Source organism: Ambystoma mexicanum, chromosome 8 (genome assembly GCF_040938575.1).
Source record: "Ambystoma mexicanum isolate Mex_15411 chromosome 8, UKY_AmexF1_1, whole genome shotgun sequence".
In the NCBI taxonomy this organism is placed as follows: domain Eukaryota; kingdom Metazoa; phylum Chordata; class Amphibia; order Caudata; family Ambystomatidae; genus Ambystoma; species Ambystoma mexicanum.
The window spans coordinates 716875972-716948060 of record NC_090929.1 but is presented as its reverse complement, the minus strand read 5'-3'; positions in this window follow the sequence as shown (position 1 = coordinate 716948060).

Here is a 72089-nt window from a genome sequence, read left to right as displayed (position 1 = left end):
GAAAAGACTGCAGGTCACCTCGCATGGCCCGTTGACGCAACGCCGCACCAGTCAGGACAGGCTCAACCCGGACCTGGATTGCCACGTCCGCAGGCAGAGGAAGGCCAGTTGTCGTTTGCTCATCCCCTGCCTGAAAACGGGTCTGGACGTAGGCATCCCTGCTGGTGCAAGATGATGCAGGGACAGGATCAGGGACAGGATTGCACACAGACACCTCCGCGGCGGCCTGTGCTGCCTCCTGTCCCTGGTCCTGCACTGCACCACTAGCACCAGTGGGATCCCCACCTCCAGACCCCGTCTCTGTTGCTTGCACGGCCTCCTCCTCCACCAAACCCCCCACCAACCTTGATGACTCCGTGCCATCTTCCCCCGTTGGGCCCTGTGAGGTCCCAGCTGCCCCTTCTGCTGCCGAGGAGTCCAACTCCAACCTCCACCTCTTGGACCTCCCCCCGGCAGCTGCGGCCTGGGACGCGGCACCGGACTCCTCACTCCCCGACGAGATGACAACATGGGAGGGGAGCCGGGTCTTGCGTCTCCGGGTGGCAGTGGGATCACCGCCGCTGTGCTCCACAGCACCTTCTCCGCCATCTTCACCAGTTGACGCTGCAGACAGAAATAAAACACAGGCATCAGGGCACTGTACAATGGACACATACACACATGACAGTTGTACATGAGTGGCATTGGCAAACCTCAGACATGCCATCACAATCCCCAACACACATGTCATTTCAACTCGCACACATGAGCCATACCACAGCCATATCGCAACTGCCAGCACCATCCATACCCATACAACAGCATGAGCAGGCACTGCTGAGCCAGACATCACATGCAACACAGGAAGTGCACCACACATGAACACACCACCACACTTGCATGCATGTGTACACCTCTGCCAAGTGTCGCAGTGTTCAGATGGGCATCCATGTCACATCTGCCAATCAGGCTTCCACATCCGGCTGTCACATGCATCCATGTTGCATCACTGTTGCACCCTTGTTAAATACACACAAATGCACATGTACACAGTGCTGATACATGCAGCTGAAAACAACATACATGCGTGACATCACGGACATGTCTACTTACATACACATTCATCCAAACATGTGTGCCCACACAACTGCATTTGGCATGCAAGCTTACACACACAAGCACCATCCATGTCTCACACATTCCAGCCCTCGCATGTGTTAGCCCCACGGCCCTGTACTCCCCCACCCATACTCGACCCCATACAAACAGATGTGCAACCTGCACACTACTGAAACATCACCACACGCACAGCTCACAATCAGGATGCATGTACACTAACCGCTCGACTCCAGACGGGTCTGCCTCTCAAGGACCTGGACGTGGAGCGCTGGGGATATGCGTTCCAGGACCCTCATCTGATCTTCCGACAAGTGGCCCCGGCGCCCCTTGGCATCCGCTTCCTTCAAGAGGTGCCGGGCCTTTTCAGGGTCCTGGACCTGATTTCCTCTCAGCGCTTCTTGACATGTTGGAAGTCGCAGACTGCCACCCCCTCCGCGTTGATGGCAGTCGCGATGTCAGTCCAGATCCAAGTCCGTCCTTCCTTGTCGGCGCGGGAACTTCCGAAGAGGGCATCATACTGCCTCAGGACTTGCTCCACCAGGACACCAACTTCGGTGGCACTGAAGCTGGTGCCCCTCTGCCTCTCTGGCCGGGGTTTATCAGTGGTCTCAGATGGTGTTTGCCCCGACATGACAACCCCAGAGGCAGGAGTGGGTGGGCAACTGGGTCCTGGGGCTGTGCTGTGGAGCGATGGAATCCCAGTCGGGAGTCTTCGGTTCCAGCAGGGGTGGTCACAGCAACAGCACCCCTGGCTGATGTGCAGGCAGCAGATGGCAGGGCACGTGGGCAGCAGGCAGTCAGGCAGCAGCAGATGGCAGGTGGGAGCATGCTCGGGCTCTGGGGGGAGTAGTTCGGCCTTCTGGGCAGGAGCGTGGTCTTCCGTGTGCTTACGCGTGGCCAGCTTGATACGGAGTGATTTGGCACGTGAAAATTCGGCACGTCAGCGTGTAATTCGAGGAAAGGCCCTTAGCGCGTAAGCGCGTCTGCACGCATACGCAATTTCATTGGACAGAAGGCCCCTGAAGCGCAAGCGCCCCTATGACGTGACACGCACAGGCGTGCATGGGCATTTCAGTGCACGTGAAAAACTGCACGTCCGCGTGTAATACGAGGAAAGGGCTCATGCGCGTAAGTGACGTGATGCGCACATGCGTTTCCCTCAGCACGGGTTAAAGGTGAGCGGGCCCAGCAGTTCGCAGTACGTGCCTTTCGTGGAGACCGACGTGTGTTGCTGCTTCCTGTTGTTTCGCGCGCCATCACAACTTCACAGCTATCAAGGACGTATCTCTTCTTTTGGCGGGGGTATTGGCTACGCGTGTTTTTCTGCATTGTGCTAGTCAGACGGTGAGTCGCACACGCTCTTTTTCCCACTGCGGGTGTCCATGTGTGTCGCACCCATTTTCGATGTCACAGTAGCCTGCGTGTCCCACACGTACGCGTTATTCGTGTTACTGAGTGCCACCGCGTACTGCGGGAGGTTGAATCCACGCACATAGGCTGCAGGGTTGCGTGCACGGTTTTGGGGTGCCTGAGCGATGCGTGACCCGTCACCACATCACCGGGGTCACATACAGCCTTGCACGTGCAGGGGGGCTGTTAACATCTTGCTTCCCACCCCCTTCACCCCAATGGCCCAGGTAAATTGTGGTCTACACCTCCCATTGGCACCACTCCATCTGTGCCAGCACTACTACATCTGTGCCATGGTTGGGAGGGCACCAAAGGTGAGGGGCGCCTCAGCTGGGCGTCCTCCTCGTGGCGGGCGTGGTCGGGGACGTGGCCTTGGTGACCAGGGAGTAGGGGGACTCCAGGGTGTCCAGGGCGGCCACAGAGGGGGAAGAGGCAGGGGTGCGCCACTTGAGCACAATGTTGTGCCATGTGTCGGTGCAGTCATGCCACCACCCCCTGTGGTTCCGGAGGATGCAGCTTCTGCATCTGGCACTGGCGCCCGTGTGACCCGGCAGTCCGTTCCATCGACTGCCACGGGCCCAAGGGTAGTGGTAGCTGCAGGTGCCCCGAGCAATGCCAGTGGTTAAGATTCAGTCTAAACCTTCCAGCCATCACCTCTTTGTTTTTGCTTTGTCACCCCGAGTGGGACGGGTATGCCCAGACGTGGGTCCCGTGCCTGCTGGGCCTAGAGACCCAAGCTACTCCTCACTGATGAGCCCCAACAAGGGTGAAACATGTTTGGGGATGCTTGTGGTCTCGTGCAGAAGGGATGTGACCTAGCAGTTCGGGCTGGACTTCCCCGTTTGGGGTGGGGCCAAGCCTGATTTGCATATGGTCTTTCCCCTTCTGTAATGGCTTGGCAGGCGAAGAACGATGGTCTGGAGGGTTGCCCCGAGCAATGCCAGTGGTTAAGATTCAGTCTAAACCTTCCAGCCATCACCTCTTTGTTTTTGCTTTGTCACCCCGAGTGGGACGGGTATGCCCAGACGTGGGTCCCGTGCCTGCTGGGCCTAGAGACCCAAGCTACTCCTCACTGATGAGCCCCAACAAGGGTGAAACATGTTTGGGGATGCTTGTGGTCTCGTGCAGAAGGGATGTGACCTAGCAGTTCGGGCTGGACTTCCCCGTTTGGGGTGGGGCCAAGCCTGATTTGCATATGGTCTTTCCCCTTCTGTAATGGCTTGGCAGGCGAAGAACGATGGTCTGGAGGGTTGCCCCGAGCAATGCCAGTGGTTAAGATTCAGTCTAAACCTTCCAGCCATCACCTCTTTGTTTTTGCTTTGTCACCCCGAGTGGGACGGGTATGCCCAGACGTGGGTCCCGTGCCTGCTGGGCCTAGAGACCCAAGCTACTCCTCACTGATGAGCCCCAACAAGGGTGAAACATGTTTGGGGATGCTTGTGGTCTCGTGCAGAAGGGATGTGACCTAGCAGTTCGGGCTGGACTTCCCCGTTTGGGGTGGGGCCAAGCCTGATTTGCATATGGTCTTTCCCCTTCTGTAATGGCTTGGCAGGCGAAGAACGATGGTCTGGAGGGTTGCCCCGAGCAATGCCAGTGGTTAAGATTCAGTCTAAACCTTCCAGCCATCACCTCTTTGTTTTTGCTTTGTCACCCCGAGTGGGACGGGTATGCCCAGACGTGGGTCCCGTGCCTGCTGGGCCTAGAGACCCAAGCTACTCCTCACTGATGAGCCCCAACAAGGGTGAAACATGTTTGGGGATGCTTGTGGTCTCGTGCAGAAGGGATGTGACCTAGCAGTTCGGGCTGGACTTCCCCGTTTGGGGTGGGGCCAAGCCTGATTTGCATATGGTCTTTCCCCTTCTGTAATGGCTTGGCAGGCGAAGAACGATGGTCTGGAGGGTTGCCCCGAGCAATGCCAGTGGTTAAGATTCAGTCTAAACCTTCCAGCCATCACCTCTTTGTTTTTGCTTTGTCACCCCGAGTGGGACGGGTATGCCCAGACGTGGGTCCCGTGCCTGCTGGGCCTAGAGACCCAAGCTACTCCTCACTGATGAGCCCCAACAAGGGTGAAACATGTTTGGGGATGCTTGTGGTCTCGTGCAGAAGGGATGTGACCTAGCAGTTCGGGCTGGACTTCCCCGTTTGGGGTGGGGCCAAGCCTGATTTGCATATGGTCTTTCCCCTTCTGTAATGGCTTGGCAGGCGAAGAACGATGGTCTGGAGGGTTGCCCCGAGCAATGCCAGTGGTTAAGATTCAGTCTAAACCTTCCAGCCATCACCTCTTTGTTTTTGCAGCTGTGGACACCGCCACCCAGGCTCGGGGTCTGCCAGCGCAGGCTGCGTTGGCACTTGAAGAGCCCTTGGCAGATCTCCAACAGGCCAGGGGGGAAACCATAGGGGCAGGCCGGGCTGCTCAGACCAAGACACGTGTCCCTGGGGCAGTCATGTCATCTGCTGCCCCGAACAGCCGAGTGTTGGCAAGTGCAGGGGCAGATGCACCCAACAGCACCCCGGTTGTGAGTCTGCCAACCAGGACAATTGCGGTCAATGACCCTGCCACAGCTGATGTTGCTGCGCAGGGTCCATTAGTGGGCACCCAGCTGCCACTGACACAAGTCAGGCCTTTGGTCATCCCTCCACCTGCCACTCCCTTGGCTCAATCCACCGAACCCACTGGCCATACTGGTCAGGGCGGCATTAGCCAGCCAGGGTCTGCGCCACAGTCCAAGAGGAGGAAGGTTGCACCTGCAGCACAGGCTGGGACCCCACACACAGCCACGACCTCCTGCACGTCGAGGAAGAAGCCGTTCTGTAAGCAGGAACTGGACTTCCTCGTGGACTACGTGCGGGGCCACAGCCGTGACATGCTAGTGGGTGCCAATAGTCAGACTATGGCTGCCCAACGTGACACCCACTGGAAGTATGTTGCGGAACATGTCAGTTCATTCGGCCATGAGGTGCGCACGGCGCAAGAGTGCAAAAAGCATTGGAATGACATCAAACGCAGCACTAAGGCTAAGCGTGCCTCTAATTACAACTTGACTCTGGTGACTGGCGGTGGGCCTGCACCAGAGGAGGAAGAGCTCACTCCGCATGAGGCACTCGTTGCAGAGTTCATACCACCTGAATTGGTCGAAGGAGTGGGAGAGATGCTGGACTTTGATGCCCAGTCCAGTGAGTGTTGATGCGTGTTTGTTGAGGACGTGTGTGTTTCACTTGTGGGATGTGTTGTGCATGATTGCCGCTACATGTGACGTGTACATGGTTCTGATGTGTAAGTAATGCAATGCTTCCGTCATGCATGTCTCCTCTGCCTGCATGCGGGGTCTCCATGTAAGCATGCTCCCTTGCCCCTCCTCCGCCACTCTGCACCCCAGTTCCACCTTTGCACTGGTGTTCTTCAATCTTGCCAATGTGTACTTTCTTGTTCATGCGTCCTGTGTAGATGCTAACTTCCAGCGTAGAATCTGCCAAACATATGCCGTGTGGTACAGCCTTAGTACTTGATGCAGGGTATCTCACTTGTACTGTGCATAGGTCAGATCTCCCGCAGGGACATGAGTGCCCATTCATGCTCCATGTGCATTGCACGCAAGCCCCTATGTGTCCTTGACTGGATGATCACTGTAATACAAGTCCTTGGTTACATACATTGCCTGCCATCTCATCAGCCTTCCCATGTCAACTGTGGCTCAGTCCTGCGTTGCACACATGTTTAGCGTCTGACAATCTGTGTGGCTCACAGGCCTCAGCCTGTTCAATGGCCAATGACTCTGTCCAACTGTTGTTGTGTCTTCTTCACATATGGGCGGAATCCAGAGTTTTCATCATGTGTCCTGCTTACTGTCCCTGCATCATTTGCAGTGTTGTCACTTGAATCACATTCAGCTGTTGATGCCAGTCAACACTGCCTGTCAATACACAGGTGTATGGTCAGCCTTTTGATACCATGCTAGGCATCCCTGCTTTGGTACTGGGGTGGAGGGGTGCTTGGCTTCTAGATATGGTACACATTGAATGCACAATGCACGTGATGTCTGAATTTGACATTGCACTGCCTTCACATTTCCTGGCACACACCATGGAGTCCTTGTACATGTAGGTAGTGAGTGGCGTACACATTTTCTGCACTGCATAGACCCACTTCCATGTAAACTGCCACCTTTCAACAGGTCTGATCACAGAAGCAATTCATAGTTGACCCAGCATGCATGGCAGGTTATATGTTGTGTGTCACATGTCTGCCTGATGCGTTTGCGTCGGTGTGTGTGTGTTGTGTGCTTCTGACATGTGTAGTGACCTTTTTTCTCTATATTTTTCAGGTGATGACGCAATGGAGGCGGAGGATGGTGTTGTCATGCCAGACACAGGGTTGGTACCGCTACATCAACCCGGCACTAGTGGGGGTCGTGGGGTGGTAGGCCACGAAAACCCCCAAGTGCTACAGTCCATCTTGTCTCTGTCTGCCTATGAGTCCAGCCTTGAAGACGACTCTGACGTCCATGTTGAGTTGGATGAGCATCAAGTCCATGTGTCAGGGGTGAGTGATTCTGATGTGGACACTCCTCTGTCTGCGACACCTGCAGTGAGGGATCAGACAGTCTTGGTTCCTCTGCCCGTGGCGGATCGGGACGCAGGGTCACCCTCCACACCAGTCACTGATGTGCCTGGGACATCACATCGACGGGGGCATGTAGTCGTGCAGCCGCGGGTGGTGCCAACACAGCGAGGACCCCCGGTTCTTGGGTCCCGCAGGGGTCAAGCCCGGCAACACGGTCGCCATGCGCAACCGCAGTATACTGAGTGGGAGCAAGACATGACTGCCAATTCAGAACGGCAGGGGGCTGCAATGGAGAACATCGCTGAGAGCATGGAGCGTGTAGCCCGATCTGTGCTCCCCCCTGCTAGGCAGGTGCTTCTCCAGCAGCAGGCGGCACGGTCCACAGCCCGCTCACTCAGGCTGGGCATGGCGGCCTCAGACAGGGCACGGCAGGCTGAAATGTCGTCTCTGCATCAAGCAATTGCTGCTCACGCAGAGGCGCACATGGATGCCCTGAGAGAGGAGTATGCTTCCCTCAGATCCACTCTGGGTGTCCTTATGATGTCCCAGAGGCAGCAGGCAGAGGAGAGGTTTGCACAGCTTGAGCGTACCATCTCAGCTGAGCTACAGGCTTGCCGGGAGGTGCAGCGGTTGTCCAGCCAGGCCTTGCAGGAGGAACTCCATGTTACACGTGCTACCTTGCAAGAGGAAGCACGTGTATCATGTGAGGTTCTGCATGCAGACCTACGTCACATCGCCACACAGAACCAGGCTCACCCGTCCGGCAGACTTGCTGCCGACGAGGGGCAAGCTGCGGCTAGGCGTGGCCAGGCTACTGTGCCACGTCCTCCTTTCCAGGATGAGCCAGACTCGGATGACCATCTATCTCCCACATAGGTCGGGCTGTGCAGGCGTTGAGCCCATGGAGGTTTTTTTTTGGCTCAGCATCATCGCATGTGGATGTTGAGCAGCACCCTGTACCTCCCCCTCCTGGGTGCCTCCCCTCCCCTCCGGGTCATATGTGACCATTTTTGATTTTTCTTTTAGTTTAGTTAGTTAAGTTTCTGTTTGATAGTTAGTTTAATTAGCTAATGTAGGTTTTCCATAGTTAGTGTAATTAGTTAATAGTTACTGTAGTTTAAAATTGCCCGTCTATTGTGCTTTCATGTGATGGTGCGGTTCTTTGTGGCTTTTGAAGGCATCCACTGTCTGTTCCAGCTGGGCCCTTCAGGCTTGTCTTGTGTATGTGTTTGCTGCTTGGGTTCCTTGACTCACATATGCCACTCCTGCCTCCCTTATCCATGGGCTCGCAAGGATGGTTCGGTGTTACAAAATTTTACACAAGGGCCTTGGACTGTCATATCTGTGGCATGTCTGGTGCTGTGTGACTTGTGTTTACACCCCTAGTGGGGATGATTTTGGTGTTATTGTCCACTGTTCAGCTTTTGCTAGATGGGGTGTTTCATGATTAATGTGTACATTCATTGCTATGCATTGTGTAGTATGTTTCTTATCTTTACTGTACACGTGCTTGTTGCAATTCATGCTGTAGATAGTGTTACACACTTTGGATGTGAAAGACGGACTAATGGTGTGATTTATGCTGTGACTCTCTGACATGGTCAAGTAATGAGATGCCTGAAGAGACAGACTTTGAAGCATTAATCATGTGTTTCATGCCCTTTCTGCAAGGGGATGAGCCTCCAGAGCACCTTAGCCAGCAGACATGGCCCATTGGACGACGGAATTCTGGACACGTTTGTTGGTGCCCACATGCACATGTGTGCACAAGCAGAGGCACAGGGATTGCAGACCTACATCCTAGAACTGCTGACGTGTTCCAAGGAACTCCAGGCAAGGTGAGCCGCACAGGGGGGCTACTACACAGCAAAGCTTGCAGCAGGCGAGTTGCACATGCAGGCTTAGTCACAGCACTGAGGGTGAGCTTGGACGAATATTTGTGTTGAAGCACACAATGCAGCTCAGATGTGTTGGTGGACTGATGGCTGTTGATTGTAGGGTTGTCTGGGACACCTGCAGGGGCAGTGGCACATGCCCTCCGGTACACCAAGGTCCATTGAGGCACTTGTATCAACCATGTAGCCCTCCGAGACATGGAAAGGGGCAGCTCACAGGGACATACAGCAAGGAACATACTCGGGTGCAGTGCATTTCATTTCCATGTACTTTATGATAAATGCACTGCCAACTTTGTTTCGGTCATGGTGGTACGCAACTTGCTCTGAAGTCATGGCTTGCTATATGGGTCTGTCTGCTTACCCAGGGAACATTGCATGTTGTGTGAATTGTGACACATTGGTGTTCTATTTGCCACGCACCCACCGGCGGCTGACTTACTGCATTGACTGTGTATCACCCGTCACAGGGGTACTGTTATATATGGGTACGAAGCATCTACACCAGATTGTCTGTTTGTAGAGTAGTTTGTTGCTATGGGGCATGTTTGGTGGTGTGTTTTTGTGTAATTGGCACGTACAGGTTGTTGACCGCCGGCTCTCTTTGCAGCATTGCAGTGCTCCTGTAACTGGACCTGAGAGTGCGCAGGCAGGAGCCAGCACTCAAAACCAGAGCTAAGTGTCTTGTTGTTTTTCTTTCAAACTGCTCTGCATAGGCTTGCTGGGGGGTGCACTAATGCATGGATGTATGTGTGATTCAATTTGGTATGTTTTTCCCCCTAATCACCCAGAATCCTATGCAATTTTGAACCCTGTACCCTCTACCCGGTGTTCCTGCTTCCCGTACCTATCCAAGCAACATTATGATATGATATGATATGATATGGCATTTATAACGCGCCTATACACAGGTGTTTCAAGGCGCGACGAGGCAGGGAGGGGAGGAACAAGGGGAGACAGACAACGATCCTACTAGGCCAGGTGTCATTCAGATCGCGCAAGTGCAGGGGTGGGGGAGGGGGAAAAGTGCAAGGGGAAGGGGAGGGGGGGAAGTGCAGTACAAGGTAAGTGGCGTAAAGTAATACATAAATAGGGCCAGCTGGTGGCAAGTGCAAGGTAAGTGCAGAACAAGTGCTGGAAAGGGGGGGGGGCTGTAGGGATACAGAGACAGTCCCGCAGTGCAGAGGGGATTCCAGGGCATCAGTGCAAGTGGAGAGTGGCTGGGCCCAGGACCGAGGCCGTTAAGAATGGTCCAGTTGCAGAATCAGTGCAGTTTCAGTGAAGAATATTAGCTGTTCAGCAGGGGAGAGGGAGAGAGAAAGCAGAAGCAAAGAGGAAGGTTTTGAGGTGCTTCCAGAACCAGAGATGGTTCTCCTCAAGTTTCAGGGAGGCAAGAAGGCTGTTCCAGAGGGAGGCCCCTGCCGTGGAGAGAGATCTACCCCCATCTCGTTGCTTCGAGAAGCGGCTGACCCTGAGGGAGTTGGAGGCGGATGAGCGAAGGGCTCGGGAAGGAAGATATTTGGGAAGAGAGAGTTGAAGGTATTTAGGACCAAGGCCCCAGAAGGCCTTGTGGACAATGTGATCCCTAACCCTCTTTCCCCGCTGGGGTTGCGGATGCCTGTGTAAGCCCCGAACTTGCAGGCGCCAAAACCCTAGAGGGGGTGGTTGGTTCGTACCACTCCTAAGCCTGGACTACAGAAGGCCATGATAATGATGTCCAAGTTTGTTTGGATTATGTATGTGTTCATGCAGGTAGTACATTTTTGTGCATTCCCTACTTCCATGTGTCATTCCTCCTCCCCTCTCCTGCCACTCATTCCAGTTATCCAGTGTGCCAACACCTGTCCCGACTGCATATCCCTGAACCTCCTTCCCCACCAGGGTCTCAGGGGCCTGTGTGAGTTTGACCTTGCAGGCACCCGGGACACGGTGGGGGTTGTTGTTTCATGACACTCCCGCGCCTGTACACGGAACCTGTGACAATACACATCCGTTCATGATGCATCATCCTATGTTATGTACCACACATGGTTCACATCCTGTTGTGACATTGTTTTACTGTGCTACCTTGGTTGTTGCATCATTGTGGTAGTACTTGGCCTTTGTGAGGTACTGCTACGTCAAGTCATCTACTGGAGGGTGGTCGGGTTCGTTTTTATGCCTTGGATTTTGTGATTTTGGAAATGAGTGTGGATTCTGAGGGTGCAGGCATCTTTTTACACACAAGGTGGGAGATGGTGACGAAGGGTAAAGGTGATCCTGTGGCCAGGTGGAATTGAGGGTTGAAGGCTCCATGACCCAGGTGCAGTTGTTCAGTGGGTCATGGTCATTTGTGAGGGAGGGGGGGGTTGTTGTTGATAGTTGCCTTGCCCTGCAGTGTGATGGGAACTCTGACATTGTAATGGTGGTATCCTATGTACATGTTGTGTTCTGCTGATCAATGCCTGTTCATGTGTTGTGTTTAGCTTTCAGGTGCGAGGGGATAGTTGTGGTTTGACATGCTGGGGTGTACACATGGTGAATGTTCACATGTGATGTGTAGAGAACACTGATGGTCATTTGAGTGCACATGCATATGTTGAGTGCATGTCCTTGCAGACCCACACACTTGCACTCTGATGCACTACATGTACTCCCACCCTTGCATATCCACGTGTACACTGTTTGCCTTCTGGTGGCCACTGTGTCCCTGCAGCACATGTTCTGTGACCAATTATGGATCCTGTACATGCCTAATTTGCTTTTTGATGTGGTCTGTCGCTTAGATGTGATGCTCAGGGTGTGCATCACACACAATGGCTGTTCACTGTGTTGTGCGCTGAGCAGTGTGTTGCAGGAGTAGGACACAGCACACAGAAGCTGCAGTGTTGATTTTGCAATGCACAATGTGCATGTAGACAGGCATTCATTGTTATGTTACGTGTACAACTCTTGTAATGCATTTGGAAATGACTTATTTTGAGTGGGAGGTTGTTGGTCTGTCATTTCATCTGATTCCTGGTCAGGCATCATTGTCTGATGCCACTGTCCATTTTGGATATGGCAATGGTGTACCTTATTGTTGCTGTGTTGGTGTATGGGTATTGCTTGCCATGTCATGTTGGGGTTTGGGAGGGTTTGAGTTACATAACAGTGATGGCCATGGCCTGTTGTGCAGGTGTGTGATGCACACCTTGCATGTCAGGGTCATCCGCCTCTCAGAGCAACTAGGTGGGGGTAGATCTCTCTCTGCGGCAGGGCCCTCCCTCTGGAACAGCCTTCCTGCCTCACTTGAACTTGAGGGGAACCATCTCCGGTTCGGGAAGCACCTCAAGACCTTCTTCTTTGCTTCTGCTTTCTCTCTGCCTCTCCCTTGCGGAATTCTTCACTGGAACTGCACTGGATCTGCAACTGGGCCACTCTCACCGACCTCGGTCCCTGGCCCAGCCACTCTCCACTTGCACTGGCTCCCTGGCAACCCCTGCACTGCTGTACTGTCTCTCTATCCCTACAGCCCCCCTTCCCAGCACTTGTCTGCACTTACCTTTGCAGTTGCCACCAGCTGACCTGTGTATTTGTTTTTTGGTCTACTTCCCCTGTACTGCACTCCCCCTCCCTCCCCTTCCCCTTGCACTTTTCCCTGCACCCCACCCCTGCACTTGCACAACCTGAATGACATCTGGCCTAGTTGTACCGTTGTCTGTCTTCCCTTGTTCCCCCCTCCCTGCCTCATCGCACCTTGAAATACTTGTGTATAGGCCATATCATGTCATATGTCATATGTGTGCCTTTTGGTCACACAGGATAGCTTGTGTTTAAGTAGCTAGGGATGCAGACGATGTGGCACTTCCATGGCAACATTCTCAGGGTGGTAGGATTGTGACAGTTGACTGTCTCTTTGTCATCATCGATTGTCACCTGGTATGTGCCAGGCCTGTGTGCACTCCGCAGGGGTGGGAGTTTAGGTGAAAAATGTGGCCACAAGCTGGGTCCAGGCTTCCTCGCCACGTGCCCTGTCCCCTCCCATGGGCAGCGCCTGTGCCTGTGGTTGGGGATGTGGGGGCACCACCATGTCCACCGGTACGCCCTGCCGTGTTGCAACATTGTGCAGGACACATGCTGCCACAATGATCCTGCACACTACTGGTGGTGCATAGAGTAGTTGCCCGCCAGAGCGGTCAAGGGAGCGGAAACGTGACTTGAGCACTCCGAATGTGCGCTTCACTATGGCCCTGGCTGCAATATGGGCGGCGTTGTATCTTACCTGGGGTGGTGTGGTGGGGTTCCGGATTGGCGTCATCATGTGGTTGCTCAGAGGGTAGGCACTGTCCCCTGGGGAGGTGATAATAGTTGAGATTGTTAGGGTTTGGGTATTTGTCTGTGTGTGACTTAGATGCATGTGCTGCAAGGGCTTTTGTACTCACCTAGGAGCCATGTGTCGCCATGCTTCCCAGCTTCCAGGGCCCGGCTCAGGGCGGACATTCTGTATATGAAACTGTCATGGGTGGAGCCAGGGTAGTTTGCATAGACAGAGGTGATGATTCCCTTTGCATCGCATACCACCTGTACATTGATGGAATGCCAGTGCTTGCGGTTTGGGTAGATGTGCTCAGTGGCCCTAGGTGGACGTGGGGAAGTGTGCCACCCTGAAAAAATCCAGGACAACGGCCTGCCTTTCTGCGGGTGTTCTGGGCATGTATATGTGGCTGCAGACTGAGGGGCGCGCTGTCGTGATTGCCAGTACCTGGTGTAGGCAACGTGACTGCGTGGCCTGTAAGACCCCCCCCCACTATGGCAGTAGTCCGCTGAAATGACCCAGTGGCCAAAAAATGCAGGACATTGAGCACCTTCTCCAAGGGGCTCAAATCTTGGGAGCAAAGGGTGGGGGATGTAAGGTCATCTTCCCACTCCCTGACCAGATCTAGGATGATGTGGGGTGGAAACCTATACCTGCCATAGACCTGGTCATCAGGCATCCCAAAAAGGCTTGTCCGTGGTGCGAAAATACGTGCCCTGGCTATTCTCCTCCTCCTGCGGTGTCCCAGGACCAGTGCTGTGACAAATGGGGCATTCATCGTAGCTGTATATACGTGTTTGTTGTTTGCGCGCACTTTTGTACTGTGCGTGGGGACGCATCCGCCTGCCTTCGTGTGTCGGACGCGTTGACGCCTGTGTGCGTCTTTTGCCGTGCGCGGATTTCCCGTATTCGTATCCATGAATAAAGGGTTGTTCGCGTGCGTGTGGGCATTCCGTGTAGTTCCCTGCAGTACTTCCCCAGTTACGCCTTCTTTTTCACACGTTGTTCCCCATTCCGCGTGTTACGCCCACTGTTCCGCCCACTTTGGTTGTGTGCGCCGCGCTATGTGCACTTTTGCTGTGCGCGTAGGGCACGCCGTGTATGCCTGCATGCGCCATGGCCGGATTGGGCGCAGGGACAGTGGGAAACACGCGCAGCGTCTTCCTTGAATCGCACGCGTGCACGTGCGCTGCGTTTCTCACGCTTGCGCTCCTTGCGCCTGCTTGCGCATGGATTTTCGGCGCACGTTTGTTCCATGAATCGGCCCCTTAATATTTGCTGAAGACTCTCTAAACGATGAAGTTAAATGCTTGTAGCCTACCTGCTACCTACATTGGAGTACTTAAAAAGCTAATGATACACTTTTGAAAACAAGTGCCATATTCCTGCAAAAGGGATCAAAACACTTTGAAACTTAGATTTCACTCAAACACGTAGTGAAGCTCTATCAGCCGCCTTTGTCTCCTTTTTATATTGCTACATTTAACAAACCTATACTTAAGTATATGAACAAGTAACATACCCTTATGTAAAGGTTCTATCTAGTGTTTGAATAAGCCAGATTCCACGTGTATATATATGGCAATGCATCACTAGCCGCCTTTCTACTTTTCACATTGGAACACATAGTAGAGTTGTATTGAAAATAGGTGGACAAGGGGTATACCCTTGGGTTAAAGCTTCATTTAAGTGTGTGAATAACAAAATTTCATCCGAGCGTGTAGTGAGGTACTATACTAAATGGTCTCAATATGGTATCCAAGAAAAATCAAACCAAGGAAACACCTATTTCTACGTCTAGTAGGAGGCCAAAAAGCGAATCGCCAAAGAAAATATGCCAGATGCTACCATGCAAGCCATACTCATGGGGGTAAAGGCGCTGAACCCCTTCATGAAAGCAACAAACGTCAAACTACAGCAAATGGATGACAAATGGTCTAATTTTGAGGCAAGAATATCCAAAGTTGAACAAAGTATTAGTAATGCTGAGGATATAACAGGGAGAGTTCAAATACTCGGAAACACTGTCAAGTCTCTACAACAGCATGCCGAGAACCTAGAAAATCACAATAGAAGAAATAATTTTGCAAATTGTTGAACTATTAGACGGAGTTGAAGGTGATGACCCACTCTCGTTCATCAACACCCTTCTGATAAAGCTTCTGGAGCTTCCATCATCAATAAAGCTGAACATCCAAAGGGCACATCGTATCAGACCATATATAGCGGCGCAATCCTCTAGTAATGCTAACAACAACTCTTCGAGAACAATGATACTTGCTCTATTAGATTACACTCACGTACCTATGATCCTAAAGAAAGCCAAATGAAGCATCTAACATGGAATAGCAGAAATATTTTCATCACCCAAGATGTATCTAATGCCACAGCTATCAGAAGGAAAGAACTCCTTGCTCTTAGACCCGCTCTGAAGCAGCTCAATGCAAGATATGGCATCAGACACCCAGCTATTCTCAAAGTAACTCTCAATGGCCACACATCTTCCTTTCAAGATCCTATTGCCTTAAGACATTTTATTCAGAGTCAGAGTAAAGATGACATGGATATGTCAAAAGCTCCTACCTGAAACACTGTATCAAGTTTTTCCTATTCACCAATTACTTTTGTCATTTTCCTCTTTGGAGCAGGGTGCGAGACTGACTGCCTCCTTTTGAGGCTCTTCCTACCCCAGTTTATATACTTCAATACTCAGCATGGATAGGAGTGGCCGCTTCCTGTTAGGCACTACTATTACTAAAGAACTTTTTTATCTCTACCTTGTTTTCCATGCAGGTTTTGTTTTGTCTTTCCTTCTCCTTTTTGTTTCCTTCCTTATGTGTCTATAATGAATGCATGTATGCAAATGAATATTGTCTTCTGTATTACATATAATCCTTTTGTGTCCTCATCAGTTATGCTGGGTTATATTTATAGTAAATCTTTGCTAATGTGCTTGGTTCCCTCTTTCAATTGGTATCATGATCTTTGCAGCATTATAACCAGGTATTTGTATGTATACTCCATAATTTAGTATTTCATCTCCTATACTCTTGCCACTTAATATAGTCTCTTGGAATATTAAAGGACAACATAATCCAATCAAAAGACAAAAGGTATTGTCTCATCTCAACAGATTGAAACCCTCTATTGCCTTTATCCAAGAGTTACACTTCTCTAATGAAGAAGTAACAAAACCTAAAAGACATTGGATGGGTCAGGTCTTTTCCAGCGCTTCAAATGGGAAAGAAAATTGAGTCAATACACTAATTAATAAAGCTCACAAATGTAAAGTACTATCTAACGAATCCGATGATCTGGGAAGATGGGTTCTGCTAAAATTATTAATCGATTCCAAAGAATTCTCTGTACTCAGCATCCATGGCCCAACATCTCCAGACCCTAACTTTTGGCAGCAACTCAGGAACCACATACTTCAGTGTAATCCCCATAATCTGATTGTCTGTGGAGATTGTAGCCAAATTATAGATCCTTTTCTAGACAGGAAATCTAGCGTGTGATACATTAATACTGCCTCTCACAAGGAATTCATAAATTTTATATCGGATTTAGGGCTTAGCGATACTTGGTGTTTAACTCACCCTACTGATTCTGACTTCCCTTTTTATTCTACACCCCACAACTCTTTCTCACGATTTGATTATATTTTCATACCCAATTCTATGGTTAGTCTTCTTCTCACAGCTCAAATAGAATCCATTACAATTTCTGATCATGCCCCACTATATATCCAACTTGCATCCCCAACAAATTGTAGAAACTCAAATAGATGGAGATTCAATGCTAACTTATTGAGTGATGATTAATTTTCACCTTTTATAGCCCAGCATCATAATAACTACTTTGCTGAGAATAAAACTATAGGCACATCTATTACGAACAATTGGGACTGTTAGAAAACTGTTCTCAGAGTCCATATAGTATCATTTATTGCCAACAAAAAGAAAAAACTTAAACAGGAATTGGAATCCATTCTTAAGCAGCTGAAACCCTTAGAAATCCAATTTGCTAGCACTAATTCCCCCTCTATTCTTATAAATATTCTCAATTTAAGATTTCAATATAATAAAATCATCACACAATACTCCGGTGCAAACATGCTCAAATATAAGGCAAAAATGTATCAGCTTTCTAATAAGGCTAATAAATCTCTAGCATCTTACCTCAAATTCAAGAAAGAAAAGTGTAGGATTGTTGTCCTTAAAGACCATTTAGGCAATAGAAAGTTCTTGGACAAAGATGTTATCCAAATGTTCTCTAAGTTCTACTCTAAACCTTATGTCTTTGAAGCCCCTCTCAATAATGCTTTTGTTGATGACTTTCTACACAATATACCCAGGAACTCCTATCCTTCGATATATCTTCAATCAGTCAATGCTCCAATTACCCCATCTGAAATACTGTTAGCTGTTAAAGATCCTAAAAAAGGCAAAGCTCCAGGTCTTGATGGCTTCTCCACTGACTTATTTGCCTATTTTTCCAACCTATTAGTCCCTAAACTTCGTGAACTCTACTCTCACTTCATATCAGAAGAGAAAGCTCAAGGTTCATTTCTGGAGGCTATGCTTATTGTTTTCCCCAAGCCCAATAAAGACCCTGAATGCCCTCAAAATTATCGTCCCATTTCCCTTATTAACACTGACTGCAAGATTTACGCGAAGATCCTGGCCAACAGACTTCTTTCTTTTTTACCCAAACTCCTCAAACAAGATCAAGCTGGCTATACCAAGGGTAGAGTATCCTCCTCTAATATTACACTCTTTTTAGACATCATAGACCTAATTCGCAACTCTAAAGAACCCCATGCTGCTGTAGCTCTTGATGTGGAAAAAGCATTCGATAGAGTAGAGTGGGATTTTCTATTTAAAACTCTTAAATGGCATGGCTTTGGTACTCCCTTTTTATCTATGATTAATGTCCTTTATTATATGCCTAAAGCTGCAATCTTTGTTAATGAACAACTATCCACCTTTTTCCCTCTGTCAAGAGGAACATGCCAAGGTTGCCCCCTTTCTCAAATTCTTTTCATTTTAGCCCTTTCTAGAAACCATTAGACAAAATGAAACTATTTTAGGAATTCAATATAAACATCTTCATACCAAAATTGCAGCTTATGCAGATGATAATCTCCTCCTTCTTAAAAATACAGAAAAAAGTGCCCACCATTTACTTGACATCATCTCTTATTTTTCTAAAGCATCTGCCTATAAACTTAATATAGGTAAGTCAGAAATTCTTCCCCTTAACATATACTGCGCACCACATCATACTCTCTCCCTAGGAATGAAATGGTGCTCCAAAGGCTTCAAATATCTTGGGGTTCATATCTCAGCCTCTATTAGAAACATTCGCAAACGGAACTCGGAAATTGTACTGGCCAGAATCAAGGAACTAGCAACTTCATGGTCACCCCTTTTTCTCTCTTAGTGGGGCCGTCTAGAAGCTATCAAGATGATGATATCCCCCATTATCCTGTATCTCCTATACATGCTTCCTATTTCCTTTCCCCTTTCCTTTTTCAAATCCATAGACTGATGTTTGACTAGATTTTTATGGGGAAAGAAAAAGCATAGAATTTCACTGAGTAAATCAAAAAAGTCCTGTTCTTTATGGGGTGCCAACTTCCCAGACTTTAGGAAGTATCACATGGCCTTTGTCATAAAAAAAACATAGATGTGGTTTATCCAAGAGGAATCAGTGTGTATGCCTAATTGAGTTTGTCTGGAGAGAGCTATGGTTTCCCCAATTTACCTTGCAGATAGTTACCTTATTAAAGGTAAGAATACATTTACGAAATACTCCTGCATTCGCCAATCTGTACTAACTGTATATGTTCCCATCCTTAACTAAAATGTCCTTATTAATTTCTCCTTTCATTTGGCTTAATCCCCTAATAAGAATTAAAGGCAACTCTATTTTTTGGAAACCATGGCTCTCTAGAGGTATTACATTTTATAATCAATTCTTTTTGCAGAATATGCCCATTACTTTTAATGACTTTGCTATCAAGTACCATGTGCTCGCCTCTTTCCTGAAACAATATTTGGACATTATTGCTGTTTTTAAAAAATAATATGAATTATTTATGCATGATTCCAATATTCCTGATGCACAAAGGTTATTATATATGATGAACTCTAATATTACGGCCTCTGCTTATTATAAATTACTGATATCAACATTACCCACTCCAACATTTGACCTTCTTCACAGCGACAGGAAGAATGATTGCTTGCTACCGGATCTTCAATTATGCTGGCCCCCACAGTGGAAATGCATTTCTAAGATTACTGCTTCAGCCAGCCTAACCCAAAACCTTTTTTTTCATCACAGAGCCTTCATCACACCTGTTTCTCTCTTCAAATATGGACTATTACCTAATGACTTTTGTTGGAGCTGTTTACATGTTCAAGGTTCTTTTAAACATATGTTTGTGGAGTGTCAATATTTTAAACATTTTTGGAACTCTGTATGGCATACTACGAAAAAGCTATTTTTAAATTTCATCAAGATTTTTTTTTTGACTTTCTTCTTTTTGGAAGTTCCCTTTTATAAGCAACTCCAGCTAACAACTATCCAAACCATTACTACTAATTGGAAAAACCTAAACCATATCCATTACAAAATTTGGTGGAATAATATTTGTAATATCCATAGATTAGAAAGTTGCACTGTATCCTCTCCTGATTTATTATGTAAACATCAACTGAAATGGCAACCCTTTCTTGATTTCTTATCTAACACTGACTCTCATTAATTTCAAATAAGCATTATTTGTCATGATTACCATGTAACCCCACACACCATCTCCTTCCTTCCTTCCTTCCCTCTTATGGGTGTTATGTCATGTCTTTGGGCCTCATTACGACCCAGGCGGTAAGTTACCGCCTGGGTCGTACCTTTACCACCATGGCGTTAACCAAGTTTACGCCATGGTGGTTGGCGGACTTACCGCCCCATTCCGAGGTTGGTGGGGCGGTAAGTCCCCAATCCCCATTTACCCTTCCCCATTCCCATTTTTGCCCCATAGGGCATAATGGGAGTGGGGAAGGCGTTAATTACGCCACCGTAAATTACGGTGGCGTAATTAACAACAAGGTCCCTTAGCGCCATGGATTTTAACACCTGCTAAAAGCAGGTGTTAAATCCTCCATGGCGCTAAGGGACCTCGGAATCAGGCGGTAAGGGTCGGCGCTGTTTACGCCGCCGTAAACCCCTTACCGCCTGGGTCGTAATGAGGCCCTTTGTCTTATCCGTTATTCTTTGTTCTGTCATTTGTATTGTCACCCACACCACTTTATTTTAAAAACATTTCCAAGCTACTTTACCGAGTCATTTATATATACTTGGCATCTGTGTACGCCAAATATTTGTTTATAAACAGATTCTGCTATGCTTCTTTCATATATTTATCATATATGTCACATATCCTTAATTATTATTAATTGCCATGTATGTCTATTTCCTATAATAAAATCTTTTTAAAAAAATAAAAAAAAAAATAAAAATGGAGAGCTTGACTCCTTTATACGATTTTAAAAGCACTCTAGTGCTTGAGAGGCTTTAGATATTTTCCAGTCAGGTGTCCGGAGGCACACAGACCAATGGGATGTAGGGAGGACGGGCAGGGGGCGGAAGGAGGGCGGGACAGGTGGGAGCCGGGATGGGAACAGAGAAACAACAAGGCTATGCAAAAAAAGATGGAAATAACCAAAAATGCCGTACAATTACAGCACAGGCCGAGCACGCTTACCAGGATCAAGGGCAGGAGATAAATGGAAAGTGTGACTTGGTCACATGGTTTTAAAAGCACTCTTGTGCTTGAGATGCTTGAGATATTTCCCGGTCACGTGCGTGTAGGCACCCGGACCAATGGGATCTAGGGAGGGCAGGCAGGGGGAGGAAGGTGGGCGGGACAGGTGGGAGCCGGGATGGGAATGGAGAAACAACAAGGCTGCACAAACAAGATGGAAATAACCAAAAATACAATACTATCACAGACAGGCCGAGTACGCTTAACAGGGTCAAGGGCGGCAGATAAATGGGACAAATAAGTGGAGCGATGGCACAGGACAGAATATCCATTCCTGATGGCCATTATTTTGGTTTATTGCCTGCATGCAATTTGTATGTTTGCTTTAAAAGGATTTTTATGTAATACGCCTGTCTTTTACACTGGGTAGAAGCAGACATAGGAGACCATTTTAATGCGGCTACACATTCATAGTTTGCTGCAAATAATATTATGAGCTCTTGTAACTCCATCCAATCTCGCATATGACGGGCTGTTAACAAAATTCAATGAAAATTGTGGGAACGATCAGCCAACACCTGGAGACCTGTCTCAGCGAAATTACATGACCTTTAAAAAATAAGCGCCAACCCAACCTCTTTCAGTAAAATAAATTCCAGGTCACCCTAACATTTTCATCTACCAAATTGTTACAACAAATCATTTGAGGCAAGCAATATAAATTACTCTGCCTAGAAAACGTATATAGTCAGCTCTGTAATTATGATTATCAGCCAGGAGAATAATAAAGCACTTTAAATGGTATGTCTGATTAGGTACAACCATAGCAACTCACACTATTAAGGGCAGCGCATGAATCTGATGTTTCAGTGCATGTTCTATTTCAGTCAAAGCAGGTTTAAACACTGCCCCTTCATCCATACAATGTATCAGCTTCTGGAGTTTGTTTCACCTCATAAAGCTCTCATGCTTTCTTAATAGTATAAGCCTTGACTGATAAATGATCAGGCGGCTAAAATGGCAACCATCTTGGCAGATATCAAAGGCAGCTACTAGATTGATCTCTCTAATAAGCTCAGGAGAGGATATGTGCAACACGCAAAATCTTCTAGCAATGTGTCAAGGCATCAGCAACAAAGTTTGATAGCCATTGCGATACAATAGGATGTGGGGAGAAGGCTCAACTCCCACCGGACTGCTAGGATCTGGGCCATAATATTCAGAATCCGTATATAAAGCTGGGAGAAAAGAAACAAATGGTGGATTTGTTTGAATTTCGGCTGTACGAAAAATTACATACAATAAAAAATTTCGAACACATCTACCACTGGATATCATTATAGCAAACAAGGGAAGCGGGGATGTGCCCTGCAGCTTTGTTCTTTAAAATGGCATTGGGGGCTGCAGGGTTGTCCCTGCTCAGTCAAAGATAAAGTTAAAAAAACGAGAAAAGAAAATGTCCCATGCACGGAAGTGAAGGTTATCGCAGAGGGATGAGGTGTCGGCAGCACACAGCCAAGTGTGCTGCCAAAAGATAAGTAAGGGGGTGGAGGGGTGCGGGTTACCAAAAATGCTTGGGGGAGAGAAAACCAAAAGTCTTTTTCATTCGAATGTCTTTCTGTTTTTTCTCTCTCTGACATTTCTGATTCGATTATATCGCGGACAACCAAATATTCTATACTGTAGCTTATTATAGTCTAGAGGAGTGAGTCACCTGCCCTGATATATCATTTAATGCCAAAACTGAGAAGGGTAATTATCCCAGGAAACAATTACCACTCCAAAGGTCTATAATTTAATATTGGTGTTTCCAGGTGCAGGCACTAATGCTTAGGGGGGCCATTTATTGTTATCACCTTTAGCAGAGATGCGCACTGGTCTTGGATGCCCTTGCCCACCCACTCCCACATCTCTTTTGGCACCATCTGTGGAAAGGTACTAGGGAACAAACCTCTGGCAAGGACCCTATGGCGGAGCAGGAAAGTAGACAGAAAATATTAGGCAGGGTCAGGTTTGCAGTGTGGTTCAGAATTACAAGGAGGGTAGACACTCAACAGGAAGAGGTATGGATACGCAGCATGCTAATGCGCGATATATTTTGTTCATATTTTACAGCTACTGACATCACCTACCACTACCTGAACACCCTATGATTTTAAGTTAATGTTGTCTGCATGTTTTGCGTTGATATTTGTGCAGTATCGTTACAGCAGAGTGACATGGTGCATCCATTGTGCATAGGTACTGCCAGATACCACAAGGGAGCTGTGCAACTACAGGATTAGACTACCGGCACACTAAACATAAAATTTTGGTAGACATCCATAATAAAGTAAATATGATATGTGTTATCTAAATAGAATGGCATTTTTGTGCAGCTGATCTAGTCATTTATTACTGTGCCATGACTTCTTTTACTGGGCATCTATAACAAATTAGGCAACGTGCCATTACGTGGCTAGACTGGCATTTTGGTATAGCCAGTCTAGCCATTTCTTCATGTGGCTCGACATTTTTTTACTGAGATGGGCATCTTTTCTTATAGTATTATTACTGGCATTATGCGCAAAGCAAACATGAGTTTTTTCATGTATGGGCTTATTGGTGAACCCGTAGGCTCGAGGTAACAGTATCTGAGATGGATGGGGATGCAGATCTTACTCTAACAGCAATAATCAGACGAACTCAGGAGGTTGGCAAAAACACAACCGTTTTTAATTGCAATTGTCTAAAACAGGGAGTACAACAGACATCAACAGACGCTGCACAAGTATTCTCAAAGCATTTCATAAAAAAGCACAACTTTATACTGAAAATTCATCATCATTGTCGTCATACTACATGGCAAAGTAGGAAAACCTAAACTGGATTGTATTGTGGTAGGCTTAAAGAAAACATCTAAGTATACTTTCTATGGGGTATGGGATCGTGATTGGATCTCTAAGGTCAGGTGGACAGCTATGCCCACACCAAGTGCAAGTCGTCTTCCGCGTCATGAAAATACACAACGTTTTATTGGCTTTCAAACTATAGGTCTCTCTGCTACATGGCCCTCTACAATTGGTTGGCACGCCTGTACCCTATTCCACTCGCTAGCAGCACCCAAACTGATACCCCAGGTGCTGGAGGGTTGGCTTGGTCATGCATCCCCACCCAATTAGCCCAACATCCATCATCACTCCTGCAGTCTGTCTTTCAATTAGTCCTTTGAACTAGGCCTTGCAAAGGATCACTGTGTCTGAGACTAAATAGGAGTGAGAGCATGGCCTTATCTTCTGGTCTCGGTGTAGCTCACCCCAAAGTCTATTTCCAACTTAACCATGTGACAGGAGACCGTGTTTTGAGCTCCTCATTGCATTTAATACTATTAAATGAATAAAACCTGGCACTTCTATTACCCTCAAACAGGAGCTCGGCTCGCTTCTCATGTCCATTGTATCTCCTCGAATAGATAACCAGGTTCTTGGTGGCCCCAACTCTTGACACTGGGTCAGACAAGCCTTCTCGAATCTTCTTTCGCCGTCAGCTGTTTTATTCTACTGCGCCACACTTTCAGCCCTTCTATTCACGAGGACCAATTTTACAAAAATGTGTTGTGGAACATCCAAATTCTATACATATATGTTATGGTTAAGTTGCTAAACCCATAGGAAGAGCACTTTTTGGGCGGCTTATAACTGCGCTCCCCCTGGACGAATCCTCACCAAACTTTGCAAAGAAAGTAAATGGCCCACTCTGAATATATTTGCAAAGTTTGGTGAGGTTTGAAGTTATAGGGGTCCCAAAATGTCTTTTTGTCCCATAGACTGAAAGGAGAAAAGTTTTTGCGCATGCCTACAGCCCAAACCACTGGACGGATTTTCACCAAATTTGCAGCAGGAGCGGCGGCTTGGTCCCAAAAGTGTGCTCCGCGGACAGGACACCGATTGGATAATCGGCTTGCATCGTGTCGCGCACATATGGCGTGTTCGCTGATTGGTTGGGTGAAGTGTGAGGTGCGTCAAATTATTTCGATGCGCCCGCCATATTGCATCCGTGGACATCCGCAGACAGCGCAGCGTGGAAGTAAGCATAAATCCAATGTGTAGGAGTGCTTGGAGAGGGTGGGGGAGTAAGAGTTGGGTCAAATGATGTATTTGTTTAGGTGGGAGAAGGCTGTGATGTGTTCGTGGTGTCCATGGTCACAGCGGTTGTCTGCAGACATACTAAACACTGGGCTAAACACTGGGCACGCTACTGGCTATTTTACTTTACTCTGATGTTGGTTTTGGGTCGTTAGTAGAGCATTGGGTGAAGAGAGTATGTATTGAAGAGTTTGTGCGTTGGTTATAATTATTATTTTAGAATGTTAATTTAAGTGGATAGGTTTTGATGTGAATGTGTTATTTGTTTGGGTTGTGGTCATTCGGTAGGTGTTTGCTTATATGGGTGTGTTATGCTGCGGTGGTTGTGGCCAGGGCCTAGAGTCTTGGGTGCATGGTCGACGGCCGTAGGCCCTGGTCACAACCACTGCAGCATATCTCTACAATGCTACCAAATATTTTGATTGTTGTATGTGGGTTGCTTAGGGGATATGTTTTCAAAAATGTGAGTACTGATTGGCAGTAGTGTAATAGTGTTTATAGGATAGTGAGATGATGTGTGTTAGTTTGTTTCTTGGATTGTGTTCAGATTGTTGGTATTGAAGACTGTAGGCATTTTGGGTTGCATTTATTGGTGAGGTGTTCATTTGCATGACTGTGTTATTTTACAGTGTTTCTGAGTCTAATTATTATATACTTACGGTTTCCTTTGTTGAGGTTGTATGTTGAGTTTTGGCCAGGCCATGCAGTCAAGATTGTAGTGTTTGGCAACAAGCACTGCAGCATAAGATACCCATGGAAGCAAACATTTTGGATTGTGGTCCATGGTCAAGTGTTTGCTTGAATGGGTGTGTTATGCTGTGCTGTTTGTGAGTCCAATTATTATATACTTACTGTTTCACTTTTTGTGGTTGTATGCTGTTTTTCCATGACATGGGTATTTGGAGCAGAATTTTTTTTTCAATCACTGTGATAAAAGAAAAAAATACATGTTAGTGTAGGTAGTTTATAATGAGTATTGCATTGCACAGCACACATTTCTGTATTTTGTCGACCCTCATAGTTCGTACTTTAGAAGTACTCTAGTTCAAACCAGTGTACTGTGCAATTTGCTCAGTTCCTGTGTTTGTTCATTAAATCATTGGGTCTGTGGGAGGAAAATCCATGCTGGATTAAAAAAAAACTTTCTACATTGTGGTACAATATATTTCTTTCATTAATTTCATTTGGAGGAATTGAATAGGTGTATGGTTTTTGATTTGGAAGTGGTGGTAGTATTGTTGCAATTAGATAGCAGTTGGTGTATTCTATGGGCCTCATTACGAGTTTGGAGGTAACCATGGCGCTATTAGCGCCATGGCTGCCTCCAAACCCTTACCGATTTCGCCCTAGTGAATGGAGCTATTACCGCCCCATTCCAAGGTTGGCGGGGGCGGTAATTCCCCATTCACCAGGGCCCTTCCCCATTCCCATTTGAGCCCCAATAGGGCTCAATGGGAATGGGGAAGGCGCTAATAACGGTACCGCTAATTGTGGTACCGTTATTAGCTCCAAAGTCCCTTTGCGGGTCCTGTCCTTAACGCCTGGTAAAACCCACAAAGGGACCTCGGAATAGGGCGGTAAGGGATTACCAGCACCGGTGCCCTTACCGATGCCGGTAATCCCTTACCGCCCGGGTCGTAATGAGGCCCTATGTGTTTATTTCTTTTTCTAATTTAGTGGTATTTATCTATCTGTTGGCTTGTTGCAGATTTTTGGGGCAGTTAGATACATGTTGGCATATTCTAACTGTTTACTTCTTGTTTTATTTTAGTGATATTCATTTATCTGTTTGTACATTGTAGAATCTTGGGGCAGTTAGATAGCTGTTGGTGTATTCTAACTGTTTATCACTTGTTTCATTTTAGTGGTATTAATTTATCTATGTGCTTGTTGCAGAATCTTGGGGCAGTTAGATACTTGTTGGCATATTCTAACTGTTTATTTCTTGTTTCATTTTAGTGGTATTCATTTATCTGTTTGCTTGGTGAATAATCTTGGGGCAGTTAGATACCTGTTGGCGTATTCTAGCTGTTCATAGTTTTGAAGTTGAGGTTTTGTTTATGTTCATACACAGATTACGTATAAAATTTTGGTTTTAAGAATATTAATTAAGCATTCACAAGATTTGCTGGTAATCTCTGTTTTACAGTAATGGTAGTATCATTACATTCGAACCATCCACAATTCTTTTTTATGTATGCAGTGTATTGACCTGCATTGGTTTTGGCTCCCGCGTGGTAGATTATGCCTATTGTTGTGAAGGTTTTCTTACCAAGTGATACTTGACCATGTGTGAATCCTGTCAATTTACAGTTGTTTTTGGTACCATCTGCATTGTAACGTAAAAGCATTACTATTACGTATTTACTATGTGTCTGTATTTGTAAGGTAGAGCGATTATCTGAATTGCAGGTAGTACATAATCTGCTATGGTTTGTATTTTGTACAAGTTTCTGAAATGGAATGGATTCAGAGTTAGCTATGGATACATATACAAAGCGTTCATTAGGAACTTCTTCTTGTGCGACATGGCTGCAAAGAGTGCATGTATGTTTCCACATGTATGAAATCTGGAAGATTTCATATAGAGGTACGTTTTTGTTTTCTAGTACTTGTAGTAAGTACAGTAGAAATTCTTGAAGATCTTCGTGTCTGTTTATAGTGAATCTGACCATTCCAGCACAGTAGTCCAATTCCTGCCTTATTCCAGAAACACTGTAAGTGTTGTCAGGATTGTTGGTTGCATTTCTATGAAGGACTATTATTTGCAAACACAATTGGTCTGTCCGGCGTAAGTAAATGTTGTCAATAATTGTTGGCAATTGGAATAGAATATTGATTGCTACATTTGCATAGCATTTTACACCAGATGTATTTGAGAATTTGAATGGACCTGACAGTTCTGTGTCCAAGTCATTTGTTCGGAGTGCGCGTTCTTTCTTTGAAGAGGTAGTTGACTTTGTGCAGTACATTCTTCTTTGGTTGTGGTTCTTGATGAAGTAGTAGCTTCTTTTCATTTTAATTCCTGCATAAATGAGAGTGAAGTAGTTTTGCTTTTTGCGGAACAGGATAGGTTTTTAGATGGGGGTGTAGAGTGAACGCAGTCTATTGTATTCTAGAATACAAGGAATATCCGCATTTACTTTACTTGATAGTGCTACATAGCTCATGCCTTCTTTAAAAAATGTGCTACAAATATATCTATCAATGCTTTATCTAGGGTAGGACCTTGTGATTTGTGAATAGTGACTGTGTATGCTAGAGTTAGAGAAAATTGTTCTCTGCGCACATACATGTCTTTGAAAAGAAAGACGCAGGCTATTGAGCGTCCTATCCTTTTACCTTCTGATAGTTTGTCAAAGAGAATATTGACAAACTGAATGTTGTTTTCACGTGGGTATGTTTGAAAGCCAACAACTGTACCAAGTGCTCCATGAACTAGTCCTAGGTCCACGTCAAGGTTACGTTTAAGCATTACTCTACAGTTTAAAGATAATTTTAATATTTTCTCCAAACCAGCTGTGTTAGAGATAGAGTGTTCTAAGGTATTTAGCTTTGTTGTGGCTTGATGACACATGGGTAGTGTCATACCATGTACGTCCAGTTTGTCTGTGGAGCAAATTTCAAGTATTGGTTGCATTTCTTTTTTTAACATTGTTTCATTACATTTTGAACAGGTTGCAAGAGTTTGCATCAAGGACATACAGTTTACATTTTGTGTGCTAATTGTTCCATGACATCAGTAGCACATTAATTATAGCCATAGAGTGCATGGATGTGCCTGATTTTTAATGTAGATTGTGCTTCTTGAGCTAGTACACCAACTATAATACTTTTCAAAATGTTGGAGTATTTGAGGTCTGCAGACTGATGCATGTTTTCAGTTAATTCTCTGTATAGGAAATGTTGCCAAAGGTTGACATTTTCTATGCTGCCAAGAGATTTATGGCATAGTTTGTGCCGTAAGGTTTTAAGAATAGGTTCACCTTTAACTGGTGTTAATTGAAGAAGATCTCTGAAAATTATAATGTGTTTTCCTCCAAAGAGTTCTTCATAGTCTGTTTTCAGGACCTCTTGTAATCTGAGGTGAATGAAGGCTAACATTAGATTGGAAAACATGCTTACATCATCTATTAGCAACATTTTCATTTGTTTGAAACTCTGCGTAGTTCCATTGCAGCTTCTGGAGAAAGCTTGTAATAGTCTATTTTGTTTTGGTGTTTGTCACTTTCCCCGGGAGTTGCAAGCTGCATTCTCGCTGGAGGAGCCGACTCCATTGAATACTCTGTCACACTCCTCCACGTTTCTCTGGACGCGGTCTAGTCTTTTTCAACATGGCCACCACCGGTTCGCTTTTAGCCACAGAGCGGCCGGCGGTCGCCACGTTGCAACTGATTAGGCTTTCCCCGTTTGTTGTTTCGCTCCTGTATTATTTCTCTTAGCGATGCTCCGCTCTCTTTCCTGCTCCATCCTTTTTCATTTCCTTGCTCTGCCCCTGCCTTTTCAACTTTGGCCACCGATTCCGCAGCAGTTTTCACTGCTCTCTCTCTCATTCCTGGGCTACTACGTTCATTCTGCATCAGCCTGGTCTTCGTTCTAGCCTCACCTCTTTTTGGTATTGCTTGTTCCTTGATCCAATATGTTCATTGGAATTAGAATTTGGGCTCCATACAGTCTACTTCTGTTTAGTGGCTGATATACTTCCATCTACTCAAGGATTCCATTATCCAATACTTCTCCATCTGTTATAGTGCTTTAATTTGCTTTGAAAACGTCTTCATAGGAGTCATAGGTATCTAGTAAATCTTCTTTTCTCCATGGTTTAAAAGGTTGTAGCAGGGACATATAATACAGTACATTTAATTTGAGGAATTTTTAATGACAATTTAATGATTAGTTAAGCTTCATTTGGTAAGTTTCACTAAGCTGCCTTCACAATCTTCCACTCTGTATCCACTCTGTATCTACCTTTCTTCTCATCTGGTTTAATATTATTTTAGTATGTGAAGTTTTTGGCTATGTGGTATAGACACATGGTTTCCAATGTGGTACTCCTGTTTGGGTAGTATGTGTCTAGTAAATAGTTTTTTTTTAAATGTCTTGGCTGTTGGGATCATTTTTGGCTATTGTTTCTATTTCTTCATATGATGTCAGAACTCTTTTTCTAGATTTAGCAGGACCAAGGCTAAGCCATACTATATTTTCAGATTTTCCATACAAGGCAGTACCGGTTAAACATTCTACTGCTTCATAGCAGCCACATTCTCTATGGGAGAGCATTTTTATGCCTAAGATGTACAATTTCTGTGATAGTGTTTTGTCAAATGATATGTCATCCCAGAGGTCTTATCGCTCTGTTTTTTCTGCTTTGGTTAAGTAGGCTGTGACATATTGTGCAACTGCAGTGGAATTGTCTGCAATGTACTGCACATCTAGGTTTGCATTCCATAGGAGGGCAATGATTGCATTGTAATCATTGATGTGTTTTGATCCTTCTGTTCTTTTTATGTAATATGTGTTTTTAGGTGATTTACTTTTGACACTATGTCTAATTGAAGACATGAAGTTGTTTACTTGACCTGTTGCTGAAACCGGTCTAGGGAAACCAAAGCAGCATTTGGTGTAGTATTACCATTTGTTCTTATATTTGCGACGACAATACTTCCCACATTTGTGTCTTTGAAATTGTAAAATTTGTGCCTGAAGGTCACCATGTGTCGTTTCCAATTCTTTTATAAAATGGTGTGCGGAGATGGCTCTGATGAACAATTATTTTCAATTCATGGGTCAGTTTTATGTCCAAATTGAGGGGACGGCCATGGGTGCAGCCATGGCACCAAATTTAGCAAATTTGTACGTCAATATGTTTGAAGAAACAATCATATATCGCAGTCTTAACCCTTTTCAAGACAATATAGTGTGTTGGCTGCGTTATATAGACGACATCTTCGTCATTTGGAAGGGCAGTGTAGAAGAGGCCAATCAATTCAACAAATGGCTCAATACACAAAACAGGTACCTTAAATTTACAATGAATATGAGTAATGACATGGTAAATTTTCTAGACATTTCGATATACCACCATAAGGGTACCCTATTGATAAAACCTTACAACAAAGAAACAGATAGAAATGCCCTCCTTCATTTCACCAGTCACCATGCCCAACATGTGAAGAATAATTTACCTTTTGGTCAATTTCTTCGTATCAAGAGAACCAGCAGCACAAGAGAGTCATATGAGGAAGGTGCCAATAAATTGATTACGAAGCTGACAAATCGAGGATACCCTAAACGTCTGGTTAAAGATGCAGCTAAGAGGGCATTCAATAACAATAGAGAAGCCCTATTTGACCACCAACTACACCAGAATAGGACACGTAAGGAGAGTCCCTTAGTGTTCGTGATACTTTCAGCAATTTATCCTATAAGATCAAAGGCATCATTAACAAAAATTGGAAGAAGGTGATGTCAAAGGAGAGTGTTAAACCACTAGTGGCTTTTAAGAAAAGCACTACGATACGTAATCTAGTGATGAGGAACGATATTGGAAATAATGGAAACAGAGAGACCCAACAGATAAGACTGTGGAATTTACCTCCAGTAGTAGGACACCATCCATGTGGCAAATGCAGCATGTGTGCACAGACTACAAAAACAGTTCAAATAGATTTAGGTCTCAAAAAAGAATGGAACATTACTGAGCACACAAACTGCAATACAGAGAATGTTGTATATTTCATTATATGCCCGCGCCAATACATCTATATTGGTTTAACTAGTCGGAAGTGTAAAATATTAATGACTGAGCATAAGAGTTGCATTAAGAACAAGGTAGAACAAGCACCACTCGTCAAGCATTTTTTGGAAAAAAATCATAAGTGTACAGATTTTAATTGGACAATTTTGAAACATATGAAAGGTAAAACACAAGATTTGATCAATAGGAAGCTTTTAAGTCTGGAACAAAAATTAATTTTCCAAACTAAGAGCCATATTCGGGGTCTAAACGAAAACATAGAGTGGCATAATGCATAATGGATATATTCTTCACACAGTCATTCTTGTTACTAGTATTTATTTACAACTGTACATATAGATGTATTGGTGGAAGGAAGTCCTCTAATTCCTATGGGTTCATGATCTGTGCTTCCTGATTCTCACATTGATGATACAAGATTTGATTTAGTATTGCAGTAACATCACCACTGTGTAAAATAATGTATGGTTTTCATCATTATTAGATGCCGAAACAATGGGTTGAAGAGATGTTTAGGTTGCACATTTGAAAAATCATGGCAATTTTGCTATTTTTGACAAACTTGATCATAGCGTCCCGTGATAATACTGTGTCCCTTTTTTCTGCTCTCACGGGCTACTTTTAGTGATGGTCTCGGGGTCTCTCCTGTTTGTCGTACGACCTGCCCCAACCACACTACATATCCCAGTAGGCTCGGGTAGTAGAGGGTGAGTTCCACCCCACCCCCCTCCAATGCCTCTGGTTTTTTGTTTCATGTACGATTCGGACGGGGCTCCGACGCCGCGCGACACGTGATGACATCATCACGCGATTTTTTGACGCGTGACGTCATTACGTCCCGTGAAACGCGTCCATGTCACGTGACTGATTTAAAAAGCGGCTATGCTGCTTGTGCAAATGGCACACACGTACCTGGAACCTGTTTAGTGGTCACATCCGGTCTCTTTCTGAAGGTAAGAGGGAGTATACATACTTACTTGCAGTATAGATATATAATTAACTTTTTAAATACTCTCTCTGTAAGAAAATCTGTATCCAAATTACTTGTTGCAACCCTATAGCCTTGAGTATCTGGGTGGAATTCTACTCCCTAATGTGGGAACCTTATATAGTGGGACTTGTAAAAAAGTTTTCAGAAACAAGTGGTTGTGGCATTTTGTAGAAAGTTGAGTCCACTGATTTTAAGACCGATAACACATTTTTTGACTCCATAGGAAGCCTTTTCCTCGCCTTTTCAATCTACCACCTATCAAGATGGAGGCATATTCTAACCACGAGCACTGGCTTATGCGAAAGTTCTGTAAGTAAGTTTTAGGTGTTGAAAGATATAGGACCATGTAAGGTTCTCATCCTATTCTAAAATTAGATCATGTATTCTCTCTATGTGTTTCTTTATAGAACTCGAGAGGAAGTTTGTGAGCGACCTTCTGTAACCATTTGGAAGTCGCTTTTCATCAATATCAAAGATTTGGTGTTGTGTTGTGGAAGTTATTACCACAGTCTAGAAGGTATGTAAATAAAGATATATACCAAACACCCCTTTTTGGATCAGGGTGATTATGTTTGTAGTCTATTTAACAAGACACAAAACCAATCTAGTAATATACGTTGTTTTTATTTATTTACAGGTAATTACAGGTAAGGGTGGTAAGCAGAATGCATTGCGCGTATTTACAGAGAATATACACATGTAGCATAGAGAGCTGAAGTATTTTCACAGAGTGCATGGGGCACGGATTTATGGATCTATGGATCTATCTATGGATAGATGGTAGATGTTGAGGGTTAGTTTTCATTCAGAGTGATCCATGATTTGGCCCCTGTGTGGAATTTACGAATGGAGGTTTCAAGCCTGATGTTGTGTGGTAATGTATTCCAAATTTTGGCTGCGAGGACTGGGAAGCTTCTTCCCCCTGCTTTTTCCAATTTGTATCTTGGTATGTAAGGTGGTTGGAGTGGGAGTATCTGGTTGTATGACTGGAGTGTTGAGTTTGAATTTGTCAGATAGGTATTTAGGTGCTTGATTATGTATACATTTATGTGCAAGGGAGAGCATCTTGAATTTAATTCTTTGGTTGATAGATAGCCAGTGGACATTACGTCTAAGGTCTAAGATGTGTAGTTTTCTAGGGAAGTTGGTGGCTGCTCTGAGCACATTATTTTGATATATTTGTAGTTTGTGTAGATTATGCTGACTAGTGCCTAAGTATAGCGCATTGCAGTAGTCCAGTTTGGTAAGTGCCAAAGCTCTGGCCAGGGTGATGCAGTTTTCTGTCGTCATCAAAGGTCTGCAGGCGTTAATGAGCTTGCATGTGTAGGCTGTAACAGATGCAGTGGTGTTGATTTGTTTTCCAAGCGAGAGGGTGGCATCAATGTACATACCTAATGTTTTGATGTCTTTAGAAACGTTGATGTCATTGCTGTCAATATTAAAGGAGTTAAAATTGTTGTCCAATTTGTTGAGTCTAGCTTGGGGTCCTACTAGAAGAAGTTCAGTTTTCTCGTCATTGAGGCAGAGACCGTGTTGTGCCATCCAAGCTTGGATGATAAAGTAGATCTCGTTGAGTCGTTGTGAGACAGAGTTGTGGTTGCCTGAGATGTGTATGACAATGTGTGTGTCGTCGGCGTAGTTACTGTAGGATATGCCCAGTTGGTCGAGTTTGTCGAAGAGTGGTTTGGTGAGTATGATGTAGAGTGTGGGGGAGATGTATGAGCCTTGTGGGCCTCCGCATGTGACAGTCGATGGGGGTCCATCTTTAATCCACAAAAGCATGTGGATGTGTGGTGCTCCCCTGGCTTGGTATTCTTTTCTCCAAAAGAAGTGTTGCAATTCTCTGAGGGGAGGAACAGTTTTATTAAAAATGAAGTGTAGCATAGCAATGAAGCGATCATGGAAATATCTTGATACATTTACAGGATCTAGAGAGCAGAGTTCTCCTAGTGTTTTTATTTCTATATTTGTTTTGTTTTTGTTTGCTATGCGTAGGAAAATGTGTAAATCTTCCCATGCACATTCTGCACAACTTAATTTCACAAACCAAGTGGGTTGGCCAAGGTTTCTTATCATACAGCGTACATCTCTGTGACGACGGAACCAGTATTCTTTAGTACCACGCATGTTTGCTTGAAGATTTGTAGTGCTTGACTGTAAAACCTCATCTTTTTTTTGCACTTTTTGTAGTAATTGCGTAGCTGACATATTTTGAAAATTGGTACCTTATTTCAATGTGTGTGCAACTCCGTAGCATAGAGTTGCTAGTTCACTTTCAAAGAGAAGGTTGAATATGTATTCCACATTTTGTCTGAATCTGGGGTCTTCTGAATACTTCGTAAAGGGTGGTATTCTGATGCTGTTATTTGTGTGGGTCTATCATCGTACCTTCATCCTTTTCCAGTAGAAAATAGTTGAGGAAAGGCACGTGCTTCTAAACTTTTTTCCCATATGCTGATTGGAGATCCTTTGGTTTGTCGCATTTGGTACATTTCCCGTGCATCATCTATGGTGTCTTTAGAGTGCAATGGGTGAATTGTATAATGGTCTAAAATATTGGATTCTGCAGCAGGATCTATAAGTTGAAATTGACCACTTTCTGGTCAGTCTTGAATTATTTCAGTGGTTTTGCTCAGGTTTTCTTAAATATTTATTTCTTTGTAGTATTCATTGTTGTCTTTTAGGTATTGCAGGTCTTGTTTAACTTTATATAAGTCCACAAGTTGTTGTCAATTTTTTTGTCTTTTGTAGGTACGCTGTTTACTAAGATAATTAAAGATTGATGTATTGGACGTTGCACTCCCAGAGTGTTTACATTTTCTTTGAGATCTAATTGCAAATAAACTACTTTGCCACAAATGCCTTTCAGTAATTCAGAGGGAGGTAGTTTTGCTGTTTTTGGATGAAGGCGTATTATTGCTTGAAATGGGTGCACTGTTTGAATTATGATGCATTCATGCAAGTTAAGTTGTTGCACGGGTTTTGGTAGTGGGAATAATTCCAAATTATTAGTGATAGCATGTGAAGGTGTTTGGTCGTCGAGTTTTTTAGTGCAGTATTAGGGGGTCAGTAATTTCGTATTTGTTTTCTGATATAAGATAGAGAGCTAATTGGAACCACTTGGAATCTTCATTGTCTTCTATTGTGTACATTATGTCTACAGTTTTTGTGCTATTCATATTAAAAGTCCTGCGGTAACACACACACACACATGGTTTGGTACTTCAGCAGATGTACTTTTGAACTTTAGTATTTCTTTTTTGTATGTGTCTAGTAGAAGGTTGCCATTTGTAAAGTTGTTGGTAGTCTGTTCTGAAGCAATTGTATTTTATAAGTGGCTTTCACTTGCAAAATATTTTCTCTGGATATGCTCTATTTCTTTGAGTAGTTCTTTGGCTGTACCATGTAGAAGAATGCTATTTAAATTGGCTACTGCTAAAGCAGGACTTTTGGCATAGTACAGTTTATGAACCAGATTTCTTATAGTTGTATGGTGTGTTGATATCATTTCGATATGTTGGAAGGTGCTTTTGCAAATAGGTCCATAAATGACAGGAGTCCATACTTTGTAATAGTTTATTTTCAGTTTCTCATTGCCTTTCACATATTGATTGAGGAACTGGCATAAAGATTTAAAAGATTTTTTTTGCTATGTTACACATTGATGTGCACGGCCATTTGTATACTGGACGCATTGGTTCAGTGGAATGGAGAGTTGATACTAAGTCTTCTGGGGATATATTTGTTAGCAGCGTTTCTTGTTCCATAATGGTATTTTTAAGTTTTTCATACCCTCGTCCACTACTATGTATGGCAATTGGGTTTATTTGCTTTTGTTTGTATGCTTCTTCATTGAAATATGGTTCTGTGCTGGTGGTGTGAGTCCATTCACCTACACAGATGTTTGCAAAGTTATGTTTGTTGATATTCCGTTTATTGAGAAGTCTTTTTTGTAGTTTAGTACTTAGTTTTGTTAGTGGTTTCATTCTGTTTAAAACTAAAATAAATAATTTCCTTTTCAGAAGGATTGCACAGTCTATGAGATCTTGTAGGATTCATTTTCTATGGAAGGGTTTAAGGGTTGTGAGTAATTTCTCTTCTGTTTTTATGAGGTTCTGAAGGACTCTGTGGCGGAAGATATTTTGTAAAATAATGTTTTGGTATGCTTACTTGTGGCTACATTGAGATTTATAGGTGCAGTCTTTGTACTAGTGGTAGCTGCAGTCCTGTTCATCACTTTCTGTTTCGTTTTACATTTTGAAAGAGGAGGCAAAGTTTGTTTACTTGAAGCTGTTTTTGTTTTGCTTAGTGACTGTATTATCTGTTTTGTTTGAACTTTTTGTAGAAATTCTGCTAGAGGGGGATGCTTACTTTGGACACTTTTATTTTTATTTTGTCTACTTTTGCGTTGCTTTCTACAGAGTTGCTTTTTGCTATGCATTCTTTGGGGTCTGTTGGAGAAAAAAGAAAGTGTGGGTTGGGATGTTGTGCAATTTATGTGTGCTTTTTGCATGAGTGTCTGAGTATGATGCTAAGCATGTATGTAGAGGTGTGTGATTGTGCAATGGGCTCTTACTTCAGGTTGGGAAGGCTATTCTCGTATTTGTGTGTTACTATACTGGTGTTCAGATGACAATACAAAGTACGCAGCTGCTGAGGGGCAAGCAGTAATACTGAATCTAATGCTGCAGGGTTAATACAATTGTTTCTTCTACAATACTAGAATCCTATAGTGTTTGAGTATCAATTTGAACATTATGGAGGTATTGACTTTTTAGGATGGAAAGAGTAGGTTTCTTCTGAGTTCTGGTTCGTACTTTAAATGCGGCTGGTTTTCAGGGGAGTGGTCTTCACTGCAATTGTGAATGAAGGAAGTTAGTAAATATGTATGTATGTATGTTAATAGCACTGTTGTTAATGTAGACATGATTTTGGTTTTCTTTGCAGTAGCAGTGCTTTCTGATGTTATGTTATGTTATAAGAATTTATTGGGCGCACGTACGCTGAAGGCATCACGGCGCTAGAGGCAGCTAGCAGAAACAGAAAAGGAAGGGGAAGCAATTATAATAATAATGTTTTTCATTTACATCGAAAGCAGAAATGATCAGCAGTGCTCCGCAGAGGATGCGTAAGTTTGTTCCACGCATTAGCGGCTACAGTAGAAAAGGCACGACCACCTGAACGAGCCAGCCTGTGCAGGGGAACCACAAGAAGAAGGGCTGATTGAGAGCATAGGGGGCGGGGAGGGATGTAGTGCACAAATTTGGCTTGAAGATACTCAGCTCCAATACCGTAGAAAGCTTGGTGGACCATGCACATAGATTTAAACATCACACGGGCCTCTACGGTGAGCCAGTGCAGTTGCCTCTGTAGTGAGTACATATGAGTGCCAAAGGACGGGCGGAGGATAGATCTGGCAGCTGCATTTTGAAGGAGCTGCAGACGTTTAGTTAAATAAAGAGGTTGGCCCAGATAAAGTGAGTAACAGTAGTCCAAGCTACTCAATACCAAGGCAGCCACCCCAGGGGCTTGGCAGGCCGTAGGGATGAAAGGAAGTACCTTCTGTAAGATCCGAAGTTTGAAATGGCCAGCCTTGCATTCTGCCGCCACCTGTTCTTCCATGGCCAGGTGGCATGCATAGCATGTAGATGCACTTTCATTTGTCTATGTGCCTTCTGTATATTTTACTTAGAATCTGTCAGTTGAACATGCTTTAGAAATTATTACAATAGTAAGCACACAGAGCACACTTGACCTTTTAAGGCAGTGTTATTGGATGTTAGGAGATAGGAGAAATAACTGTATGCTTTTCTTGCTATTTATACAGGGTAAATGGCAGGAACTGTCGGGGAAAAGCATGCAATGTATGCATTTGGGAAGGTGTGGGAAATAAAGTAGCAGGATTTGATGGGTTCAGCAGCTTATTACTCTCCAGGATAGTTGTAGGGAAGAACGTTGAAATAAGAAAACCTGGAAAAGTGGCAATGGGACAAAGCATGTTTACCTGACTGCAGGTGATTAGCAAACTACTGGGTGATCATGTGGTGCTTTGAAATGGGAGAGTCTGAAATAAAGTAAGGGTTGCAATGAAGGGTGTTGTGCTTGCGTTGCAGACTGAAGGGAAGGGGGGAGATGTTGCATGTGTTGGTTTACTACATTGTTCGAACATAGTTGTACATGATGTGATAGACATGACTGCACCTGTGTATAGTTGAATGATGTGGTAAATTCTAAAACGGAATGGGCAACCAGCTGCAGTGAGAGAGTTGTGAAGATTGGAAGAATAGTTGTAGATGCAGTGGTGTTGTTTCATCTGGGAGCCTTTCAAATGATATTGGCTATCTGTGTGCATGAATAAAGATGCATGTACTCATCCTGGCTGTGTGTCATTTTTTAACACACTACAAAGCCTTCTCCCACAATTATATGGTTATTTCGCACATCTTTTAACATGAAATGCCAGTTTGTTAAATAGGTGTGTGTGTTGTGTCTGATTACTATTATAATCATTTGTAAAGGAAGTTCAAATGATAGATTGTGTAAAATATCCAGAATGTATAGAAAGGATACTGTATGTACATCCTATGCACTATAATGCATTAAATGCTATTATAGTTCAAATGTGGATAAATAGGTGGCAGTGGTTACACAAATGACAGAATGAATGAAGAGAATAACAGTTTGCACATTACAGTTATTAATATAGATAAATAAAAATTTGGAGAGCAGACAGCTTTGGAAGCGACACTTGATAATAGCAGATGGGAGGAATGACAGTAAGCTTTATTTTACAGGTTATAAATAGCTCTCAACTCACCCACTTTAGGTTGGTGTTACCCACCTTGCAAGCAGCAGAATCGCTCACCAAGTCCCTCATATGCTCATTCACTTCTATGGCCTCTCACCCGCCAAAAAGAAAATCGGTTCTTTTCACCCGCCTTGGTGACACAAAAGGTTGGGAGCTATGGGTTATACAGGGTAAGTGTCAGTTATCCCGTTTATATGCATTTATACAAGAGCTGTACATGTACTGTGCAGAAAATATTTTTACCTGTAGTTTGTGTTCATTCATGTGGGTGTGGATGAATCTGGAAGCAGAAATCTAGGAGAGTTTTGCAATAGTTGTTGATGTACGCGCTTTGCAATCACAGCCCAATTGTACTCAGATTGATCAACAGTACATATAAAGTGCTGAACTGTGATGACAGAGTTAGATGTAGAGTTCTTGGATTTGATTGGTAGATGGTTGTGTGACTGCTTAACAGTAGCCAATGAGGGAATGGTGCAGAGAATGAAGCAGAATGGGCAGAAGGGCTGCCTCAGTGTTACATACGTTCTCCGCGGACACCGTGGTTGTTTGCGGACAGGCCGTGCCACATCCGGGCCTTCTGAGTATGAAATGGGAGTGTATTTTGGGGGTTAGCAAATCAGGTTTTGAGGTTCTAATTCGTAGTGAGAGAGGCTGTCTGTAATGAAGATGGCAGATATGGAGAAAATCAGGGTGTCGGTGCTTGGAGATATATTTGTGAATGGTTTAGAACAGTATGCTAAATCTAGGAATGTGGCTAACAATTGTGACGTAAAAGGAGTGGAGGTGGTGTGGAGAACTGTGCCTGGTTTTAATTTGCAGGCAATGCTAGACGTTTGTCAGGATATGACTAGGTTTAATAGTCCACATGTAGTTGTCCTACACTGTGGTGCTTTGCATTTGGGCTATATCAGTGCCCCTACTTTGTTGCAAGATCTGGAATATTTGGTTCAGGCAATCATGAAAGTATTTCCAAATGCCAAGGTTATTTTTTCTGCATTGGTACCTAGAGCAGTATGGGACAATAGTTTTGTTTTTTGTCCTCAGCAAAATGTTGCTAGGTGTTTAATTAACCAACCAAAAACACAAAAAGGAGGTAGAAGGGAAAGGAATCACGTAATTGACCACCCTCATACAGGTCAACAACCTTTAATAATTAACAGCGAGATCAAACAGGCATCTTGTTTGTTTTCCACATAGGTAACCATAGGATCAACCACTTGGTTGTAAACTACCAAATTCCATTAAATTAGCAGGCAGTTTTTAGAAAAAATATAAATACTTTTTATTGATAAGAGGAAAGTCAATCATAAAAATATATATGTAAAGACAATCAACAATGATAAAAATAGAGAAACAATATATCTGTGCAACAACATGGAAAAAACAACAAACAATAAGTCTAGGGTTTAGGGGGGCAGGGCAGGGTTACTGTCCTCCAAAGTTTGAGGTACTTTGTACTCAAAGTGTCTTAGTGCAAGTGCAAAATACGCAATAATTTTGGCAAAACTCAAACAAAAATCACATTCTATCATTCAACATTTCACACATACACCCTTCTCGACATACAATCATCCAATTAACCAAGGCATGTTCGCTTTTATGATTAGAGCTGGCATGTTCTTTTGCAATAATGACAACATTGATACTGGTAATGTTGTTTATTTTAAAGAAGATGGCATGTCTTTATCTCTTATGGGAAATTCCATGCTATTTTTGAACATAAGGATTGCTTTGGAGAAGCAAATGTGAAGATATTTGGGGGAAAATAAGGAAAAAAAAAATAAAATGTACAAAATGAAAGGTGTCTCTGAAGCATCTTAAAAACAAAACGAAAAAAGGCTCTTTTCAGAGCCAACCTCAAAGGGGAAATGGGGCACACGATTTAAATTTCCGTCCTGTACTCTCAGAGTGTACGATTTGTCTGCGGACACCACGGTTGTCCACGGACAGCGTGTATTACATACAAGGATTTTGAGGCTGAGAGGCATGCAAATGAGACTTAGCAGGGCAAGGGATTGGTCAATAAGGTTTACTGGGTGTGACGTGTAAGGAGAGACTTTGTCAGAAAGTATTTTTCCTGAGAGGAGAGCAGATAGCTATGGCTGTGTCTTTCAGAAGGCAGATTGTCTGGATTTTGGGACAGCTGTGGATAAATTGGTCGGAGGTGCATGCAGATCGCTGTGGAGTGACTGCACATCTTGGATTCCCTCATGTTGAAGTGCACTGGCATGGAGTGCGTGGAATGAAGTGGCTGGCTTTGGTACCTCTTTGGTGACGCAGCGTCATCCAGACATTATTATTATTCATTGTGGAGGGAACAGTTTAGGACATGTCTCTGGAATCTCTTTGCAATGAAAGAAGGACTTGGGAAAGTCATGAGCATGTTTCCAAAGTCCCGAGTAATTTTTTCTCGTATTGCGCAGAGACAAATGTGGCTGCGTTTTTCTTCATTTGCTCCACAAATGGAGAAAGCGAGGCACAATGTCAGATGTTGGCATGTCCTCTTTTCACAATGAAAATATTATGTTTCGTAGTACACACATTTTTCACAGAGCTGGAGTACATCTTAGTTATGCTGGCAATCAGATTTTTCTGCGAAATATACAAAATGCATTGCAACCCTTTTTGGATTTATAGTAATCTTTTTTCCAGTAGGTGTTGACCATTTGAAGTTTTGAAACACAAAAAAACACTAGCAAAAGGCTCTTTTCAGAGCCACCAGTTCCTCCCAGAGAAGAGTGCAATGGTTTTGCTAGGGCAGCCCCCCAAAAATGTCAATGGCCGAAAACTGTCTGCAGACTTCTTTGAACTGTGAAATGCGGCTTTTTTATTTTTTTGTGTCATTTTTTTTGATTTTTCAGACATGAAACATAAGGAAAGGAAGGGAAGGGAGGGTAACGAAGGGGCACCAACCACGGGGATAAGAAAGGGCAGGTAGAGAGAGGAAGATGTAGGGTGGGCCTTAATCAGGTAGCTGGCAGTCCTTCTCATGCTCCCGGACCGCAGCCTCGAAAGCACTTGGAAGGGTCTCCCCCCTGCAGAGTACTGCGTTGCAGTACATATATATTACTGTGACCCTCGAAAGGTAAGGGTCTACAGAATCACGTATGGCCTGCGAGGCAGCTGGAGGGATGTGCTGCCCCACAGGAGTGTCTCTTGTGGTGGCAGGAGTAGAAACAGAGGATGCTGCAGAGGAATTCAACCTACTACATTTATTGCAAGGTACAACCTTACGAATATCCACACTGTGGAATGACTTTAGGTGTCGCATCATTGAGGTTGTACCACAGCTGTACAAACCTGGTTTGCAACGACTCAGCACCAACTTACACTGAGCGCAGCGCACCTTGTTTGCTAGAGCTTTGGGTACTCCATCAAGAGTGGTAAACAACCTCCACATCCAAGACTCATGGTGAGTGCTAGTAGTAGGGACTTCCACTATCTCATCCTCAAAGAAGCATTTTTTTAATGTCCGGTGGCCCAGACTGTGTTAGCGAACAAGGACCCACGCTTAGCGTGGGTGCGGTCACATGATGACGTCATGGACACGTTCACGAATGGGGGTTCTACGGATAGAGTTCATGTCCCCAAACTACTTAAAGGTGCAACACACATGCGGCGGACAGTTACGGACAGGCGCGATGTTCGTAGGAGCAATGGGTGTAATACGCATGCATGCGGGTGTTCGACGGACAGAGTTGAGGTCCCCGTTCAAACTGAATGTGCGTCACAACTTTCATTTGTGATATCATCTTTAATGTCCTGGGTGCACTGTGGTGGCGCGAGTTATGGGTGCTTAGCTTACCATAATTGGCGAATTTCTGGGGTTTTTAAGTTTTACTTGTAACCATAACGTCCCTTTAACAAAGTTTTTTCACTGAATTTCATAGGTTTTTAGTAGCGCAACTTAATCATAACGTCTCTTTAACAACGTTTTTTCACTGAATATATATGTATAAATATTGGCGGCACTGCCTGCAGTCCATTCACTATGTGTAGCCGGCCTTATGATTACTCGGTCTACTTGCGTTACTGCATCTGTAAAAATATAAAACGGATTTGCATTTTCTTCAGTGCTTCTCCACACGTGCAATCTTCATTTTGTTCCCAAAATCTTGCTCAATTCTTTACTTTGCCATCAAATTCTGTAAGGTCTATGTATTCTCTTCATTGGTATCTCTTGTGGGTGCGTCATTTCTGCTTCAGGTGACGTCACCCGTCTTCTCTTTCATTCATCTTCATACTTCTTCCGGAACTTCCTTTAGAAGACTGTCATTCCTTCGCAGCTACATCATATAGGGTTTTCTCAATGGATTCCTTGTTTCAAGAACTCTTCTCTGTATAGGTACTGGCATTGCGCATGTCACATTTTACGGATGCCAACATGTAGGCAGAATTGGGGCAGGACTTCCGGTAGAGGCACTTGGCTCCTCCTCTTCTACATTGGCATATTTTGGTGTAACCAGTAGGGCAAAGTATAGGCACAGGAAGCAGGAAAATGTTTTATTGGCATGTACGGTATAATGAACAGAAATGTACAGTTTTTATTTCATGTGGAAGGTGGATCTGTGGCACACCATACTTCCGCCTGGTCACGTGGTGGTCGAATTTACTTAAAGGGCTGGGATTTAGATATATAAATTATCAAAGCAACTAAATGTCTATGTTATCTTTAAATCCATTCACTTTGGCATCTCACTGGCATACTACGCTTTAAAATGTATCATTTGATACTTGGGCCCCCACGCCAGACAACCATTGGAGTAGAACAGAGGGGGTGGGACCTCCAAGTTTGACTCGCCCACTTTCTTAAGTGGCCCCTCCCATCACCAGTTAGCCCTCCAACCCTGAAAATGTAGGTTTTGTTGCGCCCCTGCTGAGGCACAAAGCCTTTGAGAGGCCATGGAGCAAAGACAGAGTGTTGGAGCGGCTGGTAGTCCTTCAAGGCACCAAAACGGGGACCGAGTCACAGAGAGATAGAGAGAAAGGGAGAGATAGAGAGAGAAGCTAAAAAAATTGCCACGGGACCCAGACACGAGGCTCGAATAGGGAAAGCAAAAGCAAATGGTAATAAGACCAGGAACATGAGCCCTGGATAGAGAGAGATTTGCCTAAAAAGAAAAGAGAGCGAGAGGTGGGGAGAAAGAGGTCACGAGACCTGGGAACGACTACTTATTCCATCTGAGCATGAATATTTATTCGTCATGCTGGGGAACAACTGAGATGCTACATCCGCTGCGAAACCTGTGGTTGTGTCATCACGATGGATCCACAGGTAAGTTACTTCCTGCCAAATAAAACAGATTAATGATTGTACCCCACGTCAAGTTGTCAATCCGGTATTGGGGGAAAGGGCGGAAGTAAGGTTTCTGTGGGGGGCTAGCAGCGTTGGAGGGGATTTGTGTTATGGGTTGTAAACCTGGTGAGCCACTGAAGTGGCATCCGAAGGTTCTTGTGTGCTCTGACACTCCTATGGGGCTTAGGAGTCTGTGCAGGCCGAGTTAGCAGTCCCGAGCAGCGAGGGTTGACACAAGGATAAAGGGCAATTAAGCCCCATTAGTGGCTATTGTAATTCTATTAAGATCCCAATGCAGGCCAAGGTGTCAAGGATGGGATGTGAGCGTGAAAATGAGGGTCAAATTAGAACAAAGACAGCAGGCAAAGATGGCCTTGTGTACATTCCTTATAGTGGCTGACAGGGATGCTATAAAGTCCTATTTCACTTTACGAACACATAAAAACAGGAGATGTGCAGTGCAGGAGAAGAAAGGTCGCCCACCTCAAAGAAGAACCATCACAGGCCAAGAGGTAGCTGACAATCCATCTTAACAATTGGTGCTCATTGGTGAGGATACGATTATTGGCACCCAGTGAACATTCACTGCAGTGATCTTTTTGCGCTTGTTACACAGAACTCTTAACTCTAAAAGGCTTAGGCAGCTAAAGTACTACTGATTCTATAAATGCGGAAACATACACAACTGAAACCTCATATTTCCAGTTGATTTCCTAAAGAAAATGTGTAGTGAATACGGTTTATCTACTTCTAGCAATAAGAGTGAATTAGTGCAGAGAATCTTCGAACACCAGACATCTAAGAAACGGGCCTTGCCTGAGTCTAGTAATGTTGATGTTGGTGCAGGACACACTGGCAGTGGGCATGCCAATGTTACAAAAGGAGTCTCTTGAGCCAATACCTAGCCGAGTGCAGAGTTCAGAGTGAGATGCAGGTCAGTGCATAATCAAGCAGACAGGCAAGCAGGTGAGGGAGAGAGTCATCTCTCATCTGCTCTGCAGAAAAGAGAAAGTGAACTGCGGGTAGGGGAAACAGGCATGGCTTGGGGCTGGTGTTGGGTGTGTGTACCCCAAAGGAACTGAATTGCAGAAAATGAACTGCAGTTATTGCCCACATAGCCGGTTCCGAGAGTCGCAATGTCAAACATAATCCGTGACGACATTCTGTGTGTTTGTAAAGAATGATTGCAGCAAACAGTCAGTAGGACTTCACTATCTGTCTCAGGCAGGACGCCGAGTTTGGGTCAAAGGTGAGAGAGATCTTGGTCATAACATAGGATTATCTCTCGTCATGGGTCTGCATGTTATTCCCTCCCATCCGCAGGTACAAGGATCAACGAATCAGAGACTGGGCCCTTTTATCCTGGACAGGATTCCAGAGACAAGGGTTCTCCAGCAACAATGGTCTGGCGCAGGAGTGCGGCGGGTTCATGTGGCAGGATGCAGTGGGGCACAAAAAAAGTGAACGAAAAAGAACCTTATATCTTCAGAGAGATGGGGTGACTGAGTCAGCTCGAATGGCATCGGTGAACAGGAAGGTGGTTCTTCCCTTTGCTATCTAGAGGGTCAATGCACAGGAACATCTGAGTCCTAAGGCGGCCCAGATGCCCATAGGTGGTGCCTTCTTCACAAAACAAAAGTTCATGGCCTTCTTCTGAGGTCCTCACTATTAACTCTGCCATCTTTGATGTGTTTCTTTTGGCGTAGGCTTCAGGCTTCAAAGAGGATGAACATTTTCTCCCATGATGTTCTCCCTTTTGGGCTTCCCACTCTTGTTGGTTGTTTCTGATACTGGTTGCTTTAGCTTGTATAATTTTTCGGAATCCAGCAACTAACACCTTACCTGAGCATGCAACAGGTCATGTCTGCCTCTCGCCTGAAAATGGCCAGGAATTCAGGTGGTATCTCCTGGATGGAAGGTTTAGTATTAGGGACATCCATATGGTAGTTCTCTTACATGGCATCTTGCTCTGCTGTGTCACCAATAGGGGTTTCTCCAAATATTTGTCCTCCAGTGACTCTTCTCCGAATAGCTCTTCATAGGTTTACCAGCAGTTAGTTTTCAAGAGTGGCTTGGAGATAGCAAGGTCAGACTCGCCAGAAGCTCTCTGGGTTGTAAGTAAATCTCCTGACCCAACCCTGCCCTTGCTGTGCTTTTGAAATTGACTAACTATCTCAGGTTAGCAACGTTGTATGAGGGTCTTCTCACCTTCAACACTCCAACTGGAATGTCCTTGTCAGACAAACGTCAGATTGATGTGTCCGCTGGACTTTCAGTCTTCTTCACTGGTGGTTCACGATCGAGCGGTTGCCTCACCATACACTTGCAGGGATTCTGGTTGATTGATGCCAGCCTCGGTTCAAACCCAGTATGTATTGGTCTGCCGTGACTGGGGAACTGAGATGACCTTCATGTCTGCCGGTGGGGTAATCTCCTCTGTTCCACCTCCCAGCCTTTGTTGATGATCTTCAGGCATTTCTGGACGGAGGAACCAGGGCATCTGTGTTCCTGGATACATGGCCTCAGCCTGACCTTGCATGATGTACCACAGCATCTTGCAATGAAAACAAGCTATCACATCCCCTTTGGTCATCTGGAAGGGTTGGTCTCAGAAGGTAAACAGAAACATCGCCCTGTTGCCTGGACGTTCAATAGTATACATTTTTGGTTTATCTCAAGAAGGGCTCCCTCGGGCCTTGACAGCCAAACATTATAGGTGGAAATATTTCAGAGGCTAGACTTCAAGGGGAGTGCTGGCCAAGCATATGTGTCTCTGGAGTTGGGAAGGTCATCAACAGCTTCGAGTTCTGTCAGGCTACCTCTCCAGTTGGCTTCTTGGACTTCACTGTTTGAATATGTACCACCTCTTATTGATTGGTAAGCGTGAATTGAATGGTGTATTGGTTTCTGTGATCCAGCAAGAACACAGTATATAACAAATGCTACATATGACATGACAGATCAAGTCCTTTTCAGACTGTTCATTGAAGATATCAGGATGAATGATGTATTTTGAGTGTCCTTACAAATACTCTACAGAAGAGTTTCTCGTTGGTTCCAAGTCTGTAGTTGCAACCAAATGTCAGTGGTGTTCAAATTATATCACTGGGGTAAAATAAAGTCTAGAGTCGGAAGTGGGGGGTTCAGCAAATGTCTCTGAGTGTTAAAAGTGTCTGCAGTTTATACTCATCTATTCAGGGACCCCTTGCCTGGATATTCTCCCTTTTTCATAGTTCACTCTTCATTCTTCCTTATTGCGGCTTTGCCTGCTGGTGTCGAGGAGCGCTAGACCCCCTATACCTGAACTAAGATCAGGTATCCCACATAAGCTGTGATCCCACCTATTCTAGAAGATTAGGGTGCAGTATAAAGTTTGGATCCCGCATGTCCGACGTGCTTAAAGAGTCCCAAACGTCCGACCCCTATTTATTCCCATATATATATATGTGTGGGGGGGTAAAGTTAATAAAAATGTATTGGGGTAAGGTAGGGGAGTTGTGGGGGCCTCCCCCCACAAATATATATATGCGAACAAATGGGGTGGAGCTTTTGGGACTCAGACTTTTTAATTCGGTCTTTTCACGCAGATCCGTCCAAAAGGCTTAAAACGTATCCAGTAAAGGTGCATGTCATTTGTACTCCACCTTTCGTGTATTAATAAAGTGTTTTGTGTGTGTGTGCAATGCACAGTGCCCCAGTGGTTGAGTTTTAAATGTATGTGACAATTGTTTTACTGCCCTATGAACAACTTCCTGGTCCCAAATGTGTTCATAATTGTATTTGGATACCAGGAACAGCCTCAGGTGAGAACTGAGATCCAGACCCACTGGCTGAACATTGCAGTTTTGAAGTTCAGATGTTGTTGAACCTCACAGAAACACAGCTTCAAGATTGGCACCTGTTTTATATATTTATATATACATATATATGTATTTTCTTACTGGTTTATTCTCTGTTTTCTCCTCCTCTCCCTTCTCCTTCTCTCTTCCTGCCATCCTTTGCTTTTTTCTATACACTTACTCTATCAGAATTGTCCCTGGATCTAGTACGATAGCAACAAATGTTTGTCTCCTCCACCCCTCCCTTTACTTGACCCCCCCTCCAGCACTATCTAAAATGTTGTCAGGCCTAGTCACTTGTTTTGTTCCTCTCCCTCCTTTCTCCTCCCCCTCTCTCATCTCTTGTTAATCTCCGGCTCTACCAGAAATGTCGTAAAGCCAAGTACGGTAGTAGCCTGTCTGTTTCCCATTTCATTCCTATCTGTGTTTTAGCTCTTGAAATGTTGTCAGGCCGAGTACGATAGTTAGTACGATAGTTAATTTCACATTCTTGTTGTTCATGGCCTGTAAGAATGTCATTGAATGTCATTGTATTTTCCCTTGTTCCCTTCCCTACCGTTAAGAGCTTTGAAACACATTGTGTATAGGCGGTATAAAAATAAACTGTCAAATCATATCATATCATTGGCTCCTCGACTTCTCATACTCATCTATTTGGAGCCTCCCTCATCTGGCACTTAGGGCCTAAGTGTGCTTGCACGGTAGGTCTTTGCAATAGTAGCACTGGGTGGTGTAACAGCTTCTTACACCAGGTGCCTGGCCCCCAGACTTGCTCTTTAGTATTAGTATGCTTCTCGTCACCACTGCCTTTTCTTAGGGTCCTGTTCAACCAATCAAAATGGTCTCATGCCTATGACCTAATGCCAATGGCAAACTCTTCTGGCTTGTCCTGACTTTCCCATCCTCTCCTTGTCACTACCATCTCCTCAATGCTCTGTCACATGCTCGTACCTCCACCCAACCTTTTTTCCCATCCGCTTTCCCTCGTTTTGGTCCTCCTCCACCTGTGAACCTTTCTCTCGTAGTCTTCTGCTCCTTCATTCTTATTCCAACCTCCACCTTGACACACTCCTCTGTTTTTCCTCTGATGTCTTATCCAACCACAGCCCAAAAACCCTCCTTCATCTCAACTCTCCTTCTAACTTCCCCTGTAATACACTCCTTAATATCCTTCTCCTCTCGCTTGATCCCACCTATGACTTCCGTCTCAATATTCTATCCCGCTTCTTTTCACTTTTCAACCTTCTGTGTTCCTTCCTCCCCTCTTTATGTCTACATCAAACCACCTCACTCCTTCTGTTGTTCCTCTACCTCAATGTGTTAATCTCCACCACCTCCGCTCCTTACTGTTTATCTTCTCCAGTCTCCTCTCCTGATTTCTAGAAATGTCTCTCGCTCCTCATTGCTCCTGCTCCATTTCCTTATGCTCCAACCACCACCCTCCTCCAGACTCCCACTAGAAAGTTCAAAAACCCAGTCCATTTCTGTGCAGACAGCTAGCTTTTATGTACGGCTTTGCTGTAATGTATTGATTCAACCTGCATGGCTATAGCAGTCATGTGATAGGTCTGAGCATGCTCACCTGCAGAATGGTCTATATAGTTCTGTTAGCTTGGTGGACATTTTTAAAAAGGGTAGCTTCCTACTTATATTGCAGAATACAATGTTTTCTCCACTGGATGTGTAGCATGTGCTGTACTCTCTTCAAGTCCATTTCTGGAAGCTTCCTTTGGCTAGGATTCAATGGGGATGTGAATCTCAGGTTGGCGATGAATCCTCCCCTTGAGATGTAGGAAGGCCGACAAACCCCTTCCTCTGCCAATGGCTGAGTGGAGAGGTTCCCCCATTGGTTGAATTGCAGGGAGGGATTGCACTTTCTTTTGCCCCTCTGAATAACTGGTAGAAGTGAGATGGTTCCCTATGAAGGTCCTTTCTGTGGGTAATTAAGTCCTCAGGAAATTCATTGTTTGAGCCAGTCTGGGTTTTTCTACAGTAGGAAAGGGGGGAGTGTGAGGGTCATAGTCCTTCTGTTACCAGTCTGCTGACAATCCAGGAAGCTTGTGTTACAAATTGGGTCTCTTAACCAGAGGGACATTTCTGGGAACGTTCTACTATTCTTTTCTTGTCAAATCTGCAAATACTCTCCCAGATACAGTCCAGTTCTTCCCCTTGACCAAGAGGTGGAGTCTGTAAATCATGGATTTAGGCATTTCTGGGCTGGGCTGAGTGATTAGGTATGGGTATACTTCTATGTACCACTGGAGACCCAATGAGCCCTCATTCCCCATATAAAATGATGATATACTAAACAACTCCCTCACTCAGTACCCTCAAGCAGCTTTAAGGCCTTTGCCCTGCAGAATTTACCAGGGCAGCATCCGATCAACTGTTTGGCAGTCTTCCTGCAGCAGAGCTCTTGCCCTATATGGCACCCTAATCCCTGTGTGGATGGCATAGTGTCAGGTTCCTGAGTGAATACCCAACACTCCTCTTCACCTGTATTCTCTATTGAACTGTCCAATGTTTCTGAAGCCTTCTTTCTTCGCAGCTTCCTTTGTTCTCCAGGTCTTTTCTCCTTCTTCTGATGAGGATAAGGACATGCTCCTTCGGAGGCCACCTTGACTGAAGGTTTTAACCAGACCAGGTGAACCCCAGGGAGCAGGTCCCAAAAGTCTCAGGGAAAAAGCCTCCTGGCTGAAAAAGCCCTGGTAGATGGAATATGGAAGTTGATTCCAAATCTTGTCTTCAGATGGAGTTGTTAAGCACTGTGACAATCCGGTTCATGGTAAGTAGAGAAGAACTCTGGGAATCGTGGTCCCACAGTAAGTAAGGTTTGCTGACTGCCTTCTTGATACTGCAGAAGGATAGAAGGCTAGCAGCGAGAACAGGTAAGTAAACCCCAATAGGATAAAGGGAAAGCAGTATGAGAGAAATTAACCTTACTTTAGAATATCGTATATGAAAGGTAAAGAGTCAGTGGTAAGGTGTTAAGGGAGAAGGAGTAGAAGTAAATGGCTCTGAGGGAGTAGATGAGCAACTGGAGCTGAGGAGCAGAAAGGGAAACGAGATTAGAAACAGTGCTCTCGTGGTCGCCAAGTGTCGGAGGTGAAGGCGGAGGAAAAGGCGTTGTGAGAGACAGATATACACAGCGTGACAACGGTGCCGAACATAAAGGTAAGAATATTCGAGCGCTGTGCAAGATCTGAAATAACAGCCACCCGAGTCGGAAGGCTTCGGTAGCTGTAGGAAAAAGCAACTGGAAAGTAGATGAGGGAAAGACATGAAAGAGTAAGCAAAGCAAAAGGAAAGTACATAACCTCAATGAGATGAGCGATCACTCAAGTGCACGGAGAAAAGGCAGGGCGAGAGGGAAACAAAACAGAGAAGGATGTAACAACGGAGTGCTGGATAGCTGAAGCGAGTCACTGCAACAACACAGAAACTCTGAGTCGGAACCATAGACGATACAACGCAAGGATTGTATCCCAGATCCACGTACATAAACAGTTGGCAGCCATGTTGGAAAAAGACTAGAGTGTTAAAGTGGAACTCTGGACCACCATGTTACGTGTATCTCCACTTTTGCCAGCACTTCCAGGGGCGGTGCATGACAGTATGCCCCCTTCTGTAACTGGCTCCACCCGGCTTGCCAGGGTACTTTCTGTGAAACTGTTGGAGAAGGTGGGGAGCATGAATATACCTTCTGGGTTCCCAAGACCTCTCTGAATCAGGATAGTCCTTGCAATGCACCAGATATTGCAGGGTGCCCTTGTGGTATCTGGGGTCGACTAACCTGGCTACCTCGTACTCTTCAGGTTCCTTGGGTTTGGGAACAAGGTTTCTCCGAGCAGTCCTTTTAAAGGGGTCTTCCATGTAAGCCTTGAAGAGGGAAACATGAAACACTGCGTGGATTCTTTTCATGTTATTGTGTAGTAATAGCTTGTAAGTAACTGGGTTGATCTTAGAAAGAATCTTAAAGGGACCCAGATATCTGGGGGAAAACTTCCCCAAATGAGTCCAACATGGAAGATATCGGGGGGATAGCCATACCTTCATCCCTGGTTTCCATTCAGGGTTGGACCTGCGTTTGAGATCTGCATATCTTTTATATTCCTTCCGACTTTCTTTTAAGGTGACCAAAGCATCTTTGTGTGCCTTGTTTAACTCAAACAAAAGTTCTTCCACAGCTGGGATCTTGGAAGCCGCCAGGCCTGACATGGGTATGAATCTAGGATGAATTCCATATGTGCACTTGAACTGACTCATTCCTATGGCATTGTGGAATATATTATTATAGGTGAATTCAGCCATGGGAAGCAATCCTGCCCAGTTGTCGTGTCTTTTATTGCAAAAGCATCATAAATATTGTTCAAGATTGGCATTGAGATGTTCGGTCTGATCATTAGTCTGTGGATGATATCCTGATGATAAGGCACTATGTATGCCAAGTTGTTTGCATAATGCAGACCAAAAATGTGAGGTAAATTGGGTACCTATATCGGTAACTATAGTACCAGGGATGCCATGGAGTCGAACAATGTCCCTTAAAAAAACCGAAGAGGTTTCAAGGCAGAATGCACTCCGGGTAGGGCTGAGAAGTGTACCAGTTTGGAATATGAATCCACTGTTACCATGATCGCTGTCTTTCCTTCGGAAGGAGGAAGCTCGACCACAAAATCCATGGAAACATGTTCCCACAGTCTAGAAGGCAATTCACCTTGTTGTAGCAAACCCAATGGTCTCTGTCTAGATATTTTGTGGGATGCACAGATGGGACAAGCGGATACATATGCCTGTACATCTCGCCGCAAGGACGGCCACCAGAAGACTCGAGATAACAATTCAGTTGTCACCTTTTCCCCCTTATGACCTGCCGTAGGCAGATCATGACAGAACTGCAGGACCTGGATGCACGAAGTGTGGGAAGGTAGAGATAGTGCTGATTTGTGAAAGAGAAGTCTATCCTTTCGGCTAAGAGCGTAACGCTGAATCTCTGTCAAGCTGAAACCTGAAACGGCTTCTTTGACCTCTTTAAGAAACACATTGCATAGAGCCAGAATTCTTTCTTCAGGAATCAAGCATTCTGTTGTCTGTAGCTTGCCCATATCCTTCACCCAACAACTAGATAAAGCATCCGCTATTATGTTCTGTGAACCAGGAATATAGGTGATAGAGAAATCGAACCCAGATCAATAATAGGCCCATCTACTGCCTGTACTGCACTTTCCCCTCTCCCTTTCCCCTTGCAGTTTTCCTTCCCCTCTGCCCATGCACTTGCGTGATCTGAATGACACCTGGCCTAGTAAGATCGTTGTCTGTCTTCCCTTTGTCCCCTCTGCCTGCCTCGTCACGCCTTGAAACACTTGTCTGTAGGCACGTTACAAATGTCATATCATACTGCTGGAGCATTTACCAAACCAAACGGCATCACTCGGTATTCGTAAAGACCCAGTGGGGTTCGGAAAGCGGTCTTCCATTCATCACCATCTTTTATCCTCAGCAAATGATAAGCACCTCTCAGATCCAGTTTGGAGAATAGCCGCGCATCATGTACAGCCTCCAAAATATCACGAATCAAGGGCATGGGATACCTGTCTCGAATCATGATACTATTAAGACCTCTATAGTCTATGCATGGACGTAACTCTTCATATCCTTTCTTAGACACAAAAAATAATGAAGCACCACCAGAGGATTTGGATTCTTTGATGAGTCCATTCTTTAAATTGACCTCGAGATATTCTTTAAGTACAGTCTTTTCTCGTTGGGAAAGTGGGAACATCCTGCCAAATGGAAGAGGTACATCTTTTTTAAGGTCGATGGCACAGTCTTCGAGATGGTGAGGTGGGAGGAGTCAGGGGATGACATCTTCAAAGACTTCTGAGTAAGCTTGATAATGAGTTGGTATTGAGGAAATAGAAGTATGTGGTAATTCAATCAAACAACCGTCGTGTGTCTCCCTTCCAGGATCCTTTATACAATTCTGACCACAAAATTCAGAATCAAAGCTGAGTCGGTTGGCACTCCAGTCTATCCTGGGATTGGGTAGACGAAGCCAGGTGATTCCGAGAATAACCAGAAAGTGTGCGGCTCTGATCACAACAAAGGTGACATTCTCAGTGTGACCCTCCATCACAACTTGGGCCTGATAAATCTCCATCTCTATAGGTCCAGACGATAGAGGACTTCCGTCCACTCCTTCTACAGGAATGGCTTGGTCCTTCCGTACCAGAGGAATGTCATGATCCTTGACCCAAGTGGCATCTATGAAGTTTCCGGCAGCCCCACAGTCCATCATGGCAAGCGCCTTAACGGACAACCCAGTAGATGTGGATAAAGTGATTTGAAAGACCATTAAGCGCTTGTCTCCTTGGATTCTGGTTCTGGTGCAACTGCAAGGGTTTGAACTTGTCTCCCCGTTACTTCCCTTGCATAAGTACGGGGTTGTTCGTTTCCCTGACGGCGTGGAGGGACATCCGGGCATAAAGCTGGTGCATTGGAAGAACCACAGTACCTACAGAGGTTCAGCTCTCTTCTCCTCTTTCTCTCTTCAGAGGTCAGAGGACCCCTTGTGGCACCGATCTGCATGGGTTCCTCGGTATTCTGTCTTTCCTTGGCAGTAGTCGGAATGTTGAGAAGAGGTGGAAACCCACGGTTCTTCCTTTTCTCGTGTTTTCTCTCAGTGAGCCGAAATTCTATCTGCAAGGACAGCGTTACCAATCTGAAAGGAGTTTGGGCGAGCAATCCGGGCCAACTCGTCCTTGATCTCTTCCTGTAAACATCTCCTGAAGATGGTCTGCTGAGCGGTGTCGGACCGTCCCGCATTCTGTGCCAATCTCTGGAATTGGGAGACATACGTCTGGACATCTTCATTACCTTGTTTTATGTCCAATATTGCTTCAAAGGTAGAAAAGTGAACCTCAGGTCTCTCAAATCTGTCTTTGAAACTCTGAATAAATTGGTTGTGATTACCAATCAGTGGATCATTGCCACTAACCAATGGTGTAGCCCATGCCAATGCGCTACCGGCCAGATTTGACAACAAGAACTCCACACGGGACCTGTCCGTCTCAAAAGCTTTAGGTCTGAAGGAAATGTAGACTGAACAGGCATCTAGAAATTCTTTCAATTGTCTTGGGTTGCCATCATATTTGCCATACGTAAAAGGCATAACTGGCAGGTCACCCTTGCCCTCTTCCGGGACAGCAACCTGTTGACAGAGTGCAGCATTTTTGGCGTGAACCGCCTGCATCTCGACTTGTAAACCTTGAATGGCATTACACAACTCCTGATACTGTTCAAGTGAGGCCATTTGGATTTCTCGGCGTTGTATACTGTCAGACTCCTGAGTGAATACCCCACACTCCTCATCTCTATTCTCTATTGAACTGTCCAATGTTTCTGAAGCCTTCTTTCTTCGCGGCTTCCTTTGTTCTGCAGGTCTTTTGTCCTTCTTCTGATGAAGATAAGGACGTGCTCCTTCAGAGGCCACCTTGACTGAAGGTTTTAACCAGACCAGATGAACCCCAGGGAGCAGGACCCAAAAGTCTCAGGGAAAAAGCCTCCTGGCTGAAAAAACCCTGGTAGATAGAATATGGAAGTTGATTCCAAATCTTGTCTTCAGGTGGAGTTGTTAAGCACTGTGACAATCCGGTTCATGTTAAGTAGAGAAGAACTCTGGGAATCGTGGTCCCACAGTAAGTAAGGTTTGCTCACTGCCTTCTTGATACTGCAGCAGGATAGAAGGTTAGCATCGAGAACAGGTAAGTAAACCCCAAGAGGATAAAGGGAAAGCAGTATGAGAGAAATTAACCTTACTATAGAATATCGTATATGAAATGTAAAGAGTCAGTGGTAAGGCGTTAAGCGAGAAGGAGTAGAAGTAAATGGCTCTGAGGGAGTAGATGAGCAACTGGAGCCGAGGAGCAGAGAGGAAAAACGAGATATGAAACAATGCTCTTGTGGACACCGAGTTTCTGAGGTGAAGGCGGAGGAAAAGGCATCGTGAGAGACAGATATACAGAGCGCGACAACGACGCCGAACATAAAGGTAAGAATATTCGAGCGCCGTGCAAGTTCTTAAATAACAGCCACTGGAGTCGGAAGGTTTCAGTAGCTGTAGGAAAAAGCAACTGGAAAGTAGATGAGGGAAAGAGGTGAAAGAGTAAGCAAAGCAAAAAGAAAGTACATAAACCACTATACCTCAATGAGAGGAGCGATCACCCGAGTGCACGGAGAAAAGGCAGGGCGAGAGGGAAACAAAACAGATAAGGATGTAACAATGGAGCACTGGATAGCCGAAGCGAGTGACTGGAACAACACAGAAACTCGGAGTAGGAACCATAGACGGTACAACACAAGGATTGTATCCCAGATGCACGTACATAAACAGTTGGCAGCCATGTTGGAAAAAGACTAGAGCGTTAAAGTGGAACTCTGGACCACCATGTTACGTGTATCTCCATTTTTGCCAGCACTTCCAGGCAGGGGTGTTGCTAGGTCTGGAAAAGACCCGGGGCTAAGCTAATGTCAGAACTGTCGGGACTGGGGGCTAGCTAGCCTTTTGGCTGTAGCTCCTGAGATTCTATCTGGGGCCACTACCAAAAGACCTGGGGCTATAGCCTCCTTAGCCCCCCCCTAGCAACGCCTCTGCTTCCAGGGGCGGTGCATGACACATAGCTGAAAGCGGGTGGCGTGGTTGCCCATGGCTGTTGGGGAGTGATCCTGGGGCCTTGCGGTTAGTCTTCTGCAGCACAGTCAGCCCCTTTCAGGGTCTGGTTGGGGAGACATGGTCCCTCGTGGAGGCTCTGTGCCGCCCGTCTGGCTTCCCTGTGCCCTGGGGTACATGCTCTGACCCACATGAGTGAGGCACCAGGTACCATGGTCTCTATGAGCCGCAGCTGAGAGGGCCAGCCCCCAGAAGAGATGTAAGCGACACAAGACGCTAAGTAAGACAGAAGGAGCTGGAAGAACTTGTCTGTACCAACAGAGGAGGCAGTGGTGGTAACACCTGGGCCTATTTTCCTTACAGCTGCACTCCTTCAACATTCATTGGAACAGAGGATGTAAGTTACACAATACGGTCAGGTGAGCTGGCAACCTGGAAGCCTCTCTGTACATTAAAGCTGCTGTAAGTCTTCATCTATTTATTTCCTGAAGCTCTTGGATTAGACCTTTTTAACTTGTCCAAACCATCAAATAAAGGGAAAAGCCAAGAAATAAAACTTTGTTTGGAAACTGCTACCAAGAAGCACCCATGGCAGGAGAACATATGGAATCATTACTTCTCTTGTTGCAGGAGTTAAAGCATGAAATCAAAGGTAGCACAAACAAACATTCAAAATCAATAATGGATCATATCAGGGCAGTGGAAAACTGATTAGACAAGGCATAGAGCATGCTCTGAGAATGTGAACAGGCACATAACCATGCCGAGCTGACAAATAGAGTGACTGGCTTTGAGGAGCAATTGCTGGTAATCCGCTACCAGCAGGAACATGCTACACATTTCTCTTGATGGAACAATATTCACCTAATAGGGGTCCCAAGAAATATCCTGGACCAAGACTTGGAAGAATGTGTTGGAAGCTTATTTGGTCATATCCTGAACTTAATGGATGAAGTGATCCTTGATTGAACAAATAGAAGTTACTCCTCATATCAACAAAGGTAACATCATCTGGATGTTCTAACGATAATTAGATGCAGAAATGCCTGGAAGATCTTGCGCTGGTTCAAGGATGAATACAACTCAAATGTTGACAATGTTGAAGCTGAGCAGCATAGATTCTCAATTTTGTTTTAATGACTTCGAAATGTATCAGCGAACACGTGTTTCGACCCTTTGTGGGTCTTTTTCTAGGCAGAGGGCAGTGTGTCCAAAATGGCACCATTTCTGGTGCATTCAAAATCGGGAACACTGCTTTCCTCACCCAACCCTGCTAGAACCCCACATTCACACAGAGGGGCAAACTGAAGTAAATACTGATATGAAGGAGAAAACAAAATATTCTAAATGTGCTGATTAATTATGTGATGTAAGTGTTTGAGTCCTGAATGGTTGTAGAGTTGTGTTTGCTGCGCCATCTAATTTATATTTTGTTGTAAATATTTTTGCCTTTCTGCCAATTCAGAGAGCAGCTCACGCGGGGTAAGGCCTACAACCTAGGCCTTAGAATAATATAATATTGCAGCAAGTATCCCCATGGTAAGTGCTTCTCACTGGTGTCATTAATGAAACTCCACAAATAAATGCTTAATACATGAGTTGGATTCAAAACATAGTATTTTTTACGAGTTGGTCCCATACATGTGATTAATCATCTCTATTTGTATGACTTAGATATTATGGTGAGTTAGTAAATCAGTGACTTCTCTGTTTTGACAATTCAGCTTAATAGGCACATGCATTTATTTGTGGAGTTTCATTAATGACACCAGTGAGAAGCGCTTACAATGGGGATACTTGCTGTGATGTAAGTGTTTGATCACACTGGCCGATGTTAGCAATGCCATAATTGAAGTATTTTGTAGGGTGTAGATCTTATTTTGTAATATTGTTGAAAACTATTAAGAAATAACAATTGATATAGAGTGACTGAATGTGTGTATTACATTTATTGAAACTGTCTTAGGCAGATAAACTCTAATGATGTTTATTTCTCAAAATGTATGTATTTGACTGTGTGACTTCTCCAACATAAAATAAGGGACTCACCTTTGGTTTTCTTTTATTTAAATTAATTTGAGTTTTAACCTTAGACACAGCCTGTATCTTGTCCCAGAATTGGCGCGTGCAAGTGTATACCATGGAATATTAGTGAAAAGATCAACATATTAACAGATATCTCAACAACTAACCCTATAGATCTGAAACCTATAGGAATGAGAGTTCCCTTGCAGATAGTTCATTGAAATAAGGTGCATTAAAGATGAATGATTCTCTAATCATCACATAATGTGTGAAGTGTGAAAGGAGGTGATTTGATCCCTGGATTACGGGTTGTACAGTTTCCAATTCAGACATCAGGGGAGACTTCATCTTCTTCTATTTCATTTTCATTATTGTAACAAACAAAACACTTTATGCTAAATTGTTATTCCAGGGCTAAACTAGTACAATGGCCAACATCTGGCATTCAGAGTACCAAATCACATGATAAACCAACCTGTCAAAATATAAGAGAATTCTTAATTGAAACATATGTACATAAAGCAAGTATTTCCACGCTTCATCAGAAAAAATAAAGCGGTCCAGCCAGTCCCACAATCTTCTGCAGTGGCATCCAGGTTAGGAATACATTTTAGCAACAGTCACACACTATGCTAACCTACCTTTCCAGATTCATATCTCTTTCTCAGTTACCTTATTTTTCCGATCCATCAGCCTCTGTCTGCTCAATTCAGGTTTTGATTAAATACCATCAGCAGTATTCCATACAAATACCGACAGTGGCATTTTAGGCAGATTTATTTTATTAGCAGAAATCACCCTATTAAAAAAAATCCAAATATGCCAAGATTTTTTTAAAACTTTGTTTTACTCTACAGAAAGGAAGACCAGGTGCTTCCCTTCAATACAATGATTTTTTTTTTTTTTTACCAAGAGCCATGGTAAGAAGTGGAAAACGTGGGCATCTCTTCTCAACACCTTACCCAGGTAATGCATAAAAGGGTCCGAATTGACCATGTAGTGCATTTTATTTTTATTTATTTATTACATTTGTTACTCGCCCAGACCCAGGGGTATCACAGCAAAATTACAGACATCTTATAGAATTATTTTTATACAATGTTACATATCCATCAAAACAATAGTAGCAGACAGTTTATAGTATTTCTTATACAATGTTGCATATACATCAAAACATTAATAGCAGATCAATTAAGACTCATGTTGCATAATAGGCCACTGGGCATACATATAGTCCATAGGACTGGTTAGGAAAATCAAGGTAACTCGGGGCAACTTGGTACCCTGGTTGATTGGGACTAGCTGCGTTTAGTATTTGTTGAACAACCAGGTTTTCAGTGCTTTTTTGAACCCTGATAGCGTGTCCTCATTTTTGATATTAAGTGGTAAGGCATTCCAAAGGGTTGGGGCTAGGACTTTGCATCTAATTCCACCTACTTTTGTATTCGTATTGCGGTATTTCTAGTAGAGCCAAGTTATTGGATCTAAGGGCCCTGTAGGAGATTTCTTTCTTGATAGTGTTGTTGAGGTAGCTAGGGGTTTTATTTGGGATGCATTTATGAACGACACATAGGCCCTCATTACAACTCAGGCGTTAAGGGTTAACGCCACCGTTAACCCTTAACGCCTGATTCTGATTTTAACGCCTGCTTTTAGCAGGCGTTAAAATCCATGGCGCTAACCCGCCATGGTGCTAATTACGCCGCCGTAAATTACGGCGGCGTAATTAGCGCCTTCTCCACTCCCATTATGCCCTATGGGGCAAAAATGGGAATGGGGAAGGGAAAATGGGAAATGGGGATTTACCACCCCACTCACCTTGGAATGGGGCGGTAAATCCGCCATCCACCATGGTGTAAACGGAGTTTACACCATGGTGGTAAAGTTGGTGCACTTAGCACCAAGGTCGTAATGACCTCCATAGTGTTTTGAAAAAGATTCTAACTTCGATAGGCAGCCAGTGATTTTCTCGCCTAATGTTGGATATGTGTTTGGATTTCTTTATACCTAGCGCCGCTCTAAGGGCTTTGTTCTGCAGTAACTGTATCTTGTGGTTTTGGAGGTACCCAGGAGACGGATGGTGCAGTAGTCCAGTTTCTTTAAAATCAGTGCTCTAGCCAGAGTGATGCAGTTTGTAGGAGTGAGGAATTGGCGACTGAGTGCAATAAGTTTGGCTGTTGAGGAGGAAAGGGCTGATATTTGTTTATGCATAGTGAGATTGGCGTCTATATATACCCCAAGAGTTTTAACTTGCTTGAGTACTGGGATGCGAGTGCCATCTATGTTGATGTGTGAGTAATCAGGATGGAGGGTGCTTATTCTTTTTTGTGAGCCCACGGTGAGAACCTCAGTTTTCTCATCATTGAGACAAAGGCTCTTTAAGGCCATCCAATTTTGAATGATGGCGTAGACTTTATTGATGGTTTGGGTATCTTGGGTGTAGTCACCCGTAATAGGGATGAGGATCTGGGTGTCATCTGCAAAATGTGTGCAGATGACACCCATATCATCTAGGGCTGAGAATAGGAGTTTAGTATATGCATTGTAGAGAGTGGGGGAGAGGCATGATCCCTGGGGAACTCCTATGGGAACTGGTATAGGGTCGGCTGAATCATTTCCTATGGCGACTCTGGGTGTTCGGTCAGTTAAAAAGGATTTGATCCAGAGTGTGGCATTGTTTGAGAAATTATAGCATACAAAAAAATACAGTAATGGTATGACCCACTACTGTACATAATAATGTCTGCACCTTTGTTTGAAGAAACAAAACACCTTTTCATGTTTAGCAGTAGTAGAGGTGGTAGTTCTGAAGTACATTCAGAGGTATTCCAGGAAGACCAACTGTGCCAGTAATGAACCCTGAATTGGGCAGAGTTTTCAAAATGTGAGTGGCGGTATTCCACAAAATAAATCTGACCAACTCTAAAGAAATCACTTATTTTGTAGTCTACTGATAATACCCGAATGTGAGTACCATAACAAATCCAAGACCCATTTCTATAACCACCATATAGTAATAACCATGGGTGCTTTTCCGGGTACTGTCAATCTCTTTTAGTAATCAACTCACTAGTGATCAGGAAATTCCCAAGAGAAAGCATTCCTACAGAATGAAACTCAGAGCAAACTCTAATAATATATGGGTTGTTACTTTCCTAGCAAGTAGGAGTCATGAAATGCTGCTGAGCATTGTAGGAGACCAATTGTGCATGGATCACCGTGGTGCCACCATTACCATCCAAGTTCACAGAATATGTGATTTAAATTAATACATTGCAGTTTTTCCCCCAGGGCTGTGGGTCTGCAAACCTCAACAACAGAAAAGCAGCAGGTGCATGCCTAGGGCCGTAAACTGCTGCTTACCCTGGAATGGAGAAAACAGAAGCCACGGATTCACCTGCAAACACTGACAAGCAGTGAGTTGGGAGAGATGCTTGGAATTTAGGGGACATTTTTGCTATCCGTTTCATTCCAAGATGGCAGCCAGGACATTTATGCACTTGTCCCACAGAGCAGTGGGATGATTAGAATAAGTGATAATTTCCTTAGGTAGAGTTGGTTAGAGGTGGGTCGAATGACCGAAACAAATTCCTGAACTCAATCTATGAGCGTCCCGTGGTACACCCAGTCAAACTCTGATTGAGCTTACCTATTCACAGCCCAGAGTATAAAAGGAGGCCAATTTCAGAGGCTAGTGTTCAACTAAATGTTGCACTTGGAATGAGGGAGAAAGATTGGAGAAAGGAGCAGGGAGAGGAGCAAATATGAGGGGGGTATGTGGAATCTTAATGCTCCTTACCCCTGCTTCACTGTGTATGTGTTGTTGTGTGTGATGTCACAATGCTGGTGGGATTTCGCTAATGAATTGCTATTACCTCAAGATTCCACCACTGGCAGTTGGAGCTGGGATTCCCAGATAATGGGAGCTGTTGGGATCTTTTCTTGTATACAGTTAAGTGGACATACCTGTTCTATAAGCCTTGCTTCAGTGTATGTTCCGATAAGAGAGACACTGAATTTTATGGTGAAGAATTGGTTCTTGCCAGAGACCTCTAGATGAATCCGAGAGGAGTGCTGTGGTGGGGAGGCAGCTGCACCTGGACCCACTGCCCTCCAGAGCGACTGCGCTGCTGCCCAACAAGAAGGTGAACTGTTTTTGAGACTTTATGGTTAGTGGTGCGAAGAAGGTGAACACTTCTGAGTTGGTATGAGTAGTGGTACAAGTGTGCTGGGCAAAAGCCCTGGATTGTGGCACAACAGAAACAACCCTCCAGTTGCTGCCTTATCTGCATGGAGCCTACAAGAAAACCTCCTGCATTCATGGACACTTTTCAAATGACCACATAAGTGAATAAGTGCTGTGAGGAACCTGAGGGCATCCTCACTTCTTTTCCCCTTGTATTCTCCTCCCGAGAGGCCAGGGAAAGGTCATCACTCTAGAATCCTGACCCTGGGGGTGTATATGCGAGGGAGGATCACCTGGGTGGAGGAGACTTGGGGAGTAGGGATGAGGCGCCTTTAGGTGAGACATGGTATCCCCCAATTCCCTTTCATAATGAGTCTACTGTCCCACAAGCCTTTATAGGCTATTTTCAATCCTTTCCCTGTTTTTCCCCTAAAACATTCTTCAAGAAGCACCATTTTGGTACTGGAATGAGGAAGAGATCAACTAGAGAATCTGATTCTCACTTTATTAACACACACACATACAGAGATCAGTTGATTACTGGGACGAGGAGGAGGCCAGCAAGAGTAGTGGAGGACCCCTGTTTTTACAGCGAGCGATCTAGTCTTTTTTGGACCAATCATGGTGGTGGGAACTTTATAAGCAGGAAGTATTGTGAAGTTGGAGTCAGCTGTGGATGGAGGGCAATGGACTGCTGGGCAAAAGCAGACTTCTCCAGGAATGCGGTGTGGCAAGTGGAGCGCTCGAGACGCTTTGGAGGATGCTGTGTATGGAGCGGGAAGGAAAACTGAAGGACTCTAGAGGACTATGGTGGACTGCGAAAGGAGAACCGGCGTTATCAGGTGGAGCAATCGGATGAGGCACGAGCTGCAGCAGAAGCATCGCTGGGTGAGCAAAGCCACAGAGAGCTAGAGGAGACTACGCGAGACGCTGCACGAGAGAGAGCGATCTTGTGGCAGCAGGAAGCCTCGTTAGAACATCTTAAACTCCGACCAGTGAGTCAACCAAGCAGGGGAACACTGGGTTGGCAGGCGAATACGCAAAACACATAAAACGAACAATGAACACTGATTTGAATGAAAGCAAGTATGTTTTGAATAACAAACTAAATGAAAATAATAGTAAGCACTTTTGAATACTGATCTGGATGAAAGCAAGTTAGTGAAATGTATTGATACAAGAACTGTGAATTTAAGGAACTCTACGGAATGAGAAAACAAGTATTGGCAAGATCCACATGAGAGGCAAGTATTGGCAAGAGCCAAGAAAATGTAAGTAACTTTATGATATGAGAAAACAAGCATGGGCAAGAGCCAGGCGAATATAAGAAAGTGCAACAAGTACATGATGGCAAAGCGAAATGACTCAAGCACCACTGTCAAACTGAAGCAGTGGCAAAGTGTTGGTGAACAAGAAGTACGTAAGGTGTTTCAGTTGTGTGACCTGTAATGGGTAGACCGTGTGGTCCGACAACTGCACCTTGACCGAGTTGACCGCTCTATGGAAGAGCCACTGAAAGCACCTGTAAAGAAGCTTGTGTTTGCATAGCAAGGAACTCTTATGTGATCTGAAATCAAGGAACTGAACTGTATATATGAATTGGTGGAATTGTTTTGGAAGCTGGAAGACTTGAACTCATGGGGAAAAGAACCCCTGTGCCTTATGAACTAACCTGAACTTGGGGAAGGGACACCTGGTTACAAACCAAGAGCTTATTTTGATGCTGACATCCCTACACATTGTAAACAGTTAGTTTTGAGGGAAAGTATAGGTTTTGGACACAGACAGACATTTGCTTTGGACTTCCTGACTCAGACTGTCCTTAGTTTCCTTTAAGTAGGGAAGTCCCACCTTAGCATAGGGCAAGTTAGGCCTTTTTCCATCCTGACTTTTCATTTAATACAAGTTTAAAGACCGAACTTTATCCTTTTGTCTGTGTCTGCCTCTAGATGCCTTCACAGTGCGTACAAAGCAGCAGAAGCAGCAGTGCTTTTTGACACTCTCCCTGCAATTGGGGGAAAAAGGTCAAGAACATGAGAAGCCCGGAACTGCTTTTGAAGCGTGCAGAGTACAGGAGAGTACTCACCCGTGGATGGTGGTGCTGCTTTTGCCTTTGCCAAATCCATTACGGGCGCAAGTGAATAGACAACAAGGGCATGATAAAATCCGTAATGTTGCTATACCCACTAAGAGAGAGCACAAAGGGATGACTATGATATCTTTGAAGACCTTAGTGGCATCTCTCTTTAAGTGGGCATTGAGGGTTGATAAAACCAGCTATCTGCCAGAAAGGTACCCGATTGGTGGCACCAATTTGGCTTCAATTGACAAAAGCCAATATTGATAACTGTTTTGTTATGTAAAGCCTCTGTGAAAGCTTCCATTCTCTGAGGCCAATATGGGTAGAAATGGCTTCTGATTAGTGGTTGCAACTTTGTGGTTATCACAAAGTTAACTAGGTAAGAACATCAGAATGTAGAGGTGTGTGGCCCCTGTTAGGAAAGATTTCCATTTCATGTGTCATTTTCCCTCCAGTTGTGTACCCCCCAACGTTTTTCTTTGTTTAAACACCATAGTCTGACTTTACCAGAGAAGCCCAGCCTTCTGCTGCACTCCTCTGGGCTTTTCGCTCACTTTTTATGGGGAAACTGTCATGCCCTTAAAGACAGTCAGTACTGGCAGACTTTGTTTCCCTTAGTCCTTGTCCATGTTGCAACTTTTCTGCAACATCCACCTTACAGTACAGTACACTTGGGTCTAGTCATTTTCAAAGGCCCTAGATACTCTTGAAGAATATTTTAGGAGAAGTGCAGATGTGCCTTGGTCAGGGCTGTTGGCAGCTTATCATTTCACATATTTTTAACCCTTTCTTGCCAGGTAAACCGTGATTACCACGTTTGGCATGGTTAGGTGGCCTGGCTCTAAAATGGTCATGCGGTTCTTTGTCCTGTCCTTTGGCCATCTTGCCCCTTCACCTTCCCCAGGCCGAGCCCATCCGGGTCAGTCCTTATTTGGGCATGCATTTTCCCACGCAGCGCCAAGCTTTTTTGGCCTTCTGCATGCCTTGTGTGCGCACCCTCAGGGTGTAGTCTGGAATGTCTGGTTCCAGTACACATCCTGGGTGCCAGAGAGTCTGGAGTGTTGTGAATGCCTGGGACCACCATGATCCATGATTGGCCCACATATGGTATGCCTGTATGTGAGCATATCTCCCATTGGGTACACTTCGTTTTGCCGTGAAGGAGATTCTGGATAGGAGAAGGCCCCAAACACCCATCTGGAGTTCTCACTGAGCGAAGGGTAGGATCCAAGTATCCTGAAACTAAGAAGCCGAGTCAGGGAACCACTGGTGATCCGCTGGAAGGTTTGGCACCCTGTGCCCACTGTCGCCCGCTGTACCCCTCTGCATCTGGTCTTCATAGAAGGTCTGCGAAGATGCTTCGTCCCATTAGGATAGCGTAACCAACTATTCTCGGCACCTTCATCTTAACCTGCAAGTAAGCCTTTTTGGAAGTGTCTCTGTGCCAACCAGTGGACTGACCAGCTTGCACAGACGTTTTGCTCTGATACCGCGGCCGTTTCAAGGAGGCCCTTGAAACTTAGCACATCGCAATCTCTGTGTTCACGGCACTCTCACACTGATTTTTGTATACTTGGCATTCTCAGGTCTGGAGTAAAGTGAGTGCACCTGAACCAGAGTTTACGTGGTTGCTGTGTCACCCAGCTGTGGTGACAAACTTTGCAAGTTCATTGCAGCTGTGGTCCTCTGTTCCCTGAAGCCTGCTACAGCAGAACTGGGCTGATCATCCACCAGAAGCAGAGAAATCGCCACTGTCCCGGAGGGGAATCAACGCTGTATCTTCGTTGCTGAAAGCCGCAAAGCGGCCAGATTGCCGCATTTGAACCTGCAACCAAAGTGGACTCGACTGACGAAGTTTGGTCCAGAGTACGCCGGGGGTCAGTGAGTAATTTCAACCCTATCTGGTTGCTCCTAGCGCATCCATTCGTTGTTACGCACAAGTGGCCCGTGAGGCCCCCTCTCCTTTCCACTGCTAGTGCAAACTAGCAAACTATTCCCAACTCTTGGTATCTTGGTATCTACTCTTCCGTCAAGTGGAGGCCCTCCTCGAATAGTGGGAACCTATTCTGCATCACCTCACCTACCTTCCTGAGCTGCTACAGCCCTGCCAAAGACTCTGCTTTTGCCCATTTGAACTACCGCGTGCGCCAGCTACGTAAGTACATTTGAGCATTAGGCTCCTCTCATTTTAGGGATTCTCATCTGAGTTCTCTATGCTGAGGTATGTGTACCCGCATCATACGACTATTGATCTGTGCTCAGCAACTATACTAGAGCTTGTATACCTTCCTTGTCACTGCTATTGTTAAAATGTGTCCAAAAGTATACTAGAAAATAGGGACCCTCCTTGTGCATCTAATGTTGCCTTTAAATTGGCATTTGTTTAGTATTCTTATTATAGCACAGATGAAGGTGTACAGGGACTTTTCTCTCCTTATACACTTAAGCTGAATGTACCAAGACATGTTAATGATCACTTCAATGTTGCTCCCCCCATGTCTAAACTCACCCTGCCCCCTTCCCCTTTCTTTGGATGCCACTCACTAACATGTTTTGCCATTAGTACATATACTATCTGGCCTTGTTGTGTTATCTGCACATTCTAGAATCTGGTCTTACTGTGTTAGCCGGGCATTCAGGAATCTGCTCTGTGTTGCCTGGGCATACTGGAACCCTCAACACTGTAATGACAGTGCATGATGGATTCTGATTCTAGTGGTATCAGTCCATACTGTGCTAACGTCTCTTATCAAGTCGGATCTCACTGTGTTAGCTGAGCACACTTGGCTCTAGCATTACTGTGCTTACTAGGCTGTCTGGAAGTTTGCCTTACTGTGATTACTGGGTATACTGGAATCTGACCTTACTGGGCTAACTGGGCATACTGGAATCTACCTCTAATTTGCTTCTTGGCCAAAATATCATCTTCCATTACTGTGCTAACTGGTCCCCTGGAATCTGACATTAATATGCTAAGTGCACATAATGAAATAAACCTTTTGTAGTATTCTACTTTGCAGGTTGCAGGTTAGTCATCTGTATGTCAGGATGTTGGAATACCTAGGAACTTAACCGCTCCCCCCGCCCCCATTTCCCGACACAAACACTTTTTTACGGACAGCTCACTTTGAGAGAAACGGACTAACACCCGAGGCATATACCTGACATGTCCCAACACACGGTCAGGCAAAGTCGGGCAATTATTGATAATTGCACACATCTGACTTCCATCACACTTCCCCACACAGATAAAAGGCGCAGCACGAAAGCATACTCTGAGCAAGGCAAAACACACGAGGAAGCAGAAGCTCTGAGATGGCAGTTTAACACGAGGAGAAAGGTGGCAAGACCAGAAAGGGTTGCAAGGATGGAATTGCCCATGGCCTTTGAAGAAAGGTGCATTGTGTGTCGAAGGTACCCAGGGCTCTCCCGCATCAATAGCCATCGATAGCAGAGGCGGGAGGAGCGATTGTCGCATGGTACTGTGCTTGACTCCTCCAACAAAGCTGAACTTGATATCCCAGCTCCTTTGATGCGTAGCAGTTACCCTGGAGATGTATGGGAATGCAGATTTTATTCATACATCGATAATCAAAACGACTCAGGTAGTTTGGCAAAAGGAAAGCTGTTTTAACGTCAATTATCTAAAACGGAGAGTACAACGAACATCAGCACTCGCTCGATCCTCTTACTCAACGAATCTTACAAAAAACAGAGGTTATTTTAAGAAAATTCATCATCAGTGATGTCTTGACCTGGGTCATTACCAACGTCATCTTCCGTGGCAAACTACAAAAACTTATTGAAGGAAGTAATAGGCTCTAAGTGAATATCGAAGTATACGTTCCATATCAGTATGGGACAGTGAATGAAATTGATAGGGTACTTAACAACAGGTGGTGCACTAAGCTCTCCTCTAAAACTGGCCTCTATGAATGTCACTAAATACACGACGTCCCATTGGCTACACAAACTATAGGACCCTTAATTATGCAGTCCTTTACAATTGGTTGGCTTCTAACCCCGGTCAGTACTTTTCCACCTACATCTAGGAGCATGCAGGCTGAGCATCCAGGTGCTGGGGAGCTCGTCTTAATACTAGCTTCCCACCAATTAGCAAATCAGTCCATCATCACCTCAATGGTCTAGTGTCAATTAGGGCTTTGAAGCTCAACCTTGAGTTTGTACTATGCTCTGAGAAATTTAATTGTGGGCACACTCTGCCCTTGTGCGTAGGTGTGACCACCTCATTCGTCCAACTTCATCCTTCCACATGACTGGAGACCATGGAATCGAGCCTTTTGGTGCATTTAAAATACTATTTTCTAATAGTCCTCTGACGTCTTTTGTTTTGATCATGCCTTCTGAACAGGGGTCTCTGTTCTTTCACATGATTTGTATCCAATGTCAGTTCACTCCAGTTTGATAAGACCTTGGCTTCTTGGCTCGTCCAACTCCGTCTGCTGAGATCCATTTTGTAATTCAATTCTGCTTTTTTAACTGTGACACATTGAAATTAGGCCTTCTTGCTAATGTCCAGCACTGCTATAATGCGTAGTGGAACCACCCATCCTTTACTTGTCCATATGCATATATATATATAGTGGCGCTTGCCGCAATCTATTCACTATAAAGCTAGCCTCATGATTACATTGTCTGCTTGCGTTTCTCTTGCATCTGTACACATATACATTAGCTTAATATCTTCATCTGTTTCTATGGCATAAGCTTCTTCACCTTGATACCAAGATGTCACTTATCCTTTCTTGTACTTTCTTGATGCCTTATAGAATATCTACATTCTCTGATCTCTGCATCTCTTCTTGTAAACGTCAGCTCGATTCTGTCACGTCACCATTCGTCTTTGCCATTTATCTGCTCTGCTTCTTCAGGAATCTCATTCAAATGGCCATCATATTTTCTTCTATGCTGGTGCGGTTTTCTCAATGGGTACCTTGCCTCCCAGATCTTCTTAGGTATTGGTACTTTCACTGTTACTGCACAGAGTCCATACTCTGCTCTTTGTTCAACTGTTCTGTGTATGTCTCATACTCTGGTTTCCAACAGACAGGTAATATGGGTGAGGCAGTTGGAGTAGGGGTACTGGGCTCCTCCTCTACACTCCCCCCTCTGAGCGATTCATCGACCACTCTCTCATTATCCTTCCCATCCAGGCATCCCATTCTGAAAAAGAGCTTATTAGGGACCCATATCTTTATGACTCCCTTTAGGCATCCAGCTGATTTAACATGCTTATCTTTGTTCCATGTCATAAAACTACATTGTCCACTTGGACTGCAATATATCCATCTTCCCACATACTTCTTATGGTTCTTTAGATAGAGGAACTTTGTTCCCTCAGGTGCATGGATACTGGCCTTCACAAAGTCTCTGATTTCTTCATCTTTTAGGTCTCTAGCCTTCAATACTGATTCGACATTGATCATGATCTTCATCCCTATGGCTTTCTTTGCTGTCTTCTTACACTGTGAGATTATTATCTTGATCCCACAGAATCCAAGCAATATCATCACTATCAGGGCTCCAAGAAAGTTGAACATGTCTGCCATCCATTGTGCAACCGAAAAAAAAGAGTGATCCAAACCAGCTATCATCATCAATGTCTTTTACTTCGTCTATCATCTGGCCATGTAGGTTCATCAGCATGTCTATGGCCTCTGTCAAGGTTCTATTCTCGTCATCATGACAAGGTATAAATGTGCAATATGATTCTCCAGTTTTTGCACAAACACCTGCATTAATAGCTGTGATCATGTCCAAGAAGTATCTGTTCTGGAGAGTCATCAATCTTATGGCTCTCATCTCTTCTCTGATTGCATTGAATCCCTTTATAATAGTATTAATTGTCTGCAGCAATTCCCACCTGGTTACCTGTAACCACTTGGTGTTTGCTCCAACTTGGATTCTCGGCATGAAAATCAACGTGAACACTGAAGAAGTCTGGATGAACAGTCTGTGCTCATATGGGATAGTGTCAAAACCTTATATTGATTTGGCTGAGAAATAGTTCTCTCTCTTCATCCTCTTTATCAGCTCCACAGATATCTTCTTCCTCAGGTGAGTATCTGCTTTTGGAAAACTGTCAAGATTCAGATCACTCTTTGGAATCACTAATGCTGGAACATGGCCTTTTATCAGTGTGCAGATTCCTCCCCAGTCTTTAGATTACTTCATGTATGCCTTGGATCCACAAGCCCAATAATGATCCATAATTACTGCTGTTCCATGTACCATTCCTGGAATGTAAACAAGTTGACCACAGTTCTGATTCTCTCCAACT